Raw genomic sequence first — 70,803 nt, forward strand, 5'->3', positions numbered from 1 at the left:
TGAAGGATTATTTTACCTGTTACCACCACCACCACCTCCTCCGCCTCCACCTCCATGACTCTCCATCCCATAGGATTGGTTAAGGTAAGAGTCCATGGATCGTGGGCCACCATAGCCTCCATGTCCATAATCACGGTCCATGTCTAAAAGAGAGCAGAAAAATGTTTATAAAGAAAGAAAGCAAGAAGTAATCTATCTTAAATTCTTAACTTAAAACTTACTCTTTGCCACAAAACTTACAAACAGGACAATTCTCAGCTGCCAACCAATTTTGTCATTGCACTTAGGGAAGCGGTGCATCTTTGACATCAGCTGAGCACTTCTTAATCGAAATCAAACTCATATTACTTTCCAGGATTTTCCCAATGATTGGAATTCAGAATCAACTTAAATTAAGAGAACTAATAGAAGAGTCCTACACAGAACATGCCAGAAATTAGTAGACAATGACAACCACTTGCCTCCCTTTAATAACTCACACGGCTCACAGACATCCTCTTTGTGCACCCAATGCCACAAGAAATCTTAACACGTTGATAGACACACTGTTTCAACCTTAAAACCTATGTCACATCACAACACACACACTCTATGTAGATTCCAATCAAACATAAGTATTTTTCTACTGTAATACCAACAAATATCAATGCAAATCAATATTGGGTTGTACCTTATTGCACTAGAATCATGGTATTTTAGAGAGGAATTGATAATTTTAGGATATTTTGGTGTCTTATAATGAGGTCTGGAAAAAGAATCAAGCTTTTCCTCAATATTGAAAATTTTAGGTTAAAGTTTTGGTTAAATAAGCTCTCTCAACTTCAAAGCACTGAAACAATACATCAGATTTTCTTAACAAATATGATCCACAGCCTTCCTGCAATACACAGTCCACACTCAACTGCATGCTAGTGACCAAAATTGTTCTCCCAGCATTAACTTTTGGGCAGTACAAAGCCTGGCAGGTCAAACCTCAGAAAAGTAAAATGGAAAAACAAAATGAACATTGCAAGGATAAACAACTAACCAAATATTTGATCACTATTTAATAGAGTTCAGAATTTCCCAATTTGAACCACTGACTTTCTCAAGAGGTAACAGGAAAATAAGCCCCTTTAAAGTCATAAAAGATTTGCCTGCATAAAAACATTGTAATTCTGTGTGTACATTAAACACATGAAAATAACTGTAGTAGGTGAAACTAAGCATATACACCATTTCCTGTTTGTAACTGCTTATTAGAGCAGCCAGAGAACCAGCAATTTACATTCTTGTGTCTGTCAACAATAGCAAAAACTTTCTGTCCAGTAATTCACCCTAGTCTCCTATATCTCCTATTACCTATAGACACAGTGATGGCACAAAAGCAGTTAGGTTGAACAGGTGAGTCATACCACTCAACGGGCAGTAATGCAACACACTGACAAAAATCACCATCACTGCAAATTTATTCTACTAGAGCATAGTAAGTAGCAGCCAGGGTCCTTTAAATAGTGTAAGTTTGTTGTTTAAAAACAAAAAAAAAAAGCCCTTTTACATTTACAAGCCAAATGTTCAGAAGCATATTTTTGAAATAAGCTTTAGACATACATTCTTAGAATGAAACCAAATACTAGATGTTCCCACTCCCAGAATAACTGGTATCCACACCTGTTCAATACACTCCTTACACACCCAAGGTTTGTTAGGTAACATCTGTAGTGTTGCAGTAGGGCTACCTCAGTCCCTAAATCCTCAAGTCACTGCCTTTAAGAAAGGACCTCCTGTTCCATAAAAGCAAACAACTTATTCCTCTCCAAGCCCACTGCACTACCTATATTATAATACCTTTCTATTGGAAAGGGTTCAACAGAGGAGACAAGGGGAGGGGGAGACATAAGTCATAAAAAAAGATGAACAGGGATGATCACTCACATAGTTTTCTAACACAGGAAATAGGAGGTAGCAAATGAAACTAGGAAGTAACAAAATAAAAAAAAAGTGAATCAGATGCTTTTTCACAAAAGACTTTTCACAAAATGCCATAGAACCTTACTGTGACAAGTTATCTCTCAGGAACTGGTGTAGTACACTGATGAGAAATTCAAAGGACACTGAACACAAGCATTATCTTTGGTTGAGAAAGTCCCCAGGCTGCAAATCAATGAAGGCATACAAAAGTACCAAAGGACTCTCAGTTTTCTCTACTTTGTTTTTTCTCCCACATCCCCAAATGAACAGAGCAGCATACAGGATACTGGAGAGGTGAGAAAGAAACTGCTTTTATCTGACCTAATACAGGTGATCTTACACTCTCCTTCTGACTATTTCTTTAACTGCTCTAGATTGCTGAGCAGTAACCTATTATCCTAATTCTCCAACTCCCTTTCAGTCACTTTGTCAGCTCCAATTTTTACCAGACAGATTTGACACTCATGCCCAGAGCTTGACAAAGATATTTCATGCAAATAAATTCTTCAAGTTACTGAACTTTTCTTTACTTCAGAAGTTGATTTGCCAGATAGGCTTTATCCTTAAAAAATGGATAACTGAATAACTGATATAACTAATCACTGAATAACTAATAACCACCTGCATGGATATAATTACTTCAGACTCAAGATAGCCTATTAGCTCACAACCACAGATATGTCTACACTGTGCTCTGAAAAAAATGAAAATTTAACTTTCTTCTACTTATTAGAGGAAGACAGAATGTAAAAGACAGCAGTAGACACCCAGAACAGTTTACTCAGCCTACAACCTGCTCCCTGCCCAGTATTATGTTAGCTCTGGCAATAGCCACTGGTGGAGATGTACAGAGCTTACATCTCAGCATAAACTAGCCACACTGAATACAAAACACCCTTCATGCTAAAAGCATATGTACTTAAAAATGGTAAAACAGCCAGAAATTACACTGAGGTCTCAATCTGAAAGCAATGTAATAGTTTGGACACATCACTTTCTTTTAAATTTACATAAAAACTGAGCTGATTTTTCATCCTAACACTGGCCAAAATTATAAGATCTTATGAGATTTTAGTGCTCAAAGTATCAATAGCATCTAGAAGTAAAATTAAAAGTTTATATAAGTTTTTCAACTTTCCATCCAAAATATTTATCTAATTATACAATTAGAATAGGTCTTTTTTAAAAAACTATTACCTGACTTCTAAAGACTTAAAACTTGAACATTTCACTTACAAGAGGACACCACCGATTCTCCTTCATGTAAACACAATTTATAAATAGCAATAAAAGACCTGTCACCTTTTACATCATAAGAGAAATGAATCATTTGTGTCAACACAGATTCTGCTCATTTTGAACCTCCTCTTTGGATAACAGGCACTTTACAAGACATGAACACAGAGACACATTCTAATCTCACGTTGCTGCCGGATTATTTCTCTTAAACAGACCAAAACACCTATAAATTTCAGACTGAATAAGCAAGACTTGCTCAAACTTCTTTCCTACAATCAAGAACAGTTCTTGCTACATGTGGAAAGGGTTAAGATTAGAAAGGACAGGCAGGAAAAAGAAGGATACAGGTGTACAACAACCAGTGCCCCCACAAGATAATATGCAAAGGTTTGATTATACTATTAGTAAACTCAGAAAGACTTGCTGTTAGAGTAATAGTAGTAAACATAGGTATGATTTAAAATAAATAAATTATTTATCACTCTTCACTAATAAATACTGAAATAAAACAAAACAATTGCTTGCATTTGCTCCTAAAGTCTTTAAAATAAATAAGTCTCTGAATTTCTGGAAGTCTCCCAGAATGGAAGAATAAACCAGTTTTAGGCATCTATAGTATCCTGCATGAATTAGAGTGAATGAATTAGTTGTCCAATTAAAGTACAGAAATGAAATAGCAAAGAAATATAAAGAATTTCCAATTTCCAATCCATAGGGACTGTTGGGGAACAGGGGAAAAAGTTACAAAACAGGGAAAAATATATTATTTCTAAAAGCTAAAAGAATGAGTCACCACCAGACAGATTCATTAACATTTTAATTTGTATTAACTGAATATACATCCTTTCAGTTTAAAGCTGAAAAGGCCATATTTAGCAGAGATATTTACAATGGCTGCAAAATGACACCTCATTATCCAGCAATTAAAAAAAAAATGTTCTTTAGTTAGAGAATTGGAGAGTTAAACATGTAGCAGATAAAAAAAAAAAACACTTTCCCTTTATGCAGAGGAGTCTGAGTGCAACAGATGTGTTTAAAGAAAAAACTCAAGAGTAAAGAACATTGGAAACACATTCACAGCACAAAGAAATAAAATCTCTTCCAATAACATTATCTATGTGGAATACACTGAAAAAGCACGAGTATGAGGAAAGCAAAAAATATCTGGCAGTAATGAGCAACTGAATAAAACTTGAGTAAATTAAAGAAAAGCTTTAAACAAAGAGAAGTACAGGCTTGGAGCCTGCTAAGTTTCTCCACAATATTTTTATTCAGCAATGATTATAGAAAGCTTAAGGATTCATTGTGCAACAGTAAGCATCATTTTTTCCCAGGCAGACTACATTTGCCATAATATCCACACCTACCTCAAGCCCACAGCATTGTTACTAGATGCAGAAGACTTAGCCCATTACTCAGTCCCTGGCAACACAAGGCAGCAATACAAAAATGTAGATGAATTTTAGCAATTTCAGCAAAAGTCACTTCACTTCCAGACTAAAAGTACAATAGTTAGAGTAATCAAAATATTGACATGAGTATATTGTCACAGAATTTAGTGATGACACAGCATGCAGAATGTCTCAATCCAAGTCATCAGCTACCCAATAAAAACTACACTTCAAAATGCTTAAGAGAAAATTCAATAGGGAGAACCTCGGGAGAACTCAAAAGAAAACACTCAACATTCATGCTCCATTGCCATCTACTGGACACTTGCAAAGTAACATTTAGCTTGCCGTATGGAATCAGGCTAAGAGTAAGGAAGCTTCATTCATTCCGACTAACACACATACAATGCACAAACATTAAAGTCAAATGCCTCTAACTATGCACATCTGACAAGCTTGTTTAACAACTATGAAAAGCAGCAAGTATAGTTATCAAACAGGAAAAGAGGCTTAGAGAAGCATAGGAAAATGACAATTTAATTATGTAATATACATTATGCCAGTTACTCTCCATAGAACGAGCTTGGATTCACTGCACTCCTGTTATCAGTGGATTTCAAAAAGCAGATTTTGGTTAATGGCTATAGGGAACATTCCAATAAGATACTTAAAATTTCCACTTAAGAACCTTCTCTAATGCAAGTCTGGGGATGTTTAACTAAGAATCAATACAGAAAACTATAAAAGAGGGACAATTTATTTATTTAGCTAGGAAGTAAAAAGGTATCTAAAGTATTATTACTGGTGAAATAGCTATAGACTCAAGTTAAAAAAAATACCATACTGCAATCAAAGATGTATCTGTAACCCAACACGTTACTTCCGTATAATGGCCAACAAGCACATCAAGAGATCCTACAGTTACGACTTACTAAAAACATCTTTAAATAAAGCTCATGAACAGTTTATATGCTGAAATAGTATTTTATATTACTGTATTAGCCCTCCTTTATATTACTATATTAGCATCCCTTTAGTACTTGCCTGCATGCCAGCAATGCATATAGATGACAAATAATTTCTCGAGTCTCACTAAACTTACAGAAATTAGTTATGCATCTTAAAAACATGTATTCCTTACTAGTTACATCTGTGTGATACTTGTGACAGAATTAAAAACAAGACCTAGCTTTTGCTCTATCACATGTATCTCATACGGTATCTAAATCCTTTCCCAAATCCTTCTTTAAAGTATCTCAAATAGGTCGGGATGGGGGCGGTCCAGGGGAGAGGAAGGGAAGGCAAAAATAAAAACACAGCACAGTCCAGGTTCTGGTTTTCCCATGCCTGTATAAAAAGGGAAAACATCAAACCTTATTTCTACAACGTTCTTTTTCAAGTAACAAGAAAAAAATACAGCAATACATATGAATAGTGATTTATACACACTGTATAGGTATATAAAAAAGGCTATATTACCCCCATCCCCACTCCTCAATCATCATATAATTCCACTTTCTTTGGAACTAACAGGAGTTCATGATGACATGCCCAAGCTGAAAATCAAGTCTCACTCCCATCACTCCCAACCAGTTACAGCTCCTCCAGAAAACATGTGCAGTCAAACCATGTTATGTATTTTTAAAAAACCTTTTTTTCTTTTTTTTTAATTATTTTTTAAATTTGCCAATACTGACTGTCCATCCCCAACGCTTTTTACAGGTTAGATGTATTTATAGCTCATACCTGAGACTGACCCACTGGGCATGTTCACACCACAATGCATGGGGGTATCTGGGAATCTCCAATCTCTGTCTTCAGCTGGAGAGGATGGGTCAGTGAGAATGACTTAGTGCTTAGCAAGAGCCGGAGGGGAGAGCGCGGGAGCCGCGGCCAGAAGCGGCTCTCTCTCCTGCCGGGTCTCCACTCTCCTGACACGATCGCCGCATGGAGCTCGCCCCGAGCTCCCCCCGGCTCCGCCGCGCCGCCCCCGCCGCCGCCTCGGCCCCCGCGCGCCCCTCGCCCGCGCCCCGGGCGCCTCGCCCGTCCCCCGCCGCGCCCGGCCCGGCCCGCCCGCCGCGGCCCCGCTCCCGCGCTGCCCGCCCGCCGCCGCCGCAGCGCCGCGGCCCGGCGCCCGCCAAACGACGAGGAGGAGGAGGGGGCGCTCCGTCCTGCGCGGAACAAAGCGCCCGCTGCCATCTTGAGACGCGGCCGGTCGCCGCGGCGGCAGCGGCGACGGCGGCGGCGACGGGGCCCTGCCCGCGCTCGGAGGGGCGCCCTCACCTTCCCCGTAGTCCATGGCGGCGGCAGCGGGGAGCGGCTCCGGGGGCGGCGATGGCGGCGGCCGCAGCGGCTCCGGCTTCCGTCAATGGCGCCTTGCAGCGAGGCGAGGCGGGGCGTGCGCGAGCGCGGCGGCGCCACCAACGCCGCGCGCTGATTGGCTGGGCGGCCCCCGACGAGCAAGCGCGCGCGCGCCGCGTGACGCCGCTTATAGCCCCGGCGCAGGGTGCCCGGATGGGCTGGTCGCGGGCGGGATGACGGCGCCGCGGCCATGTTGGCGGCTGGCAGCCGCCATTTTATGTTCTGGCATGAGGGCCTTATCTCGCGTTGAAAAGCTTCCGGATTGGCAGTGACAAAATAATAATAATAAAAAAAAAAAAGGGCCACATAATTCTTCTTCCTCTACTCGTCTCCTAGTAGAAACACGTGAGCCAATATAAAACCGCATCCATGGGCGCAGAAATACCAAATCTGCCTGTGTAGGGCTGTGCATGGCAGCCGCCAACCTCTAGCTATGCAGGAGGAATGAAGGAGAAAGCCGGTCGCATGTGCTGCGCTAGATCCCAGCAGGGCTTCCTTCCTTACGGAAACCCTACCAACAGCTGTAGGGATTAAATAGTTAATGTAGAGTATACTAATAGACTAGTCTATACTTAGTCTTATCTGCAAGGACTCCTGATAAATGGCATGTCAGGATGTTCTGCATGGAGGGGTTGCTTATCCAGATGTTCCAGTCAGCAATAAAATATAGATAACGTTGACATGAAAGCAGAACAGGAAAACGGGAGGGGGAACATTCTTGCGGTAGGAAGGGTATAAAAGCACGGAGTGCGAGGTGGTCGGGGTCCGTGGTGTAACCCCTGCGTGGATGAGCCCGGACCCCAGCTAGCTGGTAATACTTATTAACTTTTTCCTATCATTAAAAAGCATAACATATCAATGGTGTTTGCCTCTTTCTCCCTCGATTCGAAAAATGGACCCAACACAGCGTTATCCCTGTTCCAAGTGGCATTTGGGAAAGAGCCTTGTTAGGCTGCAGAATAGGGGCTGGCTGCGTGGCCTGCGCCCTGCCCTCAGCCAGGCTGCACCGGCGCGGCCCTGCCTCTGCAGGGTGCCGAGCCGCCTGCATAAACCATGGGGCATCCCAGCCTGCCTCCTTTCCCCTTTATTTCCCTGAAATAATGGACACGGGTAAGCCTGTGCTGAAACATCACTGTCCTTGGACAATGAAATGCTTATTTAAGCAATATCCTCCCCATTACTTACCTTAATGAACACCATCTGTGAATCCTAGGACATGTAATTTTAGTTTCTATAACAGACCAGATTAAAACACTTTGAAACAGGATAAGGGCAAATAGAAGCTTTCATTTTAAGTTAGCTGCAGAACACCACTGTGCTCCTCTAAGCAGCCAAGACAAAATTCACCCCAGGCATCACCATCATCAAACAGAAACCAAAGTCCTGTGTGAGGACCACGTGCTGAGAAATACTCAATTCTTTGTAGTTTCTTGATGTTTTATATGTCCATAAAAGAGGGGTCAGGAGATAGAAGAGCAGGGGATTTGGGAGAGCCGTAAGCAGAAATGACAAAGGAAGTCCTGGGAATATAGCCCTGGGTCAAGCTGTGGGGGTGCTGGGCAAAGCCACCGCCTTCTGGTTTCCTGATTTCATCGTGTGTGTGTTCAGGGAAACAAGACTTCTTTCATTCTTCAGTAACTGACAGGTTCACATCAAAAGCACTGCCGACTTCTCAGCTGAAAAGTTATAAAAGCCCCATTGCAGTACAGGAAGCTTTGACTCACCCAGGTGCAGAGTCCAAGTTCTGAATTAAACTAAAATCTTAAGTCTTGCAATGGAGTTCAACAGTTTCCTTCCCCAAGCTCTGGATGGCAGCAGTTGAGAATGTACTCGAATCACCGTCTTTTGATGCAGCTGAGTGAAGAGCATTGCAGGCTGCAGGTTTTCCTGTTGAGCTCTTCTCTTAAATCTGAATTCCTTTCTCTCCCCCAGTATCACAGGAGAAATGCAGAGAAAATGGTTATTCCCTGCCAAGTGGAATCTTTTCTTCAGCTTCACCACTGACTCCTCAGCCAAAGATACATTATGCTTGGGCAAAGCAGTGATTTCCAGGGCCAAGCAGTCAGTTTGCAGAATTTTTTTTTTTTTTTTTTTTTGCACACCCATCCCTTAACACATGCAGCCTTGTGCAGACTAGGTGAGTTTCTTGCATCAAACCTGAGACTTACACAGTTGGCATCTTCCTCAATCTCCCATACATTCAGAGCTGTATCTCTCATGTTTGCAACACAGCAGGCTCTTCAGCCTTTTTTCTGTTGCTAGATGCAGTGCTGTTCAGCCTGCTCTGTATTTTTGTGTTTGTGAACAGGGAGGAAGAAGGCACAGTGCTGCCCTGCAGATGGGAGTAGACCATGTGGTCATTATACAGCCAGAGAAATTCCTCCTAGAAGGCACCTTGCAGAGCTGCAGCTAGTACTGTGCCTGTCTGCCCCAAAACGCCTGCCGTAGTCCTGCCCACCACTTCCCACGACATAACACAGCATTGCCTCTTCTTAGATTAGAAAATGTGTAGCACAGTGCATCTTGCTGTATGCCAAACAATACTTAAATATAAGGAATTTTTTAAATGGCATATATGTGCACAGAATCCAAAAGCTATGTTTAACTGACAGTCAGTACAAATGTAGTGGGAATAAAATGGATTTCTAAGGTTGTCCTAAACATGCAGACTTCAAAATCACTAAAATATCTTCTCTGGCTGAGAAATAAGTGCATTCTTCAGGAAGAGCTGCTAAGGATTGCACTAACTGGATTATCACCCCTTTCCCAATGCATCTGGGCTAGAAATAGTGTGTTAGCTAATGAAAAAAGTTATTGAATAGGTTATTGAATAACAATAACACAATCAGTTCTAGGGCTTGGATTTAATTCTGGGAGTCACTTTCAGATGCGCAAGGCTGCCCAAACTGGGTCCTGACAGACTGAGAATGGGCAGGAGCAGCACCACAGCACCTAAGGGTCTTGATGCCAAGAGAGAAATCTTTTTGTGATTTCTCTGCACTATTCCTTTAAAACACATCTGTTCTGTGACTGCTCCATCAGCATAGTCACTCAATAGCGTATCCTGAAAAATAAATGCAACAAGAGAGGCAAAAAACTGTCAAGGGAAATTCAACAGGACATTTAGAGTAATAACTGGAAATGTCTTCTTTGGGAAGTATACATTCTGTACACATCTTCTGCTTACTACCAAGAGTAACATACTTAAACCTCTATATAATGTGTCATATTAAAAATCTCACTACAAAAGATGAGAAGCAGTCCTTGAGGAAACCAATGATCTTTGAAATCAGCAGAGAGATTCATACAGATTTCAGGAAGCTCTGAATTGGTCCCAAGCACATTATGGCAAAGTTGCAGTGTCTCTTAATTCGTACACAATTCTCCTCTCCCCCACAATATTATGAAGGTTACTGCTGTCTCATGGGTCATTTCACCATTTGAAAAAGTTAGAGACAGCTGAAGTGGTTGTCATGGGGACAGCAATCTGTCAAATAAGAGAGGAATGTATGACAAGAGAATATCCAATTATGAAAAATGTGTTCTCATACCTAGAAGCATTTTAAACACCAATCAGAAGAGATAAGCTTTCATACACAGCCCTGCAGGCACACAGATCTGCCAGGCCTTCTAAAATTATTGTCCCAGAACCAAAAGCTCAAGGACAAGAAAGTGGATCTGGGGGCAGAGCAAGGATACAGCAGGTATAACATACAATTCTTTGGATTCAATACAAACAGGTCAGCAAAAGCGTATTATTTTAGACTTAATTATGATCAATGGGCCACTGTTGGTTTGAGTCTTTTAAAACAAAGACTCCTTCTTTTCTCCCTGCAGGACTGCAAAAAAGAAAAATCTAAGCTAAGCAAAACAAAACAAAACAGAGACATAAAAAGAGAAAGGGAACAGAACGGTATTGTACTTCATTAGTTGTTGATGATCCAAAACACAAGGGTTTCAGTTCAATGTAGAACGTCCCTGTGCAATCCCATCCTGTTCTAGAATTTGTGTTTTGCTGCTTCCTTGGTTTTGTTTTGTTTGTGTGGGGTTTTTGTAAAGTCTTCTGAGCAGTACAGAGGTAGGAGAACAACCAGGGATTTATCCAAGCACACACAGCAGCAGGATTATTGTGATATGCGGCTTCCTTGCAGCTTGGTACCCCCACTCCCTCCCCTTTCCAAGAGCTGCAGTAGGGCTTTCTACTTACTGATCTTTACATTTAAGGCATTGTCTAAAAGCTAAGAAATTCTTTAAAATGAACGTCAGTTGCCGCTAACAGTGGTCGGCAACCAGGCACTGGCAGCTGTGCAGCTCTAACGTTGACAAAGCCCCTGGATACAGCGCGGTTGATCTAAATCTCATCAGCAGTAATGCGGGGAGGGGGAGGGCTCGTCTGTCCTTCATTCAAAGCTCTCTGTCTTTTAACTCTGTTTATAGCAGGTGGCACTGACATGATGTTTAAATTTCCAGAAGCACATCTCTGCAATGTACTCAGTGCTGTTCAAACTGCATTCGCAAGAGTGGAATATATATTCTTTAATTTTTAACATACATCTCCACGGACACCTGAAATTTTCAGGAGCTTAACAGATGGGGAGTGGGGTGGAAACAGGAAAACCACATTGATTCTTTCTAGAACATGTAATCTAATTGCCTTTATTTCTTCTTAGATAACAACGTAGAACCAGATCCTTCCATCTGAGCCTAGCAGAAGAACCATGGAAACCATCGAGAGCCAAACTGATTTCAGTGGGCCCTTACGTCCATCATCACAGGGTAAATCAGAGCCTTATATCAGAGGTATAGTATTTTCAAAGCTCAAATATTGTGGCTTTCCTATGTATATAGGATGCATCAAAAACACAAAAGCAAACCCAAATTCAGCAGGAGAGTACTGCAAACATCCAAAGCAGAAAGATCCTAACTGTTACCAATTTCTACACACAGAAAGCCTCAGAATATTGGCAAAAAGTCAAATTGTTTTCCCAAGCTGCTTCACACAGCCCCTTTCCAGGAAAGCCAAGGAGCTTTCCAAGGCGCAGGCCCGGCAGCGCCGCGCAGAGCAGCCGCAGCTCGCGCTGCTTCCGCCCTGCGCCCGCCGACGTCCCGCTTGCAGCAGCGGCCCCTCCGCAGTCCTGCGTCCGGCCCGGTGACCGCTGCGACGTTCGGGTCGCAGTGTGACACGGAAGTGAGGGGAGCAGAGCCAGGCTCAAGCTCGTGCCTGGTTTTGGCAAGATTTCCGGGTGCTGGCTGGTTGGGAATAGAGGGAGGATATCAGCTTCATTATCTCACATCCCTAGAGGAAAAAGGATCTTTGCAGAGCATCCTGTTAATAACTGGTCAATTACCAGGGAAGTGCTGTACTTTTCTCGCATGCAAATACTTGTGAGCAATTATTGCTTTATAGATCTACAGCTTCCTTTTACTTTCCACTCCTCGGAGGCCAGCGCCAGGCCTAACCCTGGGAGCTGCCTGAGGCCTCTGCCCGGCCTGCCCGCCCTGTTGCCTCCACGTGGGGCCAGCCCCAGGTGTGGAGCTGCCCTCGTCAGAGGCAGAGCTGGGCTAGCAGTGCCCGCTGCCTGCTTGCCCCCAGCAGCCCACCAGTTCCCTGGAGCCCTTCTGGCCGTTCATTATTGCATGTCTCCTTACTGCTGTGTTAGTCAGTACCATCCCTGCAACACACCCTTCCCCTGTCCTTCATAAACGCCAAGCAAGCCATGTAACTAACACAAACAGGCATTTTCAGTGCATTTTTTTTCAAGCATTCTCTGTATGTATTTATGTATCATAAATGGCATAAACCCAGACTTTTCTCTCCCCAAAAGCTTTGCATTTAAGCAGATCTTAAATCTTAGGCATAGTCTGTCACACACACGCAGCATATGCAGTGTTCACAGCATGAGTTTATTCACAATGCTTTCCTAGAAATGCACAGCTCGTATGTATTCAAAACCCTTTTCAGATGGATGGAGCATGCGCAAGAAAGTGTGAGGTTCCAAGAAGATAAATAACACTTGCAGCACACAGCAGCAGACAGCTTATCTCAGAGAATAAAGGCCTGTTTATATTCATTCTCCTTTAAAATAAAAGTCACCACCATTAACTAGGATATTGTTATTGTGACTAAAGATGAGAAAGCTGAATGTGAGAGATGGGCAGGAGCATGGCTTCTTCCAGAAGAAAAATGAGTAACTGGGTGACTTTTTTCATACAGCTAAAGTGGCTGAGGCTTTTAATGCCAAAGCTCTTGGTTTCTAGTCCTGCTTGTGAACATGGTTTGCACAGACAAAGCCATGAGTTTGTTACAGCAAAAGAGAAGAAATCTGAGTATACAGCCACAAGATGAGAAGAGACTTACTCCAGGTAATTATCCCAAAGGAATTTCTTAGGAAGTAGGAAAGTTACTGTTATGGGGGCCGAAGAAACCTGTAACAGCCTCCCTTTTTCACCACATTCGGTGGCACATGTAACATACTTGTTGCTATTTATTTGTAAGGGAGAAGATGAAAGGGATCCTGTCTCCTTTTCTTCCACACTGTGGTAAACTTAAGAGGTTAAGATGTAGGCTTCCTGGCAATAACTGTTCAAAAAGTTGGAGGCTGCCCATACTCCTGTACCTCCACCCCCAAAACTGCTTTGAATTCATGTCACATTTAAAATAATTTTTTAAAAAACGTCAGAGAGTATATTAATTTGCACTTGTATGCCACTTTCTGAGCCTTGGCCCTTGGGTTTTATTCTTGAACTTTGTGACTCTGAGGGACACTTTTTCTAATTTTTAATTTATTGCTATTATTGCTGTTTAAAGCTCAGGTTTTTGTGATCTCCTGGGTCTGACTCCAAAGGTGCACAGCAAACACTGAGTGTTATAAGACTTGTGATAAAATCACCAAAATGTCAACATATTGGTTGACATAACATTTCAGACTTATTTTCCTGTATTTCCAAATTAATCCAGTCCAGGATTAATTTCCCCATGGCCCAGTAGATCCTGCCATGACAGTGCTCACCTTTTTTTCATTAAATTGTGTTATGCTGCTAAGTACTGCTGAAGGAGCTGGTCTGCTGGAGGTATTATGCCATAGCATAGGAGGGGGAAATTGCCATCTGATTTTGCAGATTTATGATACAGTAGAGTGCATAGTAGCATACAGACAAGCTTTTATACAACAATTTATTTGTAGGTTATCGACAGGTTATAGAGGAATCACCACATAGTTTTGCCAAAATGGGAACATCTGCAGGATCTTTTGAATGTGTAAGAGAAGCAAACAGCCACAGCGTCTCTCATTGCACGGATGCTGTCGCCCCTTCGCCTCAGGGATGACCAAGATTTCCTCTGCACTTAACCCTTCTAGATCCTTAAACCCTGCATATACTGCACCTATACCCAGATTACCTTTTTCAGAGAATGCAATGCTCAAAATAAAGGCTTCTCTGGGCTTTGCGTTTGCTATCCTTTGAACTGTTGTGCACTGAGGAGCTTCACTTCCAAACACAACATCTGATATTAAACCCTCTTTAAACCTCTTTATTCTTGAGGCACAGAGGGTAGGTTTACTCACTGTAAGAGGCCACAGTACCGTGGTGTCCCCCATAGCCTGCAGGGGAGATTGGACACAAGAGCTTTGGTCGCCTAGTTTGCACCCACCTGCCCAGACCACTTCCAACCCTTGTGTGTTTTGGAGACCTTGTGTGAGATGGCCCAGAAACTGCCGCGTGCTGAGCCAGCTCCCGCTGTGCTGTGCTCCTACACCAGCATTCAGAGACTGAGCCAAAGATTGCTCCGCAACCACCTCAGAAAAGTGTAATTCATCAGGTGGCATTTGTAAGGGGCTACACTCATCCTACCTCTGGAATACCCCTGGCCATGGTTTTCCTTTGGGGCTGTGTGTGACCCTTGGTGGTGGCAATGCCTGTCAAGCTTATAGCTTGGGTAGGGGGTAGCTTGTGTAGGACTGTATTGTCTTTTCAGTGTATAACTACAAACAGCTTGAATTTTATTTTCTAGAATGGGCTTTCAGCACTACAGAAAAAAAAAAGTTTCCATGTTATTTCTGGAAGTTTCCATCATTTTCTCCTTTCTTCTGGGCAGTGCCTCCCCTTTGCATAATTTCATTCAGTTGTATAAACTCTCTCTATATATATGCTATGGGACAAGAGAAAAGCATCTCTCACAGAAAAACAAAATACCAATTTGCATCCGAACTACACACACACACACAAAAAAGCAGAATTCCTTTGAATGAAGAACTGTGGAGAATCAGGACCATCTATCAGCAAGTGACAGCAAGTTCCTGTGTGTAGCAGCACTAGTGAGGGAGCTTGAAGAAGTGCGGAGAGTCTCAGCACCCCTCTCTCGTGCCCATGTCCGTCCATGCCACCTCTAGTCAGACCAGCCAAATTAAAAGCAGCGTTGGAACATCTCCCTGCACTGTGATCAGTCTCCCTTGGCACGTACATAACATAAACAGACTGCTATTAAATGTGCAACAGGATTGCGTAGAACAGGTAGGAGTGCGAGCTTTGAATCAAACCTTCAGGTCTTCTCAGACTATGTTCACCTGAGAACTCAAGAAAGGATGGGGAAAAATAAAAATTGCCTGTAAGGTCCCTGCCAGGCCTGATTCTTTAAGTAAATTAAAGAAACTTCCTAATCTGGCTGTGACAATCAAGGTAATGTCCCACCTGTCCTGGATCAGCCTGCCCAGCGAGGGCTGACACAGAGCAACCACCTCAACACCACTTCTCCCCTCAAAGGAGACACACACACAGCATGGCCATTTAAAGCAGTTTCCTGGGTGCTGTAAGTCACAAGGAGGCCATGGCTACATGTCAGCAACGGTGGATACGGTGCCCTCATTTCTAGCTCCCAGCTAAGTCAATGCTCCCGCCATCTACCTGCGCATGACAAATGAGAATGAATTGCTGGTCTTGGCTCATTTCCTAGCAGGCCGGTGTCTGCATCTCAAAGCCACCACAACTAATAGCACTATCTATCTCTTTCCTTGAGCTTCAGCAAAAAACACTGAATGGAAATAAAGCATGAACTGCATTTGTGGCCTTGCATGTGGTTTCTTTCTGGTTCTGGATCAAAGCTCAAGGGCAGGGCTGAATGGCTGGCTACTGGCTGCTATTTCCCTGGCTGAACAGATTGCTGGAGATAGGGACAGCATAAGGCTTTGAAATCTTCCTGCCACAAGCCCATCTCTCTGCCTGTTATTCATGTCCTTGTAGGCATTTATACCCAAATGAGCCACATTCTGCACTACATTTGTATTTGCTCTTGGCATTCCGTGGACAGTGGAAATCAATAGAAGCAGTTTCACTTGCAGGAATTCAAAGCTCTGGTGTTTGCCTAGTAAACACGGCCCTGCGTTTCTGAGGAGAACTGCAGCAAAGGGAAAAGACTGCGGCTACTCCTGCTGCTTTTAGAGCTTGTAAAGGGATATGCTTACAGGCTCTGAAGGGCTGGATTGTGCAACCCTGACAACACTGAGCATTTACCTGCACAAACAGCCCATTGAAAAAAATCTGGCATAGAAATGTTCCCCACGGGCCTGTGGTTTCAGTAAACCAGCAAATCAGTTAATGAAGGATGGCAGTGCCTACCAACAGCTGGGATCTGAGCTCTGAATTTTAGAGGGGAGCTTCTATAAAAGGAGAATAAAATTCTTTCAGAAAGAAAATTTTCCGCACACCGCTGGAGTGCTGTAGTAGAATGGTTCCTTGCAGTCGGTGGAAGTTTTGCATCAGATCTTAGTAGGGAAGAAGGATCCAACCAGACTCTTCACTATTCCAAACAGAGAGGAAAAAGTGTTTAATGGAGTGATTTATTTCAGTAGCTCCAGAACAGCCTGTAGTTTCTCACCATGAAATAACTAGAATTCAGAAATATACAAAAGACCACTTCAGATGCTACTTTAATCCAACAGACACATTATAGGCCACCGTCAACCTGACTGTGACAAAGAAATTTCTGCCAGAAAACAAAACAAATCAAAAAAATAAATAAAAAAGAAAGAAAGAAAAACAAGCCACTGAGCTGGGAAACAGAAATAAAGGCCATCGTCAAACTTGCAGCACATGGAAATCGGAGCTGCTGTGTACAGTGCCTCAAGCCTGCACATTTCTAAGAAGGCATCTGAAAAAAACAATCTTGGAAATATTTTGTCTGTAAAGCCAAGGGAACTGAGAATAAACCTCTTGGGCACAAAGAAGGGAAAACATTAAAAGGGGGCTGGGGCAGACATGGCTCACCTCTACACCCCAGCTTTTGCCCAAGCTCTAAGCACCATCCCAAGTTTTTGGACGCCAGAGACAACAGGGCTCATTTAGCTCCACGCTTCACATGCTGGAACTGGAAACAGGCTGCAGAGGAGCAGCCTCGCGGACAGCCCGGCCCGCACACTGAACCGCAGCATTCCTTTGCTTTTCATGGTGCGTTAGGACTCCTTCCAAACGCCCTGTAATTCCCGCAGGAATCTCCCAAGCTGTGCCGCATCTCAGCCCTACAACGGCAGAAAGAGCAAATCCCCAGCCCATGAGCTCTTTGTGCCTTCTGCACGAGACCGCGGCAAAGGAGCGGACATGCCTGCGAAGGCCGCGAGCGCCGGGGGCCGCAGCAGGCCCTGTTGGAGCAGCCTGCAGGCCCTGCTGCCCACCAGGGCCAGCCCCAAGCAGCCTCTCTCTTTTGGGCTGCCTCGGAAGGCACCTGCGAGCGTGCAGGCAAGACAAGCGAGGCGCTCCCCAGAGTCCTGCTTTTACAAGCAGGATCCACCAGCCAACCTTTCATCCCTTCCTCTGCTCCAGGGGTCCCGGCCTAGGCGGACGGAGGGCATGCCCCATCTTCGGCTCATGGGGGCTCAAGTTACTTGCTGGGACATCTGGCTCCTATTAACCAGAACGGGGAGGCAAACTGGGGAGCCACATGTGGAAAAGAGAGCGGGAAAGGCCGCGTTTCCCGAGGCGGTCAGCCGGCGAGCAGCAAGGCACTGGCTGGGGAGGCCGGGAGAACGTGAGGCAGAGAAGGACAGGGAAATTAGCTTTTTGATCACAGAAAGTTGTCACAAGCAGCCTGTAGTAAAGCTGTCAGGATCGGGAGCCTAAATCACGTCCACGGCTGGCAACTGCATGCTGTGAGCGCTGCGGGGCACGGCCGCTGCCGAGTTGGCAGAGCTTGCCAAGGAGAGCGAGGGCGCCTACGCAGCGCCCAGCAGCCGCGAACTCTCCACAAGGGCAGTTTGTCCACACGCCTCGAGGTCCTGGCAGCAGCCAAAGGAGATGCTTCAGAAAATACGAAACCCAGCAGAAGAGAGGGCTGTGCTGCACCAGAGGTGGTTTCGATGCATCCATCCCATGTTTCTCTGACATGAATCTCCCCAGCACCTCCTTGAAGCTAGAAAGCAACGGCAATCCCCACTATCCTGCAGCAAGGAGTTTTACACCTGCAGACCTCCAAAACGACCACACCCAAACCCATTCCTCTTGTGCTAAACCAAGTGTTAGAGGGTCTGTGTTTGTTTTCCAAGACACATAGTTCACGTCTACCAGCAGCAGAGCCAGTCCTGTAGGTAGTGGGCATGAGGGTAAATGGCCATGGGGCTTGAGGCTTTCATACCCCGCTCCTCACAAACCTGCTCCAGGGAGCTCCCACCACCCGCTGGTGTCCCCAGCCTTGGTGCACAACAACTGCAGAAACCACCCCACCTCACAGTCCTGACTCCCCCCACAGTGCATTAGCAGAGGACGTGCTATGGCCAGGAGAAGGGCATCTGCAGATCCAGTGCCCGAGCACCATTTCTCCCAGCACGAAGGGCTGCTGCAGTTCTCTAATATGCAGTGCCCAAATCTATTCTGCATCTCCCAGCTCATCCTTTAGGCTTCTTTGAACTTAAGCCTTGCACAGTGCTAATCACATTGCCAACATGTCTCTAATAACAGCAGCAGCTGTTGAGGCTTTCAGCAGTGCTGCTCTACAAACTAACAAAACTGCAGGGCTTCCTGGACCTCCGAACCCTCTTCCAGGCCAGCCCTGTTTGAGGCTGGCTAGGGGAGAGGGCGGCAGGTCGCGTGGTTGAAACCCTCTGTTGAGGCACCCCTGGCTGCTCTGCGGCGGAAGGCCGGGCAGCTCAGAGCTCCCCACACTCGCCTCGCCCGCTGCAGAGCTCCTCAGGGCGAGTCAGCAATTAGCAGCCCAGTAATGGATGCTAAAAACATTTAATTAAACAAATGTATTTGGAGTTAAACATGTTGCTGAGGTTGATCAACACAAGCAGAAAGATAAACAAAGCCCCAGAGGCACAAGGACTTTTCTACAAGCACATGTTGTCTGAATACCATTGAATACACACATTCTTTGACTTCAAGTGTGTGTCTTCTGTAGGGCAGCTCCTGCGGAAATACCCTGGCTGGGAACATGCTCCTCTACCAGGGTAAGAGGTGGCCAACCCCAGCCTGCCCCACGCTGCCCAGCTCTGCTCCCAGCTACTCTTCCAATTTCTCCTTACCTCAGGTCCCAACCAGACTGGTTTAGTTTTCAATTTAGCCTCCAGCTAGGAGAGACTGAGCAACCTTCCCAGCCTCCCTAAGAAATGTGTCCGCCAGGGGATTTCAGAGGGAAGAGACACCACCCATAAAGCCACAACCTGTTTTGTTTCAGACTAGCTTGTCTGCACTGAGTAGAAAGGGAGGTTTCGAACAGTGGTGAGCAGGGTTGTCTGCATGATAATTCTGCAACCTTTTAATTACTTTAGAAAATGATTTAATTAATTCCCCTTCTGCACAGTTCTAGTTCAAAACTGCATCATGTTAGCTGAACTGAATGAGAGGCAGTCACTGAGAGAGTGCGTGCACTAGGGCTACTCGCACGATGCCTGCGTGGGCTGCGGTACGTGCACCTCTGCCTGGCAGCACAGCCAACACACGCTGCGGTTCGAGACCGCCAGCACATGGGCAAAACAGTCCTGCTCTGTGTGACAGGTCAAACTCGCAGTGACACACACAGACTCAGCCATTACATGAGCAAAAATAGCTTTGAAAGCTTGAGGAACTTGTGCAGGTAGGAAACATGTGAACTCTCCATTCGCACTAGTGCTGTCTATCAGAGGACAGCAGGAACTTGCACCGATTTAACAAACTCATTTTTAAATCCTAGTTACTTAACCAGATTTTAGTAGAAGAAAGCTTAGGAAAGCACTCCATTCTCCTGGGGCCAATCATTCTGGTATTTTCTCAGGTCTCAATTACATTAATATCTATAATGCTAGGGATCAATTCACAGCACACATTGCTTTTTTGCACTCAGTAAAGCACATTCCCCAATTTTTGTAGGTTAAAACCTGAAGTCCTTAAAGGTATTCTGTTTTCCAGTTGTCTTGTGCTCCACGAATCTAGGTATATACCCAGGGCCTCTGCTTGCCCAGCATTCCATATCCATAGCACATTTTTGCAGCTACAGAACTCCATAAAACTGTTATGACAGACAAGAGCTAGGACAGCTTGGAGATCACCAGGTTCAGGTATCTCCCTTGCACTCCAGAGGAGCGGATAGGGAAACGAGCAGCATCGTCCTGGAGGGAACATGCTGAGGCTGCGTGAGAGCCTGGCTCTCCTCCCTGGTCGGCCTCCCGCCGAGGTTGGCTGCCCTGTGCCTGCGGGTGCCCTTGGTGCAGAGCAAGGGGCAGGGGCGAGCGGGGCTTGGGCAGGCTGCGCTGCAGGGCGCAGGCAGGTTGAGCCCCCCCAGGGCACAGCGGGGTGCCCCACGGGGCGCCCCGGAGCTGCCACCGGCTCCGCGGTGCCCGGGAGGGGCTGCCAGTGCCCCTGGGCCAGCGGGGCCCTGCTCACAGATCGCAATTCGATGCAGGCCCTGTAGAGCGCTCCGCGGTGCAGCCGCTGCTAGTGCCCAGGCGGGAGCAGCTGTAACCTCCGATACCGATTTTCATACCCTCACTCCAAAACAACTGAAATTTCAGGGAGGGGGACCTCCACCTCCCCCCTTATCCTGCACTTCCTCCCATTCTAGCCTCACCCCTCACAGGTATCACTTGACAACACGTGTATTCAACAGCATTCTCGACCATTCTGGTGGTAAGGACAGACACTGGCTCTGGTGGCATCTCCCACAGATGCTGCCTTAGGAGAAGCCAGACAGATCTAGTAGCCACCAGCAGCGGGGAGCCTTGGCAGAGGACATGGCCCCCGGCCCCTCTGCCACCCCAGCTCTGCCCCAGCAGCACCACTGGGGACCAGCCACCCACCCCACGCCAGCAGCGCTCGCTCAAGAGACACTGCAGGGTAGCGTTAGGGAAAAGGCCTTAAAAAAGGATTTTAAAAAGCCACCTGAAACAGCCAAGCTCCCCAGAACTGGTTATGAGAACAGCATGTTCATGCATTTACTTCTAATGTCTATGCAACCCAAACCCCATTCCAGTTTTTGTTTATGGGCACAACGTGTCTTCGGTTTATGAGAACAGACCTGCTCTATGCTGCAGGACTTGCCTCAAGAGCCTGTGGTGCTAATTTAGAGGATGGCATTCTTCCCGAGCAGTCATTATTAAGCCAATAACCCTACGTTACCTCCAGCACCAAAGGGCAACGTGATGTTGGAGGCAAGACAGAACAAAGGTCCTGGCTCTGGTAACTGTAAAAGGGCTTAGGGGCTGCTCTCTTGAGGCAGGGAGATGCAGCTGGCCCCGCTCCCGCTCGTGTGGTTTTCGGGATCCTCACTTTGGCCACATTGTGTTGACGTGCGCCACGAGGGAGCTGCCACTGCTGCACCCGGGCCCCACTGAATTACAGCAATTATTCTCACTGCCTCTCTGCCAAAAAGACAACTTCCATGACTTTTATCATGGAACGGGTGCATGCTTGCAAGTCGGTCTGGAAAATCTACTCCTGAGCTTGATTTTAAAGCTCCATCTTTGCCACGGCAACAACTGTACACGGTAATGCAGCCTTCCCTCCCTTGGACAGTCCAGAGACTGATCCGCTGTCCTGGGAAAGGGGCCACAGCACAAGCCCTCAGGGGGTTACAACATCAGTGTTTGGATGACTTGAGCTTAAGAGCTGAACACACTGTACGAGCTCAAGCAGGCAGGCCGGACTGGGAACTCTCTGGCAGTGCTGGAATAACTGATCGCTCAGGGATCCGTGTGCAACCTCATCCCCAGCTCCTGCAGACATTTTAACCACCACAGTGATAGGAAAGGGATTACAACCAAGGTTAAAAACAGAAAAGAATCTCTCTAGATTCTCCCAGAACGAGTAATCTTAAGGATCATCTTTTAACGTGATTCTACAACAAACTTGCCTGAGAACCATTTTATTTAAATGCCATCACAAATTTCTTCATGAGCAAACAGACCACCCAGGCTCTGCTCGGCCATGCAAGGGCAAGAACATCAACCCTTAGCCTAAGACAAGGCACAGCAGCCACAGAAACATCACACCGTGGCCACGACGGGCTGCTCAGCTGTCATCAGATGATGCAACTTCTTGCACTACATCTATAACAAAAACTCTGACACCAACAGTCCTTGACAGCTCCTTCAAAAGGCTCCCAAACTTCAGTCTCAAACAGCTGCTTGGGAGGCAATTCTCATTTTGTGTTTCTGCAAATGGTTGTAAATATGATCAGTTCAGTCTGAGCAGAGCATCAGCAGCTGCTGGCCGGCTGCATCCTGTACCTATAGGATTTATTAGGAACATCTCCTCATACTTCCTCCTCCTTAAATTCATAGGCACCAGGGACTAAGTCCACATACGATATTTGAAATCAGAGATTTTACTTATGCAAACGCTTTTTCCCCATAAAATATAGATATAGACAGAGGAAGAAAAAAAGAGAGAAAGGTATAGACATCTAATTTATTAAATCCACTATATATGCAAAAATATGTTTCACATGCCTTCCATGGCAGAGGTGAGTTTTCCAAGACTTCAAAGCTGGACTTTGTCAGATGCCAGACAGGGAACAGGAGCACTAAGACAGCCACGAGGAGGAGGAAGGGCTGCGAAGGGAGGCGGCATGGGGAGGATGAGCAGTTCCCACCACCACTCTCAAAAACTTCTCCTAAAATCAGGAATGGAGTTTATGCCGAGTAAACATCACAAGCCTGAGATAACTTTCAAATGCCCTTGTCTCAGAGGAAGGTGACTAACGCAGTATAGCTGGCTAAGAACTAGTCAAAGCAGTGGTCCAAAAGTTGCATTTCATAATCATACTAACTGAACATGATTTGCTTTTGAACTGTAAACTGGAATAGTAGGAGCATCAGAAACGCAAGGAAAAAGCTTTTAAAAACAGGATCAATCTATGCCTGCAATTCTGTGCAACTCACTATTAAAAGAAGGGGAAAAAAAAAAAGTAAAGAACACTGTTTTTCTAAATACTTTAATTACTTTGTCTTTCTCCAAGTCTTCCTCCCGCCTACACACAGTTTCTTGGAAGCTGAAATGACGTTCAACAGCAAATACAGAGAACACACGAAGAGTGTGTTCTACAGTTTTTCTAAGAGTCAATAGTCTAGGCATTTTAAAGTGAACTATGTGCAAAAGTTTAAATGCATGAAAGAGTTTCTCTAAAAAAAAAAATACAGTCTTAATAGTCTTTACTTATTAAAAGAAAAGAAAAAAAAAAAAAAGATTTTGACAAAGTTTCCCAGGAGATAACAGGTCAGGAGCTGCAACTACTCTACCGAGCTTCTTTGGTGTTGCCAAAGGGCACTCACGTCGCTGTTACTACCTGCTGGCAAGTGCAGCAAATACAGAGCTGCGTCCCCAAACGAACGGGAAAACCACTAGTTGTAAACTGCTCTTCTGATACACACAGACATATGGAGCAGGTACGTGTTTGCAGGTTGCTACCTACAGCTGAGAATACTCCTCCCAGCACGATTAACAGTAAATGATTAACAACAAAATGTGCAACATTCATAAGAGCAGCATTTGAAACGCGCCCGAGCGCTCAGTGCCCGTCGGCCTAACCTGCCCCCGTTACCGGTGCGCGGGCCAGGGCAGCTCCGGGGGCTGCAGTAGCAACCCCTGCGCACGAGGATCGCACAGGCCCGCCAACGACAGACGAGTTCGGTCCTGACCGCACCACAATAGGGAATTGTCTTTAAACCATGAGTAATCACGTAATCATCTCTCCACATCACACTTCTTTTCCACACGCATGAAATGTAAATGGCCAAGATTTACAACTGATGATTTTGCAGATTTAATGGATTATACTTCTCTAATAGTCCTGGCTGTACAAGCTCAGTTTAAAAAAAAATCCCATGCTCACTGCTGTCTGCTTTTTTCTTTATTTGATGATTTATCTGGCACACATTTAGGGTTTTGTAACAGCGCATAAATGATCAAAGACATTGTATTATTGGAGCTTGGGGGAAGAGGAGGATCTTACTATTAAGAGTCCAGGTGTGGATGACACACTGCAATAGGTGATAAAGCCAAATCACTTTTGGGTAAATCATAACTTTTATGTCTCTGCCACTAGTCTAGGAAATAGAGCAGATATCCCCGTTCCTAAGCAAAAGCTGCAAAACAAAACACACACTGACTCTCATAAAACAGCTCAAGTCTCCCAGATGGAAACTCTGAAGAGAAGCAAACCATCAGCAGTAGCGCACTTCGTGTTTGCCTGATGGCCTTTCAAAATCACCTTGCAAAACAGTTCAAATGCCAAGACTGTCACCGTCTGAAAGCCCATGGCAGCACTCTCCCTTCTACCACCCATCGCTGCTTGAGACAGAGGAGCGTTGTGGAAGCCGGGGGAGAGAGCTGTGGAAAAGGGATGAGTCTTCACGTGGCCGGAGGAGCAGCACACTGGATCGCAGAGCGAATCTCATCCAAAACCAGGAGGCTTTGGGGACGAGGGATGAGAGCAAACACACTTATGCACTTATGCCTTATGCAAACTACATACCTTTGTGCAGGAAAGAGGGGTTTACTGCAGTTCAAAGCACAGCCGAACTGGTTGCATTTGCTGAGAATGGCTAAACACTAACAACGCACATCAACATGTGTTTCAAAGGCTGTTAGAACACACCGTATACAACATTTATCCTTGGTTCTCCCCCATAATGCACTAAAGTAAATCCAGACCTTAAAGAACAACTTGCATAGTAAGAAAAGGTCATCAATTTAATCATTTACTTTAAGCGGGCAAGCAAATTTGTAAACATTCAAAAGCGGCAGCATCCAAGTTACAAACAATTCAGGGAAAAAAAGAATTGAGATTATTAAGGTTCTTTATCCTTTCAAAAAAATCATGAAATAATCTTTTAAAACACTGCAAACACTGAACACTCAGTTACATCTTTTATAATCCTGCTAATAAGTCCTGCCTTCCAAGGAATTCCTGTTTCTAAAATGCATGATCTTACAGTACCCCTACTTTTTAGCATTTGCTGTTCCCAAGTCAGTAACTCGAGCATTTCACTTCCGCTCAAATCCCGTTAGCAAAGGGAATGCTCGTGTCTTGATTCAGCACCTCTTTAACTTCCGAGGGCAGCGTGTCAAAGAGGTGATCCTCCACCACCAGCCCGCTTTTCCTGAGAAGCCGACACTGCCCCAGCGTGGCTGGCAGACGGTCCAAGCAGTTTCCCTTCAGTTCCAGGTGAGTTAGCTGCAGCAGCTGACCGACCTTCTCTGGGATTGAGGTAATGCAGTTTTGTCCCAGACTCAAAGTCCTCAATTTAACACACTTAAACAACTGTTTTGGCAAAATATCGACTTTGTTTCCTGTGATGTGAAAATGCTGCAGATTTTGAAGCAAACCTATCTCTATTGGAATCACTGCAATTGAGTTGTAGCTTACATCTAAGCATCTAAGTTTCTGTAAACTGAACACTGCGGCTGGTAAGGATTCGAGTTTATTGTTGGAGAGATAAAGTGACTCCAAGTTCTTTACGTGGGTAATGGAGGAAGGAATGTTGACTATTTTATTGTGCCACAGCTTTAAACAAGTCAACCTCTTCAAGTGCTGGAAACTGATGATTTCTTCAATTGTGCGTATGCTATTTGACTTTAAATCCAGTTCCTGTAAGTTGGAGAGACTGAAGATGGCATGGGGAATTCGCTCCAGTTCACAGTTCTGTAGTTCCAGCTCAGCAACATTCATCATCTTCTTAAGGCTATTCAGTACCACAAGCTTAGTGCCATCATTATGAATAACTAGCTTTGTTAGATGTGGTGCCACATCCGTGATATTGGAGGGAATTTTGGTCAAGTTGCTCTTCACATTGAGAATTTTAAGATGCCTCAGCTCTCTAAGAGATTCAAGCCCTATCATTTTATTGTTCTCAGAGTTCAAGTTGCCTATCAAGTACAATTCACGGAGGTTTTTGAGCAAATACACCCACGCAGGAATTTCTCCAACATCTGTGAATTTCACATGAAGGCATCTCAAGTGGTCCCGGAGGAAGCTGAAGGCAGTCTGCTCCACCTTTGCAGGGCAGTGGCACAGATGAAGCTCCTGAAGATTTGTCATCTGGGAGATTTTTGCTGGGATTTTTGCTTCAGGAATCAGCTCCAGTTTCAAGACATCCAGATCAGTGAGATCAAACACTGCATCAGGGACCCCTGAGAGCATGAAGAGGTGCAGCTCTTGCTTGTCCTGGGCGTTACGGGAAACATGCTGCCGCAGCTTCTCAAAAGTCCACTCATGGTTTAAGCTGATTTCCCGTAGCTTGTTCTCACTTACCTCTGACAAAAAGACACCGAACCGCTTAGAATACAGCTGGTCATACTGATCTACCATGTGCAGAAGAAATGCAAAATCGTTTTTGACATCGGGAATGTCACTGAAGCTACTCTCTTCCCTGACCTTTTCAAAGGAATATTCTTTTAAAGGTATTCGAAAGAGCCAGAAGAGGGTGTAGAGACAGATAAAACCATAGACACAAATGAGAGAAATGTAGCTGATAAGCAGCTTCTTTAGCATGTAAGCCATATTGTGCGTACACTCAAACTGTGTGTAGCCAATCAGGTGTTCCACTTTTGGGTTGCAGATGTGCTCAAAACTGATGGCATTGACAAAGTTTGCAGTATAGCAGAGAATAAAGATGAACTTGACGGTCTTGATGACAGTCTGGACAACATAGAGCTTGTAAATCAAGTCGCTGTCCTCCACGTGGGCACGGAACTTGCGGACCTTCTCAAAGAGCGCTTTGGCTTGCTCTCCATCTTTCTTGTCCAAAATAGTCACGCTGGGAACCTCGATCACCGGCTTTTCAGCCGAAAACTTGAAGCCAGTTTTTGTTATCATGGGAGTGCTGGCACTTGGGCTGCCTTCATCACTGCTAGTGGAAACGTGCTTGGGCAGGGACTGGGCACCAGTTAACCTCTGCTTGTTCTCCTCAGAGTCCTCACACGCTGTTTCAGACAACGCCTTGGTAGTCCACGGGGACTCGAAGCACTTACCCAGTATGGACACAAAATGCTCTATTTTGGAGCAGGTCTTGGGATACTTGAACCAAAAATTGCTACTGACTATTAAAATAATAGTGTGGATGAGGGCAAGATAGGGAAAATATTTTGAATACCAAGGAAGAGCCAAATGATAGCACATTTGGTTAATAAATACATATTGCTGGAAATCCAAATTGGTTTTACGGCCTGAAGAATCTTTCTGCTCCTTCTTCAGTGCCTGACCCGATTCAGTGGGTTGGTACTGAGAAGAGGTAGCTCTGCTCAGAGGTACATCAGGTGTGACAGTAGGGGCACTTCCAGAGGAAACCGTTCTCATTGATGCAGCTTCTGCTTGACCAGTGGTTGTCTCAACAGTGGTAACGTCAGCCTTCCCTGATGTGCCGGCTTGTGCTTTTGAATTTACAGTAGACTGCAAAACTGGCAAGCAGACCACCTGATCTTTGGTCAGCTGCATGGTTCCAGCAAAAATGGCAACCATTAACATAACAACAGCTAGATAATCCATAAATACATCCCACCATGGTTTCAGGATACGATAGGTTGGCTGAATGTCATTAAGCGATGCAACTTCTGCAAGGGTAAACATTCCTACAAGAAAAGAAAAACAAAATCAGCATTGTTGCCTGGTGAGCAGGTTACTTACTATTTAACAACACTCGCACCATGACATGGAGACCACCAAAGGATTGCCATGTTCGTTATATTTTGTGGCATGCCTCACACTGCCCATCATTCCACTCAGGAGGGTTGTTTCAATGGTTATATACTGAAATGACGCATTTCATTCTCAAAACCAAAAGCTGTTCATTTCAGGTCAGATGATATTCAAAAACCTTTACCACTTCATAGTACCAAGGCCTACTCTGCTCAACTGAAATATCTTAAAGATAAAATGCTGCACCTGATGTGTCTTAAGAACCCAAACAGCAACAACTGACTGCAACGTAAAAAGTCAGAGTCTCTAAAAAATAACTGCCCGAGTCTTTTGACATGTGTAACCCAGCATTAATACCATTTTTAAAAGGTATTTTGCATTTAAACAAAATGAACAACATTTGTTAAATGCTCTGCATATTGCTCATGATCTGCACGGCACATCTTAGGTTGCCTGCTACATTACAAGAAAAACCTCTCATTTCTTTTTATTTAACAACACCTCTACTCCTTGCTATGCTGCGTCCATGTGGACCACCGGGCTCACTGGCTCCCTTCCCTTAAGTGCCACTGCACAAGTGGGCGCCTTGTAGCCACTACACAAAATTTCTGCACAAGATTTTTTTTTTTTTCCATTTATGTGTTCACATGTTTTACAGTGAGATACAAATATAACCTATTTACTGGACCAAATGGTACCAAAGAAATTCTTTTCTAATTCATGGAAAATAATCTTATCTCAGAGAAACACAACCCAACTATCCAAGTAAAAACAAAGGTCTATCTCCATAGCACAGCGGGGAATATTTTTCAGGCCGTTCTCACAGCCTGGTGATTGCAGGAAGCTGATGAGCACAGGAGCAAGTTACAAGGCTCTAACTTGAGTTTCAAACTCTGTGACACCAAACTGTCAAACGAGTTTGGAAATCCAAGCCTCTCTTTGGCTTTAAATAGCTTGCTCTGACAAAGTCTGGAGAATTCAACTTATCGGCTATTTTGGAGAAAGAAAGAAAAAACAAAAACAAAACACATAAGCTTCCTGTGTAAGCAGGATGTGGTAAAATCATCATTTTAACTGCTGAACTCATGACCCAGATCTGGTGCTTCCGAAGCGAGCCTGCATGCGCACGTGGCCAGAGGACGGGGCAAGAAGGCGCTGGGGAGCACGCGGGGCCCCGAGCCGAGCAGCCCCACACTGCGCGTCGCGGGCCGCCCCGCTCACAGGCAGCGGCACCACGACACACAGAGCCCGAACGGCCTCCAGCGAACGCGCGGCACCGTCAGTCCCATCTCCCCAGCCGGACCGTTAGCAGAGGTGTCCGCACGCAGCGCTCCCTGCCCCGCTGCTCCACATGCCTCATGCGACGCGACGCCTGCGGCGCAGCGCCCATCTTGCTGCCACAGCACTGAGCCGCGAACCAGCTCCCCAGAAGATGGGCGCGTGCCACTGGCAGATCTCCCTCCGCATCCCCGCCGAGAGACGTCCTATGGCCCCGCGCATGGCGAGGTCGCCGCGGCCTTCTGCTCGCCCGGCTGAGTCACGGCACTGCTGCCACGCTCAGGGCTCTGCTGCTGACGTTTGAGCACCCAGGGCGTGCAGAGGAGGAGTGTTCGTCAGCAACACTCACGTAAACAGATGGGGGAAATGACCCCCGTGATTCCCTGGCGCCGTCACTACCTGCCAGGGAGCCGCTGCTGCATGGCAACAGGAAGCAGGGCTGCTGCGGGCAGCGGCTTTCCTGGAAGCCACTTCTACGCCACCACGGTCTCATGTGGCTCGGCAGTCAGCAGCAATGCCCCTCGCAGAGGCGCCGTCCCCTCATCCCCTGGGCTCATGAGCAACAGCAAGCAAGAAGAGGGTCCAGAGGTCTGCTGCAAAGAGCAGGGACAGCTGCTGCCGCCCGTTTCCCTGCCCGGGTCGTCTCCTTCGCATGGAGCCTTGTGGTGCCACGCAGGAAGCCATCTCGTGACGGTGGGGGTACTGCCTGCAAAGACGCCCTTCATGGAATAGCCACGCGCTCTTGCTCTTGCCATGAGGACCTGGGGGTGAAGGGCTGAGAGCCAAGCCCTGCTAGCTGGGCTGCGCTACGCGGCTAACGCAGCGGGAACGATACGGGAGGGCACACGGCAGCCCTACTGACAGCCTTAGGACAATAAACTGCTTTAAAAAGAAGAGAAAACAAAGAAAGCACACATCTCCACCAGACTTCTGCCCTGCACACACAAAAAGGATTTCAAAAGAGGGTAGGAAACCCGATAGAGCCACTGTAATCCTCTTAGCCAGCGCGATGCAACAGGAGCTTTGCACCTCGGCGCACCACGGCCAACGCCACGAACGTGCCCTGTCCCTCCAGCCACTGCTACTCACAGGAGAGCCGCTGTTCTGGTGGGGATTAGCAGTTATGAAACAAAGAAGTCCCAGCGTGGGATTACCGTCAAAAACGGTGCGTGTCACAGGAGTGAGGCAGACCTGCTTCAAGTCAGCAAAACCACTTCCAGGAACTGCAGACCAGCTTCCCTCCCCACACACATAAAATAGTTACATGCTTTGAGATGGAAAAAAAAAAATCAAAAATCAAAATGAAGACCTAAAGCCTATATAGAGTGCAAGACACACTCTGACTGACAAGCTATAAATGTATTTATGCGTTCTCCATTAACTCCATTATTCAGTTTAATAAGCATTGACTTTGCTTACTTATTAACTATGAAAGTTAACTTTTATTTTGGTAGTTAGGCTGTAACTTACCTAGAGAATGCCTAGGAAAACTCAAAAAATTAAGAATTACTAAGAGTTAGTCAGAACTATACATCTAATACAGTGATTTCCTTCTTCCTTTCTTCCTTTTTCTTCCAAGGTCAAATTTAACTATCAACAACACTTAAAACCTGCTTTTAAATTCAACTTCCTGGAAGACTCTTTGGATTAAATTTAAGGTATTTTCACCACTAATTTTTGTCTTCCTTTAAAAGTGCCAGATTGAGGTTGCGGTTTCATGGTAAACACTAATGATGATTTGATAATAAGAGAAAAAATGTTTTTACATTTTAGAACACCAGAATCACTAATATCCAACTTTTCCCATCAACATAAATGGGGTTTTTATTTGGTAAAATGATGCACGTAGCTTTTAGACAGACACCTGAAGAACATAAAATGCTATGCAGCTGAAAAGCCAAAACAGCAGATTTTTCAAGGTAAAAACAGGCACTTTTTTAGCCCTCACGGTTCAAAAGGCGCCGCGAGGAAGCTGCAGCTCAGTAGAACATAGCGTCTAGGTCTCAGTGTACCAATGTCCAGAGCAGGGAGTGGTGGCCCTGGAAGAGAAGTAATTTGCAGTACCCAGTACAGAATTCAGGGGACAGATTCTCCTTTTAAAGATCGCATACTTTAGTGCAGGTTTAATAAGCACAGACCTTAATTTGAGCCTATTGGAGTATGCGTGAGGCTGCATAACTGCACAGAATAAGGAATTTCTTTGCTTTCACCAAATAGCCCTTACATTCCCAGCACTTTTGGCTCCAGTTGTGCCCCTTGGACGACTCCCCAGGATAACACTGGCCTCTCCTCGCTCCAGACACATTACCCACAGCTATTGCCTGGGTGGATTCTCTCTCCTGGAAATAAATTCTTGGGCCAAACAAAGCAACTGTTTTGAAGTGCCATTTTGTTCTTGCTACCTCCCAAGATCTTCAGAAGAAAAGCAGTTAAATCCTGAAAGCACAGAAGTACTACTTCCCTTTTCATTGCTGATGTGATAGAAAAGTCTAGAACCAAAATGCTTTATTTTTTTCAGGTATATAAAGTAGGTCTTAATGTTTCCTAGCAAGGGTCCTTTTAACACAAATATGTGCACATCTGCTGAAAAAGGTACGGTATTTTAAGGCACGCTTCCCTTAGATTTGAGTTCAAAAACTGAAATGTACTACAGTGAAAACAATAGAGAAACTACTGCAGCTGCAATGAGCACTGACAAAGACAACATCACATTTGCTCTAAGTTACAGTGGAGGCAAACACCATTACTATCATAAATCATGCTGTTTACCAATTATAATCCTTTCGTTAGTCTTAAAAAGCTGTAATACAAAGACCTCAGAATGTCATTAACCTAGTTATTTTTTTCTGACATACTTCAGATTACAAATGCTGAAATAAAAAGTGGACATATCCAGGTATTTCCTAAAAATTAGCTTAAATACAGAAATTAGAGGAAGAGGAATCAGCAGATTGGTATGTCACTCTGATGTTTATTTACATCCTACTTCTTCCTGCACTCACTGATAAAAACTTCATCTGTCTTCCCCTGTAAATCACTGGCCCTCCTATTTTAAGAACATATTTAAAGCAAATTCAAAGTTAAAACAAACAAACAAAAACAGGATCGCAGCACACGAATCTCTCATTTTATTTTCAGGTTCCCAGGACTCCAAACAAGCCCACTTTGTCTCAGAAAACAAAAAGATTCTTGAGTTAGCCTTGCCACTGCAACCGCTCAAGAATTTTCCCCAAAAACAACAAAAAACATTTGTAGTCAAAAGAAAAAGTGCTGTTATGCACAAAATTAGTTTTCCCCTTCCCACAGGAAATTAAGAAGAAAGAAGTTTTCCCATAACCAAAAGGCTTTGCTTGCATGCATTTGATCGAGTCATCATAGGTTTAAATCTATTTCCTCTGTATATTTTCTCTTTCCACTAACAATTTTAATTCCTTTGTTTTTCTACTTCTGCAATATCCCATTAAGATAGACAATTAGACCTCAATCTGATAAGATTATGAGATTCGTCCTGTACAGGATGCACTTAATGTCAATAGCTTCACTGACAACCTGCAAAGATCAAAAACATGGCACTATTTTTTGTTTTTTTTTTAATTCTCACAGAATCTAACACAAGAAGAGACCTAGAGCCTTTGTAAAATAATGTACATAGTCATTCAGAAAAGAGATTAAATCAATGTATGCATCCTGAAACAGACAGATGAATTCATCACCTGCAATGGTTATTAAGTATCTGAGATTAATAAAGGTTTAAAACAAACTGGAAGAGGTTTAACCAAGGCACCAATAGGTTTGGGAACCTAATAGAGGCAAAGTGCCCCTGCAACCATAACTGGGAACGGAGCAACATTTCCCAGGCTGTGGCCAGCGAGGGAGAAGCAGCACACTGCTTGAAAAGAAGTCAACTCTCTGCTGCATGAATCCACAGGGACTACAGGTCTCTGCTCCACCTGGCAGGACTCCGGTGAGCGGAGCAGCTTTAGGCACAACTGAGGCTACAGCAGACTGCAAAGCAAAACCCCAAACTGCACTAACCATGGTTCCCTCAAAAGCCCAGGTAACATTTCACAAAAAAAAAAAAAAAAAAAACACGCAAACACTACCTTAGAGAGGAACTAACACCAGAGAGGGAGAACAGCACAGAGATTTAGGGAATCAGATCCTTCCTGATCACTGCTTTTGTCTCGGGAAGACCCCACACAAAGCACCAGAAGGAAGACGACTTCCTTCTCTCTTTTTCCCCCCTATCCAAACAAGAACAATTAGAATTTCTACTCACTGTTTCTTCTTTAAGGCCACTGTCCGAAACACTTGATCGCAGCCAGTTCCATTAGTCTTAGATCAATCTGCCAGACGTGGGTAGTTTTACTTCTCTTCAGCTACCCCCAAATGAGCACAGTGTTATTGCTTTGGCTTATTAGATATTGTAGGCTAAATACATTTCTGAAGGGCGGGATATTTATTCCTATGATTTCATTTTCTCAAAATTAATTGCATGGCAACACGCAGGTACTATTTCAGGGATGTTTTTATCACAAGATGCACTGTTGACATAACGGTGCTAACTGAATGAGGAGAAAACTGGTACAACAAAGCTGAAGGGAGATTTTGCATAGAGGAAAAACACTCCAACTTGGGAACTGGAGATCTGCAATAGTTTGCATGTGCGTATAGAAAGATGATGCTGTTATTTGATAACATACAGGATTAAGGAGGAAGATTAATTGCCACCATTCACAAATTCATTATTTAAAACAGTAAGAATAAAAAACACCAGCCAACCTCTTATAAACAACCCCCCTCCTACTCCCAGTCCCAAATTGCACAACTACAACTTTGGACTTTCCCCGAAAGGTAATATATAATCTCTCCAAGACAGACTGTAAATAAGTTCTCCAAACTGGGGGATGTACCCCTCCCCCCCCTTTTTTTTAATGAACAAAATGACCAAAACTTAAAGCAATTCAGTAATTGGCAAATGATCAAAACCTAGTATCTCAAGCTGCAGAGAAATGTTAGGCTTTAGTAAATTTGGAGTCAAAAATATTCTTGTTTCACATAAGGAAAGTCAGGTCAGTATCCTTTTACACAAATTAGTTGCATTAAAAAAAAACCCATTTTTTACCTTTGAAAATTCTGTCCTTCAAAGTTGGGACTTTTTCAGGTTGTATAATCCTCTAACCCACTTTTGGATCCTGCTATTTTAGTGTTTATCCTGAATCTTCCTTGTTTACCAGCGCTTTGAAGGTCTAGTGCTATACATCACTCCTACACAGGTGGTTTTGTAATCAGGGAGACGATATTTAAAAAACGGTATTAGTGGCCACAATTCCCCTAACAATAAACTCTCCAGTCGGACCTCATTCTTCTCTTGCTCTAAATCGCCCTTGCAGAGGTCTGCTTAAGGATGGTTTTTACACTAACAGCCCAGAGCTGTGCTTCTCACTATCACGAGCCCCTGAAAACTAGTCATGGCTGTAGGTCACTGCTCCCCATGCTCCGGTTCAGCATCATTTTATAATTACAAAACAAACCACCTAATGCAGCAACACGCAGGAAACCAGCAGTGACGACTAATGAGGCTGGAGCCCGCAGGAATAAATTCTGAAGCGACTTTTCCTAGCAGCAAGGATGGTTCCCTGCGGGCACAGAAACTCCACGGCAGTTTCTCCTCTCGGGAAAACGCTGCGGAGCGCAGCCGCCCGAACCAAGGGCCTTGGCAGCGTAACGAGCGGGTCTTGCACGGTCAGGGTGAGCACGCGTGGACGCGCACACGCACGTGCTCCGGACCACAGGCTGCCCTTGGAGCCACTCCTACCTGCACGATCGCGAATGGGGTCCTTCCCGGCAAGAGGTGCCACCAGAGAGGGCAACAGCAGCGCTAGGGCTGAGAGATCACATCCCAAACAAGAGACTTGCTGTTTCATCTAACCAGAGTGAAGCGAAAACAGAGAGCAGACACTTTGTATCTTCTTCCACAGAATTCCTAAAACACACTCGAAGCAGTAACACTGAAAAGACAGAGTTTAATTAGTACTGCTCAACACCAAGCACAGACACAACTGGATGCTTCTGAGTTGTTCTAACCTGTGCCGACACGGACGCACGCTGGAACAGGAAGGCACAACGAGCCAAGAAACTACAATAGCTGCTCGCTGTCAAGCACGAAACAGTTAATCCCTCTGCCATTTCCAAACTTGCTGCTGTTCCGCTGTCTTTCTGACAGGGATATTTCGGCAGTGTTTTCATCACTACTATCACAAGTGCATGGACACACAGTGAACATCTGGTGCTTCTCCAGACCACAGCGCTTGGGGAATTTATGAAGATGCAAAGTAAGCAGCACCAGAATAAAAGCACATGGGCTAAGTCTGTTCCCCAGAGGTTGCTTTTTTATCACTGAGAAACAGAGACACAATTAAAAACAACCATTATAAAGATTAGTAGAAGAAAAAAAAGCTGTAACAAAATTATATATTTTTAATTTAGAAATCTGAGAAACAGAACAATTCAAAAATGGTTTAGACCCTAAACCGTTATCAACATTTGCTTTGACTGAAGCCCACATGGCTCTGAAGCTTGTGGCACGAAGCCGGCTCCGCTCGCGTGCACAGGGCGCTGGTGACTCGCGTGGCTCCTCGGCAAACGCCTCGGGCTGACCCACAGCCCCGCGTGCTGCCTCGCCGCGTCCGGGATTCGTGTGGAAGCGGGGCACCTTCGGAGGCTGCGTGAAGGGGAACTTGGCACTGAGCGGCTGGCTTGGGGATTTTAAGCCATGGCCTGTAAGTTTACAAATGTTAGCACCAGACACCAGCACCTTTAACTGCGCCTGAAGCTCCACCATGAACGGCAGTGCCTGCGACCTTGCACTGGGACACTTGGCACATCCTCCTACAACTTCCCACATCTGAACCTCTGCTGGGTTCACGCCAGGGAAACGCCAGCAGCTGAAGCCTTTATCCTCAAAAGGATTTAGCGAAGTTCACTCTATTTCTTTTCCCTCCTCTCAACCTAAGCAGCATTCTTAGGAGGCAAGCTATTTGCTTAAGTCCTCCTAGTCCCATAATTGCTCGGGGCAGGGTGTGTACCTCAATCCGGTGCTTACGCAGAAAAAGGAATTACATTACCACGCATTTTCAAATTCTGAGATTTTGCTGATGGGCTCAGATCACCTCCCTCCTTTTTATGATGTATTTTTTTTTCAAAATCTCATTCAGAACATTGCATTAAAACCTGTTCTGAGACTTGTCTTTCCTCACCCAGCAGCCTTCCTGCTCTGACAAGCAGACTTGCAACTTGGCAAAAAAGGGTCAGGTGAGGCTCAGCTGTGTTGCTTGCTGCCATTGCACCAACATTTCCAGACAGCCTCCAATCTGAATTTAGCAATAGTAAATATTTAAGTTATGATTTGACCCCAGTGTTCCAGACGGAATTGCAACCTCTGCTCCGAGTGCTGTGTGGTGGAGCGGGCAGCCAACCCTTATCCCATCCAGCTACTGGTGGAAGACAGCTCTTGGTTAGGCAATGGCAAGTGTCCATGGCCGTAAAATGCAGAGCAAGAAAACAAAAATCATCAGGCCTCCAGAAAGAAGATAGAAGTGGAGTAATAGCAAGATTAAGAGTATAATCAAACTTAACCTTTTTATGCACTGTTATCTTTGAAACGGCTTAACAGTACGTCCAGATAAATCCATCTGTATTTACAACATTCCTGTATATTTAGCCATGCTCCTTCCCACGGCTTTGAGATTGACGCTATCTCAAAAATAAGACACTAAATAAGCAGCTCTTGAAACCTACCTTTTCCAGTCAAATCTGTTTTAACAGAGGCAAGGCAGCTTTCTTAGTAGGCGCTTCAGTTCAGCTCAAAGCAGCAAAACAAACCCGTGGAAAGGCAGAACTGTATTTAATCTTATCTATAGAGAGATCTCATTCCCGCACCGGCTTTATGCTCTGCCCGGCAGCAATGAAGCACCACGTAGGTGTCTCCTGGAGGAAGATGCCCCAGCGGAACTGCTGATTTTTTTCCCAGCCTTCTCGCCTCGCCGCGACTGCCGCAGTGCCAGCGGGTGCCCGCGGTAGCCTCTGCGGCAGCCGCCTGCACAGGCCCCGGTACCGCCGCCCGCTGCCGCCTGTGACACCGGGACGCTCAGGAGCCGTGAGCAGCCTGCCCAGCCCGCGGAGGCAGCTCCTCGTGTCCCTGCAGGCACCGCATCTACCCCCTCACCCCACCCGCTTGCCGTGCGAGCCTGTTCTGGCAACTTACTCATCATTTAAAGCAGCTGCCCAGCAGCAAAGGTGTCCAGAGAGACTCTGGAGGAAGACAAAGCAGCCCGGTGTTCCTTGCTACCATTGCCTCACTATGCAACCTAATACTATGAATTTCATATACTGAGCAAAGCTGAGTCAGATCCACAAAAAGGTTCTGGACAAGCTCAGATAACGAGCAGGACGAGACCAGAAGGCACCTTTAGCATCATGTTGACCAGGGTGATGAAGGGTCCTTTCAAATGACCTTCTCTACCTCTTCTACCAGCGTGCCAAAAGATTTTCCATACATGAACAACATAGGGTAAATGGAAAGCCTGAGCTCAGTGTGAGCCCCTCACCACTGATGGCAGAGCCCTGGTTCTGATCGTGCTGTCAGCTGCAGGTAACACAAGGGCCACAGAGAGAGGTGCAGTCTGGCTCCTTGTTGTCCCGGGCAGAACAGGGCAAAGACTCAGGATTTTTCTGAAGGCAAACTGTTCTTTCATGTCACTTCCAGCAGTATTTCTATATCATGGGGTAGGGCATTGCCTACTCACATACACAAAGTGGGGAGAGGGGAGCAAGTGATGTTCCCTTTACCCTGGAACAGCCACCGTGCTCCTCTCCCACGAGCACGAAGAGCCACCCATGCTCCCAGACGGCCCGGGCCCCTCGCCAGGGAGCTGGGAAGCCCGGGGTTGCTTGAACACCCAGCTCTCCCTTCAAACTCTTGACCCAAGGCAAAACAAAGCCATCAAATGGCCAGAAAGCGCCCAGAGAGTGACCCATGTCACATCACAGCTTAATGCGAGTCATCTTTGATTAGTCGTAAGTCTGGCACTATTTTATCAAGGATCTAGTCAAGAAATTGCATTAAAGACAACTGGCTAACTGCTTTATTTATGTTTCTGCTATCTCATCTGCACACTTGGATTCCTGCCTCCGAATGTGGGTGTACAGCAATAATATACATATGACTACATTCCCATAAACCTTCCGTTAAAAGTTTAGGATTTGTCATGGCCAGACCAAAACATGAACGAAACCATCAATTTCATTTATTATAAAATTTTGCAACAGCCTGTCTTTGACCAATAATTTTGTATGTCAGATTATGCCTCAAGTATGTTTTTTTTTTCAGTAAGAAAAATGTTATCCAAAGGCAGAAAAACAGTTTTGTGGGTTTTTTTTTTCCTCTCCATGCTAAATAGCAATTCTGATATTTGTCTCATGTTCCTTAAAGGCTAACAGTATAAAATCTCTCTCTTAGTTATTTATATTAAAAAACATAAAAAAAAAAAAAATTACCAAAACCTAATTAGATTATTCTTTCTATCCCCTGTCCCAAGAAAGACTTGGCTCAGGAAGTCAGAAGGGCTGTTCTTGACACCTGTCACCAAGCCTGGCACATCCACACACAGCAACGGGTGACTTCCCAGGACAGATCCAAACAGCAACGTGAAGGAGGCAGGAGATGTCCCACTGCTGTGGGCTGACAGTTTTGCACATGGACACAGCCATGTCCACGTTCGCAGCAAAACGCTTCTGCATCACAAGGTCTTTGCAGGAACATCTCAGTTGGAATCTACTTTGCCACACCTAGGCAGACACAATTTGGACATTATTTTTGTTTCCAAGTCAAGAAAAGAAAGAGCCAGTGCAGCAGGAGCCGGCGGCGAAGGCCATCCTTTGCCAGGCTCGATGGGCAGCTGCTGTCTTGCTCGTGGCTCACCAGCATCATGCTCCTCCGCCTCCTCGTGCTGCGTCTCAGGGGGCTCCCCCTTCCCACAGCACTTAAGCTGCACGCTCTGTGCTTGCTTGGTCCAGCACCTGCCTTTGGCCTCTTGATCAGAGTTCCCTGGTACTCTTAAAAAGTGACTCTAAGACCAACAGCTAGACTCTGCTAGCACTTAATTTTTGTATTACATAAAGGGTTCAATATCCTATTCTATATCAAGGCCTCATTGCGTTTTGCGTTGTGTAATCCATGTATCCAGTCTCAAAGACTACAACCCCAAAATTGAGTTGAATTGCATCAGATTTCATCTTGTATAACATGGCACAGTGTTTGAAAAAGGCAACAGTTTCAAGCTTGACCAGTTTTAGGAGGAAGAATCTGTGAGCCTATGCTAGTGGCAAGAACAAAACCCCTTGATTTCCTACGTCAGCAACATTTTCAGCACAAGAAAATCACAAATTAAAGACATCCTAAACCAGCTCACAAGTATTAGCAGTACGTTGGAACAGCCTCCGTTATTGCTTAGTACGCAACTCTATTCTGAAAAGCAATTTAGTACGGATATCAGAGCAGAATATAAATTAGTAGGAAACGTTGCTATATTTGTCTCCAGTTATTAGAGCTCCTCCTCAACCCTGTGAGCTCCCAGGGCCTCCAACACAAGCCTGCAACCAGGCAGCTGCCCCACATGAGATGTTGCCCATATTCCCACACAGAGTGTGGGGCTCAGAGGCTACGGCTGCACTTCCCACCCCGGAGAGCGGCCGAGGTTCCCATGTGGAGTTCAGTTCAACCAGGGACGAGGCTCCTTCGCCTCACACAAGCCACCGGCTTCCAACCCTTCCCCTGCCCCAGCCCAGACTTACTTGCTGGAGGTGGCTGTTCCCACCAGCACTCTGTTAGGCTGACAGAAGTGAATTGCAACGAAGTTGTGCTTCCATCTCTAACAGGAAAGGATACAACTGGCTGTACAAATGAAATGAGTAATCATGAAGTGTCTTTAAAACAAAAACGAAATCCTCACCAAAAATCAAAACACCCCTGGAGGTAAAGGCCAACAGGCTTAGACTACAGGATCTCACTCATATAAATAAGATCAACAATAAGAGCAACTGTGACTCACCGATTAAGAAATCTTTACTGTCTTCAGTTAACAACAACAACAAAAAAGTTGTGTGATGATGGCACATCATCAGTATGTATCCAGTTACATAAAATGCTTCTTATAGGCTGTGAGGGATTGCAGTTTGAACAGAGATTGGAACAAAGATCCTTGCAGCACTTCTCAGCGTAACGGAGAATCAAAATTAAAATTTATTAGTGTTATGGGAAGCCCACCGGCAAAAGCATAAACAAACTAATACAAAACATTCTATTTGCCAAGCCTAGACTTGCATTTCTTTCTTTAGTTTTCAATTTTTAATTAGGAGCTCTACACCTCCATATTCTGAGGCAAAGATGAGCAAGTGGTAGACCAATGGAAACTGAGAATCGCCTTTTAAAACTGGGTTATGTTGCTGAAAGTAGCTGCTATATTTTTTTCAGCCTTTCTCTGAGACAGTTGGCACTGTCAAAGCCACAACAGACCACAGGTCTGATCCAGCAGCTCCTAAACAAGGTCCCCCTGCCAACTGCAACACATGCTTACCAATCACCACAAGACAAACTACTTTTTCTTAGTAATTTAAGTGACTGAGACCCAAAGGATATAAAATTATGAATTATCACAACCATATGCCAAAAACCAAAATGGTCAAAACATGGTTGCAAAGTGCAGTTCTTTCTCTATAAATCAAAGCTAAGGGGACTCCTAGTGCTTTCTTTTCTTTTTTTTTTTTAAATGCACAAAACCAGAATGCCAGCAACATGTTCCTTGATAGAAGGCCAAAGACCACTTAAAAATCTAAGACATCTTGAATATTGAGAGTACATAACTTCTTTCGTTATTTCCCCACTCCAGTGAAGTACAAAAGTGGCTTCAGTTTCCTCTATGATCTCCTTTGATTCTTGGAGCTCCTGTGGGCGGACAAGAACACCAAGAGCTATGAATACAGCTTGTATTTGGCATTAACTGAACTTTCCTAATTTTTGATTTGCAATTACATTGTAAAACACATGTGTGCACACAGAATTGTCTCTTACAGATCAAGCCATCTTTCCACAGTTAGCAAATGGCGCCATTTGTGCAGTCATCACAGCCCAGATCAGGCCAGAAGCACAGTAAGACACCACGCAAGTAGTACAATGGCATGTACTGAGGAACTACTGAAAACTCACTCAGCAAATTAAATCCCTCTCATTTAAAAAAAAAAAAAGAACCTCAGAAGAGTCTTTTGCTGCAGTATATCATTCATGTTTCCAACACATTTAGCATCTTCTGCAAAAAGAAAAATGTACTAGGGTGACCGTTTGCAGGAAAAAATGCTGCATTCCCGCAAGAGCCACAGCATCCCACACTTGCACAGTGCACTTCCCGACGCAGCTCTTCCGAGAGAGCAGAGCTCGTCAATGCTTCATTGCAGCCACGACCCTAACACAGCATTTTCCTCTGTTTGAAGCTCCAGTACTCCTGCCTGCTGCTCTGCCAGGCTGGTGCTAGGCTAAACTAGATAGGCAGCCCAGGGCAGCAGGACCAAGCTGTGCTGGAATCCTAAAAACTTCTCTTGCATTGGTCTCACTTGAGGACTGTAATTCAGCAGCCTCCTTTTCACCAGGACTCTCGGGCAGAGCAAAGAGGCGGCTCACAAGAGCCACGCGGGAGCTGCGGGGTGTCCTTGAGCAGGCACGGGCGCTTCCGTGCGGACACCAGCTCGGAGCAGCACAGAAGGGCTCCCTGGCACGCGAGGCAGGCGCTGCCGGCGCGGGCACTGCCCGGCCTTGGAGCCACGCGAGGGAAGCGGCAGCGGAACGGCCGCACGGCACCCACGATGCCGGCACACACACTGCTCGTCAAAGCCCCACGGTCGGACCTTCTTCCCCCAACATGTGAAATTTCCGTGGCCCGCTCTCATCGCTCTCTCCGCATCTAAAGATACCAGTCCTCAAACTTTTTTTATCTGCAATTACTTTGCATACTGTCACTCTACCGTGTTGAACGGGATTCCCGAGAAGCCAAACCCTTGAGGCCAGCTTGCTGCCCGACGTGCACGCGCCGTTTGGGTATCAGCACCTCCGCTCTGTAATCAAGGCAGGGCCACATTTCAGAGCGCAGGGAGCCTTTATCGCCACCTCCCCTCCCAACACACACCCTCAACGTTGCTTCAGCAGGGGCCACGTTAAATATAGAAGCGGTCTCTGAATCACCAGTTCCTGTTGTGGAAAGCAGCTAGAACCAGATGTTTCTGTGAAAGAAGCTCCCTCCCAAACAATTGGATAACAAGCTGCCCACCAGGTTAGCTCCCCTTTGGTACAAAAGGCTTTTAAACCCCAGAACACTACTTTAAATGTTAAACCAAATAATCTCATTCCCTGAGGTTCCTAATCCTTCCTAGAAAGTACCTAATTCTCACCCCGCGGCTGCCACGATGGGGGAGGTCCAGGGCTAACTGCTCCTAACTAACTAACTAACTAACTGGCTAACTAACTCCCTGCCAGCCCTGCCGCAGCGGCGCTCGCTGCCCCGGCTCCCCGGCATGCAGGGCTCCCTGCTGCTCGTCCCGCCGCGTCCTCACACGTGTGGGGTGAGGAAGCCACGAGGAGCCGCGCTGCCTGCTGAGGAACTCCACAGGGAGCCTCAGGCGGACTCCCAATTTCCTCTGCATCTCTCCAAATATGTAACAGAATAACTAGGTGTTCCAATCAGGAGGCACCATCCAGATATAAGTTCCATACAGAGATGGATACACACACATACATATATACATATACACATATGCATGTATATGTACATACACAATCTATACTGTCCATCAGAGAGGCCAGCTAGTGCTCCATTATTCAGCACGGCGCATGTGAGGAACATTTTACTTTGCATGTCAGGACAGTCCATCCATGAACTACAGATGCCACAGGGACACCACAAACCTCTATACTCAGTTTTACCTGTGTTTGGCCCAGTAAAGTTCACACAGCTGAAAGCCAAACCTTTGCTTGCCTAACACAGCACTTCCAGAAAGGCCTCCAGCCTCAGGAACAATCTGGGGGAAATCCACCTCTTTCCTTGGTCATTTATTTGTTACTCCCTGACCCTTACAAACACATGCCTGGTTTCCAGCCTAACATGGCCTCCCTCAGCTCTAGCCAGGCGCCTCATGCCCATGGCGGCTCCCCTCGGAAGCGCTGCTCTCCAGCCCCCACGTCATCCCACTGGCTGATCCTGGTGGAGCTTCTCAGGCTCCCTCAGCAGAACCTGGCACCATGCAGCCCTCCTGCACCTCCTCCAACTCCTTCCCAACTCGATCCTCCTTCTGGCAGGCTCCTCCAGACGAGTCAGGCATGTCAAGCTGTTGACTCCCTGTACCCTGAAGGATGCTACTCCTCAGGCTCTTATCCTGTCACTGTGCTGTGTCACCTGCAGGCCCTGTGATCTTGCTTCTATTAAAATGCATTTTCGTTCAATACAGCTCACCAAAAGCTGCTCAAAGACACCCAAATTACTCTGTATAACCGCCTTGTCCTCACTTACCACCCTGCCTGCGTGGCACGGCCTGCCAATTTTATCAGTAGCGATGCTGCATTCGCTACCAGATGCGTGATGAAAAGGTCTAATGGAAACCCGCCTCCTTAAAACAGATTTCTAGAAGCGTTTCCATTTGACAATGATTCACCACCGATGACTAATTTTTATAAAACAGTTAGTCAGTTCTTAACGCATCACCACCTGGAAGCAACGTGTCAGGACAGGGGGACAGATTCGCCGAAGCCCTGGCTGGCCCTGGCTGGGCCAAGGCAGCGGGAGCCAGGGAAAACGGAGGACCGGAGGACTGGGCTGTCCCCCACATGGAGCCATTCAGAGACGCAGCGCTGCTACATCCACACAGCTCTCCCAAGTCACACCTACGAGTTCCTAGAGCACTGCCATGTTCCTAGGGCATTCCCACAAAGCGATACAGGCTGGCATTCGTTGATCTGGTCTTTTAAATCAATTTAATATTGAATTATTTTTTCCGATACCATGATGAGGATGAATGCCAGGCAAGCTGGAATACGCTCAAATGAGTCACCCACCCTTCCTTCCTCTTGCTAACACCAGTATCTGAGTTCCCCTATAGCAGCAGTTATTAAAAATTGTTGCCTGCAGACCTGCAGCCTTTTCAGAAAATTCTTTAAAACAGCTGTGTTATAGTGCTGCAGATTTACATGTGCCTATCCCTACAAGTTATTAAATTTTCATTTACTAGAAACAGATTTACAAAATGTATCACTCTTTTGGTGTGACTTTATCATTGCACCTTCCCAAACACAGTACTAAGAACTACTACTACTACCACCTCTTTTTTTTTTTTTTTTTTTTTTTTCAAATCAACGATTACCTCCACCCAGTAACTTGAGTTATTTGACTCCTAACACATTTAAGCTATAGGAAATATGGGGAGTTTATTCTCCTAAATTTACTTCCTAACTTTTTAGCATAAAGGTACGCTGATCCCCATGCATCCATTTCCCTCCTCATTTCTGCATTTTGCTCTCAAATTTGTAGATGCATTGTGAAGTCAAAGAGGGCTGTTAGCCTTATTGTTGTCTTAGAAAAATAAAATAAAATTTCAACTTCTTGGCTATTCACTTTTTTCTTATCAAGATTCAACTCTTTCCCTCCCCACCGCCCCGCTTACAATGCCATTAACTAAATTCTCCTCAGTGATGCCAGACGTGCCCTGTTGCTCTCCATTTCCCTGTGTTACACACAGTAGGGTCATGCTCAGCCATCCTGTGGCAACTGCCATCTTCCAGTCGTGTGATAACAAGGTCCCCAACAGCTGCAAGTCCAGCTGGAGCTGAACTTCCGAGGCACCGAGCACCTTTCCATGACGCCAACAGATGTCCAGCACCTTGGCGGACACAAAGCGGAGTGGAGCCTGTGGAGGGAGGCTAACGCTAGGTTTGCTGACTGGCCATTTCACACATTCACCAAGAATTCTGCACATGCAAAACGTGTACTGGCTTCTCCTGCCCCTCGACTGCAGCAGCGAGGCTCTCGCCACGCGCCCGGGCTGGACACACAGCCCCGGCTCCTCGTGGCAGACCGTGCTCCGCGCGGCACCGGGGCTGAGGGCGACGCCGAGCACGCGCGCAACGAGGCGGACGCAGCAGCCCTTACCCGGGAGCGCCCGCGCTCTGCCCGGCCTCGCGCATGCGGCGCAGGAATCTCGGCACACAAGCAACCTTTAGCCTCCAGGACCAAGTCTTCCAAAAGGCAATAAATCTTCAAAGTGCTCAGCAAGAAAAACACAAATTTGGCTGTGCAGTTGCCATAGAAGCAGGAAAAGCATTCAGATCCTACCAATATCGAGTATAATTTGACTTAAACCTGCTAACTATTAATGGACAGTGATCTGTTAATTGCCTGGGAGGCACAGTGGGGAGCACAGGACAGACGCAGCTCAGCGGACCCTTCTGCATCGTCGCAAGTCCCACGCAGCTCCTGAAGCACCTGCTTGCACACACTGAGTGACAGCAGAAATATGGAGAGTCTAAAATCAGCAGCTGAACATGAGATGACTGGGTGCTTGCTGCACATCAGATACTGCAATGCTTTTTTCCTTTCTTCCCCACAACTTAAAATGACTAAAAGAGAACACAGAGAGTATTTTAGTCTTCTCTTCCTTTTCAAATGGCAAAATGGGAGGGAAGGTGGAGGAGGGAAAAAAAAGACTGTAGCAATACATTAAAGAGCAAAATTAGAGCCCTACCCATGCCTTCTGCAACAAATTGCCCCTAAATTAGGCTGCAAGTATTAAAAACCATCGATCTGGACAGACAGTCTGTGACGTGTGCGCTGCCTGTGCTAGGATTGCTGTTCCCAGCTCCAGCCTCGAGGGCAAATATAACCATGTGGGTTGCCAAAAGCTTCAGACACTAAAACCTTCAACCTTTTCCTACTACCTGGATTTTGCAGAAGTGCATGTTCCTCTTTGCATGGAAATATACAAAGGGATGGGAAGAATTTTGGTTGGGCCAGAAGTCCAAGATGTCCTAGAGTGCTCATACTCTTATTAAACTCCTTTCACATTCCTCTCCACCAGCCTGGAAAAAACTTAAACGAAACCAGCTGGCAGGCTCTACACATCTAAAATGTGCATTACATTCACTATCATCAATAAAATATGTTAACTAATAAATTTCTACAAAAAAAATCAGTAATGACATGGTTAACGACAAGTTTAAGATGCCATAACAATGTTTCAGAAGTGCATTGTGAGGAGTAAAGTCAATTCACATTCCTTTCATAATTTCTGTTTAAGGTTAGCTGGGTCTGAAGGAATCTGTGTTTGAAAATCAAATTCAGATGAAAGTACAGAGCAACTTAAACACACAAGTGCTGTTCCTGACTAGCAATACATCTCGTGTCCGCATAAATGTGCCCACTTTCTTAAGAGCAGCCTTTCTATTTAGCATAATCTGCTTTAAAGCTTTGTCCACACAAGGCACTTTGGATTACTTCCAAGAAGACTAAAAGGATAAAAATTTAAAAATGAATTGATTAACTGCTTTACGGCCCTCTTTGTCTCCTGTTCTCGGAATCCGAGTGCCTCTGCACTGCTCTGCCCCAGCGACACAGGGCTATCTAAGCTGGGCACTTGGAATTCACACCTCCAGTTGCTCTGAATCATTTCTGCCCGGCGTGTGAAGACCGGCCCTCAGCTCCAGAACCACATACAGGATGCAGGCAGGAGTAACTGCTCAGCATAGTTTGTCGGGACCACAAATCCAAGCAACCCCACGCAGCAGGAGGCTGGTTCAAGGCCAGACCAGAAGAATGTGAGAAACCACACAATCATGAAAGCTCAAATTCTAGTAAATGACCTCATGACTGTGTATTTACCAGGTCTGCTTTAGGAAAGCGTTTCCATAGGGCACCTTGCCTTCGTTTCAAATGCTTCTTATCCTGCCAAGAGCGTCCCGGACTCCCCTGCATCCCTCGGGGCGCCTCTCGCCTGCCTGCAGCCCAGCCCGCAGCTGCACAGCCACCGCCACCACGCGAGGACACAGCGCGAGGCTCAACTTAAGCCCCTCGTTGGGAGACTTTAAGCCTCGCCTGGAACACAACACCAAACAGAGCAGGAACTCTGGGTTTAGACCCACAAGATGTGGCGCCGCTGAATGCTCCCCGCCCTCGGGCAGAGTCTTCTCTGGGGATGAGTTTTGCAGATCACAGTAACTGTCTCGGCTGCAGGTCCAAACCAGCTCATCCCGTGATTGTTTGTCACTGACAAAAAAGCAGCTCTGGAGGGAAAGGAGGAGGTTTTCGGCTTCTTCACTCCTCTCTGGCTATATTCACCTGGCTGCTTCATCTGTCTTCATCCTCTCCTTCGGCTTTTACGCCTGGTGATCAGAGACAAGCCATTTTCTCATGTTCATAGCTTGCTGTCACTGCAACTGCTTTTCTTAGTTCGTGGAGCCTGTAAATCCCCACATCTGCCTTTAAAACTAGATTTATGACGCTACTGATATTCCAGCAGCACCTCAGCAACACGCTCACCACGTCCTCATGGAGAAGCTGGAAGCAGCAGCCTCCTGCTTGTGTCCCTCACACCGAAAGCCGGAGGAGCCAGCCTGGAGTGCTCTGGTCCACCGGGATGCTCCCACCAGGCCCCCCAATACTCCACAGAGTTTGGGAGAGCAGGAGAGGTACGAGAGCACTGTTCCTGAATTTCCTCCTGAACAGCAACCTCCTCCTCCTCGCAACACGGATGGGCTGTGAAGGGGTGTCCAACATTCGAGGCCTCCCCCACGCCGACCGCGCGAGGGACATTCCCTTCTCCTTGCCGCCAGCGGGATGCAGACACATCCACAACTCGGCTGCGTGCACAGGCAAAGCGGGGAAAGCTGCAGCACCAAGGGCGCTACGGGAGCCCATCCAACCTAATAACCAATTATCCGCAGAGGGCACTGTATTTGTCAATTATAAACACACTGATACCAATGCAAATGTGCAAGTGAAAAATGATCCTATTAGAAATGGCAAAGGAATATTTCAGAGCATTATTTTTCCATGGATGAAGTCGCATTTCACAGGCTTTGTTACCCCCATAACCAAAACATACAAGAGCAGTCACTTCCAATGATCATCAGCAGAGGTTTCTCACCGCTGTGACCGGAGATGTTGTGACTACAATAGCAGAAAGGCGAGTGTTGGAAAATCCAGGCAGGCTCGCTGTCTGCAGGCTTCCAATCTGATGAGACACCACATGACAAGTTGCATTCTTGTACCCAGGCCTGAAAACCTTTGTTGGACCATTTCCAGTTCAATTAAAAAAAATACACATAAAAAAAGAGGTGGGGAGGGAGAAGGAGGAAATCATCTTTATCACTTAGTTACAAGTATTTAGAAGGAGATGCACTATTGCAAAAGTTACCAAGGCTTAATGCAAAAGTACTGCCTTGGCACACATTGGGGTTTTAAGAGCTCTTGCTTTATACACTTGACCAAGTGCAGCAGATGAGCTGTCCTGGTGGTACCCACTTCTCAGGTGGGAGCATCAGCAGCCAGGCCTTGCTAGAGAATCCCCTCACAGCTCCACTGCTCACCCCGCAAACATCTCTCTGCAGGAAAGTCTGTGAGCAGAAAAAAAATAAGGTCTGGGGGAAACTGAGGTAAACTCTGACCCCCTTTTCATCCTCCCCTGACTTGTACAGGAGTCCCAAGCAAAGTGGCTCTGCAGGTGCTCGCTGAATACAGTGAGCAGAGCTGCACCGCGAGGCCCCACAGCAGCGTCCCGAGTGGACAGGGCATCTGTCGACATCTCCTCCCGACCAGTCGCACAATTTCCTGTCCCCTAGGTCACCTCGCTGTCCTTCTATCCACACCTACCCAGCAGACTGCAGTAGGTCGCTTGCAGCCCAGCACCCGCTCACTAGCTCCCTTCGGCTTACTGGTCTGCTCAGGAACTGTCAGGCTGCAAACTCCAGGCCCTACTTCTTCCTTCGACCACACAAACATCACCCCAGCTGCACACTCCCTTCACCTCTCCCACCTCCAAATTTCCCTGCCCACACTGCCACAGAGCAGGTTTTGTCTACTCGGAGCCACGAAACCATTCAGCCCTCACAGGAGCCGCCTTTCCGTCCTCCTCTCCGCTACCTGCCAGGTGAACATCCACTCCACCCTGCCCATGACATTTACTCAGGGAGGCTCTGCCAGAGCAAAGGCAGATTTCACGGAGGTCAGGCCTTGCAAAACACCAAGAATCCTTCCCCACGGCTAAAATTTCTTCATCGGCTCCACATTCCCCACCTTTAATCCATTTAACCCCTATCAAAGGAAAAAAAGAAAACACATAAACCCCACAACCCTTCCTCTTTCACACTCTGAGTCAAGGAAAATGTTTATCTTATTAAAAAGGCTGCACAATTCCTTTTACAAAACCAACTGGAGTTGAACTCCGGCATGGTGCTTGCACAGCAGTCCTGTGTGCTCTTCTGCTCCAAAAACTCCAAGCACAGTAACTCTGCACCATGCAAAAAAAAAAAGAAAAAACCCCAAAGTTACAAAGAACTCATGCTGCACTGCAGCTAAATCTTAACTTCTGACTAAGGTAAATTAAAGTTCATGGTTAAAGCAGGCTAAAGTATATCTGTATCTGCAAGCTGGACAATTTAGATAAGTCTTCACGGGGTCAGGTCTTGGAGAGAGCAAGGTTGAGCCGCCTGCCCCGCTGTGCACCTGACAAGACGCAGTGCCATAAATACCAACACCAGAAGGCTGCAGCTACGTCTGCGTGCCAAATACCTGACAGGCAGCTCCTCCTCAGGGCAGCCTGATGTGGAGACCGGAGCACAGCCATAATGCAAGATTTAATGACCGAGGGGACAGTGAAACTGAAGATGTGAAGCATTTCAGATTTAAACTGTAAGCTATAGTGACATCCTAAGTTAAAAGTTATGCGCATTTGCACCCACCTTTAACAATTTTTAGTAAAAATCAAAGGAAAGTCGGAGAGTGTTATTTTGGACACTGTCAGCAGACAAATGCCTTGACCTATATGCACAGTGCAATGAACACATTCATGCTTCAATACTGAAAATGCCCAGGACTCCACACAGCAGGGTTTGAATTAATAAAAAGACAAATCTAGCTTATTACCTCCTCCAAGATCACAGCCACAAAGTGGACCTCATATCAAAAATCTACCCCAGACAGAAGCACTCAGAGGGTATCGATTTGCATCAAAAGCAGCTGAAGCTTCTGTGCCTTTCATTAATTGGTTTTGATTGACCCGTTGTCTTTGGCCGACTACAGCTGAAAAACTACTCAAATAGACATTAATTATGTTAATTAAACTGGATTCAAAGGTCTAGGTTTGAGTCATCCCTTCAGGGTCACAGTGCAGTCTGCAAGATTCTCCAATTTCACTAGTCCAGCATATTCAAAAACGCATCCTGGTCCTAGGCTTTCCCATTAGATATCCAGCCTAAACACAAACCTGCTCAAATAAGAGGTTTAAGAAACACTTATTGAGCAAAAGCAAATGAGGCTGTATGCAAATGTACACAAGCACCAAAGAAATCCTGCACCTTTATCCCTGAAGCAGCTAGTGCAGAGCACAAGGCAGAACAGTTATGAAGCAAGTACCATTAACCCTCATCCTCACTCCAGACTAATGGGAATATTAGACTTTTCAAAGTGCCAAAACACTCTGACCAAGTCTGACATTTATATCTCTATAAATAACACAAAAAAAAGCAAAGAGAAAGCAACATTTGCAGATTAGAGAAAGAGTGCCTATCCCCGGCACTCAAATGCTAAACTAAATGTGAGAATCTGACAATGTTTTGAGTGGTTGAAAACGAGGACATGAAGGGAAGGGCTTCTTGTTTTAAAATTAATTATTTATCAATCCTTTCAGCTACCTAAACTCCTGTGATGACTCATCTTTTTCCCCCCCTGCTTTTGACCAAAGTCTCAATTGCACGAGATGAATGTCCTTGCACCACAGCGTTACCCTCCCAAGCACGATGCTTGACCCTGCACGCAAGAAAGGATCTCAGTAGCTTCATTCCTCTCTCCCACAACAGATCACCTTTCCGTCGAGCCTGCAAGGAAAATCACAAAGAATCACGAGGCAAAATAAGATATGTAAGTTGTAGATTAAGAGAAACAAGAGAAGATAAAGTCCACCTCAGTCATCCATTGCAAAAATGCCAGTTCTCTTGGTGACGGGATGTACTGTGAGACATGGGAGAAGGCTTCATTCACGTCACCAGGAGCTCTCCATAAACACCCCAGCAAATGACAGCATTTTTATGCTCCTACAGACCATGCCTACCATCTGCAAGGGAATCTGGCTCTATGCAAGCATGCAGAGCAGGCGCCTTTTAAGTTTATAAGATTAAGGCCTCGACCCTGCACCCCACACCCACAGAAACCTCCTTTCAGGACGAGCACCCCTACCAGCCAAGCTGCACGCCTGGGGCGCGAGCGCCGGGCCCGCGTGCAGCGCTCGCCCTTTCCTGTGCTAAAATTACCCGGCACGGTACGGCGCAGTTGCAGAGCTCCCACGCACGCAGCTTTCTGTCAGCAGCAGCAAGACAAGGGCTGCCGGGCTCAGCAAGCACCGCGGGGAAGGGAGGGAAGGGAACGGCACGGAGCACACGGAAACGTCCAGGCTGGAGTGCACCAGTGCCTCGTCTCTCCTGGATCCCCGGGTTTCCTGGGAATGTTTCTGTGGAAGCGTGAGCTGCTGCCTTTAGGTCTGCATGGTCAGAGCTAACAAGAAATTCACAGGATTCATATCTGGAACTTCAATTGAAACAACCAGGCTTCTAACTTTACTCCAGTAAAGCTGTAAAAAAAAAAAAAAAAAAGAAAAAGAAAAAAAAAGACCTTTTCAAATAGTTTGATTTATTTGATTTACACTCTGGTACACATGTGCATAGTTATTTTCAGAAACACTTTTATTTAAAAAAATCAAAATGATGAAAGCTGTGCTAAAGACTTCTGGCACTCATCCTTCTCCCTAGCTTCCATTAAAAAAAGAAAAAGAAAAACTAAACTGATCCAACTAAAAGGAATTAAAGTAATAAGAAGTTACGGTCAGTCACAGGAAGATACCTGAATGCCAAGGCAAAGCGCTACGCCAAGCCAGCGTGGCAACGCGCTGCAGCACGAGGATGCGCCGTGGCGCAGGGCCTGCTGCGCTCCCCACTCCGCAGCCCGGGCTCGCCGGGCCTTCCCGCTGGCTCTTCAGCCGCCCCGTTTCCCAGTCCCTCTCTGTCCTGGCGACCCAGCAGTTCAGACAAAAGACAAACCGGAGCAGTCTGAAACTCCAGTAAGTCTCATTTATTGCAAAGTAATGGGGAATAACTGGAAACAAGCCCATGAAAGTGAGCCAGGATCACAAAACGGGACTAAATCCAACTGCCCTCCCCAGATGCTTGACGATCATTTGCTAATGAGCACCATGTTGCAGAGCTGCAGGGAAGGCGCCCCTTGTAGCACAGCTCAGCACCAGGGCACAACCAGAGGCCAAGCGGCCCCCAGTTGCTCTTGCAGTATCAAAACTGAGTGCCCACCACGCACAGGGACCTGAGAGGCTCCAGCCTGCGGCTCTGCCGGCCGCCCCAGCCCACCCGGCGTACGGAGCGGAGCAGGCAGCTCCATCCCTGCGCAGACTTTTAATATGGTAGGTGACGCTCCACAAAGATATCAAAGAAACATCAGCAAACCCGCTATTAAAACTGTTCAAACCTTGGAAAATATCCTCAGCCTGCGCTGGTTCACATGCTGCCCCCTAACCCGAGGCACATCAATCCGCATCCAGCGCGTTCGATAAGCAAGACACACTCGCATCCCTGGCCTCGGATCAGTCAGATTCACTTATCTTGGGGACACCTCCAACTCAAAAGGGTCATCAAGATATTTTTGAGAATCGCTTTGTAAAATGATCTGACCCTACAGCCCGCCTTGTTCCAGCACCGCCAACAGCCCACAAAGCCAAGAATTAGCCCCAGGGCTTTGGGACAAGCTGTAAAGCTCAGGCATTTGAATATTTTCAGTAACAGCACATTAACAGGACTGTTCAGAGCACTCAGCTGGGGAGCACAACTGCGTTTGTCCTTGTTCCAAACAACCAAAGCTCGCCTCAGGTTCCCATACCGGCCAAGGATGAGGATGGTCAGCGAGTGCCCTGTGGTGCCCACAGCCCCCAACCACACACAGGGCACAGCTCCTGCTCTGCTTGTTGGGAGATCTTCTGGGTGCTTTTTTGGGGGTCTCTTGCTCTTTTTTGGTTGTTCTCAGATGTCATCACTGACTACAGCTTTTTCTGCTACAACGACTCTGTGAAAAACGAATATAACTCACGGAATTTCTGCAGCACAAATATGCAGGAAAAAAAAAGAAACAGGTCAAATAAGAGCACTGCTGTGTTGCTTGGCTGACCAGCACTAGAGGAGGGCGCTGGCCACCGAGGGCTGCAACGTGCACTGGGCAGCAGCACCCTGCCCTGCACCCCCCGGCGGGCAGGGACCTCCCAATGCCCAACTTTGGGGACGGGACTAAAGGCCGCCCTCCAAGGCGCCGTCTCGCGCGCTCCATCTTCCGCCCGCTGCCGAGCGTTGCTGCCATTAAACGTTTAGATGGCAGAAGGAGCTGGAGGCCTCCAGCAGGTCAGGGCCTCGGCACGTAATATACCCACAGCGCATGACAGCCCTGGGCTCGCCATTCTTCACCCCCCTTTTCAAGTGTTTTTCTCTTTCCACTAACATTTCCTTGTGAGCAACCCCCAAAGTCAACTCGGTGACAGTGCAAAAAAACAGCCTGAGTTCACTCAAGTAGGGATGTAAGTGCTATCCAGCCTATTAGGCAATACTCCTCCTAGTTAGGATATTACATATATATATATAAAAAGTACATTTTAAAGCAAAGCAAGTTTGGGATATTTCAGGAGCCTTGAGTTCTAGTAGTTACAAAAAAACAGCTAGAAATTTCAGCTGAAATAAGCGCTGGTAAATGTTTATGGATGAGTGCTCCAGTTCCTACCTCCCATAGTCTACACACATGGTTTTACTGAAGAAAAAAAATCTCCATTGTTTTCTGCAGCCTGAGCCCTAGTTGAGATAGGGCAGGGGCACAACACCAGCCAACCAAATAAAACACTTAGAAGACCTGTTAGGACAGAAGAAAACAAACAAATTAACAAACAAACAACAACAAAAAAAAAAGAGTGCTAAAAGCCACGCTTGTATATCTCAAGTCAGATGAACCTACTAACAGTCACAAATGGTGCTTGACAAGCGAGAGAGTTCTTGGCATCGCGGGTATTTTACAAAGCTGCTTCTTGCGCCTATGCCCTGTCCCCACCACTCCTGTCACCAGTGAGGGTGCAGGCAGCAGCCACTGGTCTGTCAGCTCCGTCTCCTCCGTCCCCAGGCTCCGTGTTCCTCCACGGACAGGATCCAGATGAAGCAGGGCAGCATTTTGCTTTAACTACTGCAAGATTTCACAGCAATACGTCCAGGGGATCTCTGAGATTTTGGTACTTACAAAATTACTTTTCATGGACATTGATTTTATTTAATTTAAACATAATTAGCCTGAACAGTCCTAAATCCCTTGCAAGATTTGAATTCCTCTTAAAAATGGCTTTGCAGCCTGTTTTGGAAAGGATATTTACTTCAAAAAGGTGGCAGATCCTGTTTTTGAGCAGGAGGTAATTCTTTTGTCCACCTCCTGCAGAACATAGGAGTGTAGGGAATAGGAAAAAGTTCGATGCCTTGTTGATCCAATCAATTCCAATTATGCACAGAAAACTTTGCTACAGCACCAAGTAAGCAAGAGCTAATTTGTGAAATGCAAAGTCAAGTAAATGGAAAGTCTGAGAGCTGATTGCTCAGCAATAAGGGCAGGTTTTACACATTCAGGCACCAGAGGCAGTAGTATGGTAGGATTACATGCACTTTTTTAGCACTTGGAATAATGATAATAATAATAATAATAAAATAATGTGTTATTTATTTAAAAAATAAAAATTCTCTAAAAGTAGCCCATAAAAAGCAGTGCACAAAGTAACACGATATTACAGTACAAAAGATACTACAACAGTCAATGCTCTCTGGTGCTCACAACTAACCTCCATGGGACGACAGAGCGATGCCTCAGCCTTACTTGCATAAGCACTGCCTAACGCAAGGGATGAAGCTTCAGGGAGCCACTACAAGCCCAGAACTTCTCCCCATCCATCCAGAATTCACCTCCAGAGGTTCCAGTGGAAAATGGATGGCAGGCAAATATTTCAAAACATCATACTGTATCAAAACACATAGCTAAGATAACACTCCAGTCTGCTGAGCTTGGTATCTATCCTGCAGGAAACAGGTCTGAACACATGAAAATATGCAACATAATATTTTTCTGGTGTAAATTTAAATGGAGAACTGCTACATTCTGACCTTGCTCACATTTCTGCGGGCTACAGCAGGTTTGCTGACAAGCATCTCTATGTCCGTCCGTCTCTTTCCTTACCCAGATGTCACAGCTGATACCCAACCGCTGGGTTAGATCTAGACTCACAGAAGGACTAGCTGGCTGAAAGCAGCTCAGCTCACACAAGTTTTGCTGTGGGGACTGGCTTTTGTTATTCAGTGACAGACAAGTCTTGTCCACCCAAAGACGCAAAACCAGTGAGAAGTAACCAAAATAAGGCTACTTTCCCATTTCTCTATCTAAAGACAACTTTGAAAAAGTGGCATCACAAATATAAATCTTTTACAAAGAAAGCTAAAAAGAAAACATGATCTCATATGAAAATCATAATCTTGAAGTGACTGTGTAGAAGTCCTTTCTATTGCAAAGTAGTAGTCAAAATAAAACCTCTACCTACACTTCAGTAAAAATCTACCTCTGCTTTGAGGCAGCCTTGGCAATAACATCAATATAATTGCCTCGGTATTTGAGCATGCAGATCTGTAGGAAGCCGATCCAGCTCTAAAAATCAACAGGCATTTTCTAAAGCAGCAGCCTGTTTTAATATTAAGCTAAAAAAAATCTATCTACAGATTAACATTCTCAAAAGCTACATCACATGCAATATATTTGCATTTAAGAATAGCTGCCCCCAGAGACTGGAGAACACTAATAAATACACAGCTCTTCAATACATCCATCTCTTCCCTTCCCTTTGGCAGCCATTGTCAAAAATACTGGTTGCAGCAAACTGATTTTATTTTCATAAGCAAGCTATTCTTTTCCCTGCCCTAACTGTCCTTTCTGCCACTGGTTCACATGGCTCATACACACGAAACACCACGGAGCATCAGTACAGATTAAATGTGGCACTCCATAAACAAATTAGAGCAGGCTGACTCAGGATACCCGTTAACTTTAAGCTTGATAACAATATAGTTTTATAATTTACTCAAGGATAGATTTGAGCTATTAACATGTAGATCTGATATATTTACCTACCTCTGGAGATCTAATGTTCTCTCTTACAAGGCAACGGGTTTTTGACTACACTGAAATGGTGCTAAGCAGGATGCAAGAAACAAAATAAGAAAATAAACAAGTAAATTCATACCTTTCAGTAGAGGGTGAGCATTGCTACTTACTATGTGCACATAGCAAGTAAATAACTTATGCAAACAAGTTGTTTTTAAAACATATTCAAGGCACATCAGTGAAATGTGATTTTAAATAAACCAGCTATGCTTGAGGACATCACTATTTTCCCTGGCACGCCATAGCCCTGTAGCTGCAGAAATATGTCTTAAAAAGAAAAAAATCAGACGTGCTTAAAGCTTATGTTCCTGCAAAAGAGCTTTCCAACATGCGTATATTATATACACACACAAACACTCCACCACGGCGATCAGACCAGAACAATTGCACAGCAAAGGCCACAGCCACACTTAAAATTTGCTGATTTAGCTGTATCAGTTCCCTCCTCCCCCTCCTTCCTTCGCTTCCCAACTATGCCAGCCAAACCCATACTGCAGAAGCCCTTCTGCTGGCAGAGGCTCTTCTGCCAGCACAAACTGCTCCTTTCACAGGATCAGGTTCAAGCAGCACTGTCAGAAAAAAAGAAAAAAAAAAATCCTTCCTTAGAGGCACCTCAGGAGGGAGCAGAGCAAGCCCAGGTGGGCGATGGAAAAGGGGGGAGCACTGCATCAGGGCAGCTTGCTTTGGTGGCAGTCCTGCCACGAGCAGCTACAGGAGCACAACTCTGCAGGCAGGGCAGCTCCATGAGCTCCATTTTGAAGGACGGAGCGTTTAATTTTCCACTGGGATTTTGGTATCGTGTTTGTCAATTATATACAATCTCCCCAGAACGACAGCCTGAAAACTTTCCATTTATGTTGAGGGGGCACTAACCCCATTCTCACAGGTGATGGTCAAGTGCCAGCTCGGTTAACTGTTTCCCTGATGATAAGATTTGCACTACCATTTATCTGCTGAAAACTGTGTCAGCTTCAAACGGCCACTAAATCCTTGCTCGTAAAGCCATCCATATGTTCTCCCATCCATGAGTAAACAACCTCTCTGCTCTCCCTAATGAAAATCCCTACAGTGCAGACTCATCCTGCCTCCACAGGAAGTTCTCAATATTAAAAATGGAGAACTATGGGTTAGAACAACAACAACAAAAAAAACAACTTTTAAGAGAAATTCAGTACAATCAAAAAAATTGCACGCTGCCTGCACATTTGCTTTTCAGCATAAACATCTCCTCTGCTCGCCCTTTCCTTCCCTTTCCCCGCAAACCCGATGTGCTGCAGGTTATGCCGCCTGCCACATCACATCGCTGCAGAGCGCAGGCAGGCCCGGCTGCAGAATTTAGGTCAGCTCGTCTGCGGAGCGCGCGAGGCCGCGCGCAGCCCCGCACCGCCGGCACCGCGCCGGTAACCCCTCCTCAGCCCGCGCCGCCACGTCGCTCCGAGCGGGCCGCTCTCCTCGGCCCCCGGCGCCGCTGCCGCAGGGCGACCCGGCCGCACTGCTCCCGACAGGCAGGAAGCGCCTCTGGAATCAACCAGATGCCGATTCACGTTTCCCCAGATAAAACAGCGAGGGCTTCCCCCAACGCGCCAGAAAGGGACTTCCCTTTCTGAAGCCACGCAGGGAAATATTTAATCAGAATAAGCCAGAAACTGCCCTGCAAGCATGAAGAATATTTTTCATAGCGGATCATCTAAATAAAATCTCACTACTTCCACCTCAGTCAATAAAAAATATATATATATATATATATACACACATCGAAAGGGGTCTGTACTAACATCAGACAACCTATGGAAAACATGCTGGTATTTTTGGAGAAAATCTATTTCTTCATGTGGAAAACACTTGGCCTCTTCAAAAAATACTTTCCCCTGGAAGGAAACTGTGGACTACCGTCATTCCATGCACTGCAGAGACATGCCTGAGTAGCCCCATTCTCAAGGAGCCTCTAGGTACGTAAAAATATGCACAAGCCTTTGCACAACTTGGACCTCTGGGTAGGAGTTACACATAAACTAAAAAGTAGTTACATAAGGAAAAAAAATATATATTAATTAAATAAAGGGAAATCTCAAACCTTTCCTAACTGTTTGCATGGAATACAATGAACCTCGCTTAACAAAGTCTTCTGCATGTGCAGCAGTGTGAACGATCTGTTTGCAAGAACAAACACTGGTACCAGAAATAGTTACAGGAACCTCGGAAGAAAACAAACCACCAGGAACCCCCCACAGTTAATAAGGTGACAGTTGGTTTTGCTGTAAAACCCCACCAGCCTGCTCCCTTTCTGCACCTACGGCCACCTCATAATGTCGCGTTCCTGGAAAGCTGACACGTGTAGCTCCCGATTAGGAAAAAGAAAAAAAGGATAAGCCTGAGGAAAAAAAAAAAAAAAAAAAAAAAAAAAAAACACTTCCATCGTTCAAGTCAACAAACTGCTCCTCAGCGTTCACCGAGCGTATTTCTAGCCGCGCGCTCCCCAAGTCGCACGGCACCTGCACACCGGCGCTGGCGAGCGCGCCCAGGGCTGTCCTGAGCACCGGGTGCGTAGCCCGGCACCCAGAACGGCCGCGCTGCCCTTGGGCACGGTCCCCGCAGCGCCCGCGCCTTCTCGTCGCAAGGGAGCCCCGGTTTGGGAGCTCCCCCTTTGCTCGCCTCGCACCGGAGCGCCGGGTACCTGATGAGGCTGCGCTTCTCCTCCCCGCTGCTCCTCCGGCGGCTCCGGCTGTGCCGAGCGGGCGGCGGGGGCTCTGCGGACGCCGCGCCGGGCGCTGCCGGTCACTTGCTCATGCTGGCGAGCGCCGCAGCCGCTTCCTGTGCGAGAGCAGAGCGCCGTGAGCGGCGGCCAAACAGCCCGCGCCCCCCGCGGCCCCAACGCGCCGCGCTCCGCGCCCAGGGCGCGGCGCTCCCGGGGGCGGCCGGAGCCGCGCGCAGCCCGTCCCGCCGCCGCCGCCGCCGGGCGCCTCGCGCCGCCTCACGGGCGCAGCGAGCGCGGGGCCGCCGCGCGCCGAGAACAAAGGCGCCCGCCCGCGCCGCTGCGCCCGCCCGCGCCGCTACCTGGGGCCGCGCTGCGCCCTCCGCTCCCGCGCTGCCCCGCGGCGGCCGGCGGTGCCGCCCCCGCGCAGGCTCCGCGGCCACGCGCGGGGCCGCCTTTGATCCCGCCCCGGGAGAGCGCGGCCACGGCTGCCGCCGCCCGCCGGGCCCCCTCGCCTGTCGCTGAATCCCTCCTTTACTCCGTGTGTTTCCGGCAGCGCTGCCAGCCCCGCGCGCGGGAGCCCCAGGACACTGTCCTGGCTCCCGCTTTCCCACTAGCAGCAGGACGGGCACCTCAGGGTTCCTCCGAGCGGGACGTGCAGGGCAGGGGGCGAGGGAGGCGCTGCCGCCCGCACAGGTATCGCACGGGGCAAAAGAGCAGATGCAGGAATGAGAGGCTTCCCCCTTTCCTCCTTCACGGGGCAAAAGCAAAGAAGCCTTCGAGTCCTGGAAGAGCTAAATCACTGCACAGGGCACCGCACGGGAACTGGAGGCATTTTTGAGTACATGGAAAAAAAGCTCTGGCCAGAAATTTACAAGGGTTGATTGTGAGTGAGTTTCTGAGTAGACCTTCAGATCATGCTCGAGCTCTCACAGAAAACGCACCAACAGCCCCGAGGCCATTCACCTTGGCCATTTCTGTGATTTTTTCTTACCAGGTCAGGGACGCACATGAAAAAGGCCTACGCAGCGCTCATCATGCTCATCCTCCGCTCCCCTGGGGCCATCCCAACAGCAAGCGCTCCTGCACGCAGACGGGAACTGCCTGCGCCACTGCCAAAGCAGGAGAGCTGCCGGGGAGGAAGATAGATCAGCCTTCAAGGAAGGACGTCGGGAGATGGAGCTACGGGTTTATGCTGCGCGCTGCTCCCCTGCTGCGAGAGGCGCTGCCGGCAGCGAAGGACAGCTCAGCTCGTCTCGTCTCCAAGGGCTCCGGCTCAGCCGGAAAGGACCGGGCGCATCACCGCCCTCCTCGCCTTTCCAAGGAGAGCCGGAGCGTGCAAGACGGAGCACACCTGGGGCAGGGGGAGAAATGCCAAAAGTCACTCATGAGGATAATGTCAAAAAAGGGCTAAAGCAGATGTTCTCATATAAACCATATCTGTGCACAAGAGTGCTTATGTATCAGCACCTAGGTGAAGCCAAGAGCAGTGAAAGAATTTTCCTCGCAGATCTCACCACAGAAATCCTCCTGGATTTTGTTCCCAATCCCATATGACAATTTATTCCTGCCATTACATCCCCTTTCCACAGTAGGAGGGACAACTTCCATTTACTAGGGCAAAGCAACGTCTTATTTGCAGCAACATCTGCTCCGATACACGGGACACACACCCACTTTCATAGAGCCAGCACGTGCAATGGTTGCAATGAAGGATGCTAAATAAAGAGCATATGCACCAACGTGCTAATAACCTCTCCTCCTCTGGCCATGTCCTTAATCTCTCCCTTAGCTCTCAGGCCCTGGTGGCACAGGGAAAGCTCTCTCATTTATCCCGGGGTGTGGGCATCAGATGCCAATTTTCTCCAAACCACAGCCAGGCATCTGGCACTTCAGGCATAACACGTGCAACCTCCAAATGGCCATGTCCTACATACCATAGCCTATGTGCTGGCCATCATCTGTGTAGTCAATCAGACGTTGTTTTCCACTGATCAAAACACAACTATTGCTGTTGGACTTAGCAGGGAAACAATCGCTGTTAACGGAGTGCAAAATCAGATGACACGCTTGCGGGCCAAGCTGATGTGAAGTCACTGCAAAGGAATGGCCGGGAGGGAAAACACAGGCCATGGAGCACCCAGTAGAGCACTAGGGCGGGGAGTCAGCTAATAGAATAACTATAAAATCATCAGTTTTGCCCAACAAAGTTTAATTTCAACGCGACGGAATTATTCTCAGTCCTGTTTACCTCCAAGCAGGCAGCTTGATGCTCGCTTTGGTTAAAACGCCCTCGTCCCCAGCCGCCGCGCCGGATGAGCGCCACGCCAGGCACCCGCTTCCTCTTTCGGCAGCCAAGCGAGCCCAAGTTCGCCCCACCGCTCCGCTCCGGAGAGCGCGTGCCGGCGGAAAGCCCCGCGGGACGCTGCCCCGGCGCCGGGATCCCACGCACGGCAGCCGCAGCCCTTCCTTCCGCGCCACCCATCGCCCCCGTCCCCTCGCCACCCGCCTGCGGCCGGCTGCCAACCTGTCCCCGCGCTTCCCAAAGGTCCGGGAAGCAGCCGAGAGGTGGAGATACCAAAGGAGCAACATCCGCACCCCGTGAGCGTGGCGCAGCCCCGCAGCGTCCAGCGAAGCCCCGTGCTCAGGCGCCGGTGGAGATGGCTGCAACGAGCACGCACAGCTGGGGACGGGCCTGCGCTGTTCTGCAGCGTGTTTGCAAACTCGTTGTGAACGGCAGGACGCGGCCAGCGGGACGCCGAGCACACAGGGCTCCTCTCCAGGACGGGATCAGCCCAGAGGGACGGAGCTCGCGCACTGTGCGGGCAGAGCAGCACACACAACTGCTGCTTTAGGGTTTTACATTTACTTGCACCTATCTCAACATCTTTATCTCCTTTCACTTGTCACTACGCTGCTATTTTCTTTTAGATTTTTGCATGCTTCCTTCACACTTATTTTCTGGCTTTACTCTACACTTCAACATTTATCTTCTGCAACTCAGGTCCAGACAGTTCCTTTCTTTAAAACCTGTTTCGGTTAAACTGACTGATACTAATCAGGTTTCTCAAATTCATTTTTCAATACAGGTACATCCTAAATCAAGTTACACTAAAAACAAACACATGCAAAATGTAACCACAAATACTAACCAGTGGAAAGAGTCTTGTCCTCACCACCTCATTTATTTTCCACTTTATCACACCTGCTTCTTTCTCTCATTCGGTGCACTGCTTTTTCCCCTCAAGAATTGCTCTTCTGCCCTTACTCTCTTCTCCGACTCCTGATTATTCTCTTGCCGCAGGGCTCTGGCATTGCCTAAGCTCGCAGGATGCGAGGCACCGGCACGCTCGCTGCCCGCGCTCCTCCGCTCCGAGAGCCAGCGGATTTATTGGGGATGGGGCAGGGGAGACGCGAAGCTACGGAGCCACCCACTCTTTCCCTCTGCTAGCAGCATCAACACGGGAAAATGGTGGAGAAGTTTAATATGGATCATTAAATTGCAAGCTTTCCGTAAAACAAACGGACCTGCAATGCCCCCAAAGTTGCATTTCCCTTTTGTCACTTCCTCCTCCAGGCCAGGGTTTATTTTGCATTTAACTGTGGGCAGAAAGGCCAGCCCTGGCCCTTGCTGGATGGGAGCAGCTCCGCATGCACATTTCTGCGTGTGCGTTTTTAAGCCCCAGTTAGATTAGGCGTGAAGTCTGCTTCCTCCGCGCACCTCCGACGGAGGCAATCGCTAAAGCACGCGGAAAGCGTCTGCAGCCACACTGCTGCGCCAGAGCAAAACAGGGCAGCCCAGCACCCTCACACGCCGGGCCCGAGCCCTGGTGCCAGGGCTGGCAAGGCGACACACGGAGAGGCATGTGCAAATCTGCAAGATGGACAGTTTCTAATCATTTGCTGACATTTGCAATAGATTAGCAGAAAAAAATATAACGAGTAATGCAAATGCTCTGAGCTTGACAATGTTTTCCCCTGCTCAAGACTGCAGGGAAGGCAAAATGTCTATTGCATAATACTTTTTTTTTTTTTAATAAAATATTAATATTCGCAGAGGAAGCTGTTGAACGGAAAGGTTGCTTTCAATGATTAGCAAACCAGCATTGTATAACCAGTATGCTTAAGACAGGCAATGAGATAAAATATTTTGCTAAAGTATGACAAAAACACCCATCAAGGTACACCAGAAAAATCTTCTTGGGGTTTCCGGCTTCTCTTTCAACCTTAGGGCACACAACAGGGTAGGTCTGTCTCTCTCCATGGCGTGCACAGCTCCAGTGAGACGGTGCTTTTTATGCAAGATCTCACACTACCTGAAAACGCACAAATCCCCTTTCCTTCCTATGCTGAGAGGGCTAAGAGCAGATCCCCAGCATGCACATCATATTCATCTGTTTTCTCCTTAGCGCTACTGTCATAAGTTGCAAACTCCCTGCAGCAAGAACCAAGTTCTCCAAGCGAAGCAAACCCAGCAAACGGCGCTGCTTTTATCAGGCACGTTGGTATCTGCGGCATCGGCCAGGCCGAGGTGGGGCAGCCCCGGCTGCAGCACAAACCAAGAGCAACCGGGAACACCTTCTACAGAGCAACCTATCTCTGTGCTGACTCGCCAAGTTCAAGGGGGGAAAAAGCAGCACCTCGGCTGTGGCCCGCTCCTTCCCTGCACATTCATCTTCACATCACAGATGCAGGGAAGGGTGCAGAGCATCGCTGGCCCCGGCAGACGCCCTGGGACACGGTCTGCTGCAGGTCCTGCCACATTTGCTAGCTCCACACGGGTGTCACAGATAAGGCAGCTAAAACAGCACTAGGCACCTGGCAGACCAGATAGAGAAAGGGAACATTTTTAGCACTGATGAGTGAGACGGCTCACAAGCAGCAGCCCCTTTCTTCCTCTAGTGACCAGGCAACACAAAAAACAAGCAGGACACAGCGAGTAAATGTGTCTGCTCTCGCCAACTGCTGCTGTTGCCGCGTGGGGCCAGCCTGCTCATTTCCTTCCCCTCTCCATCAGTTACCTCCTCAGAGGAGCGGGTCTCAAGAGCCCAGACAGCACACAGGGTGCCTCTCCTGCGGGGAGGCAGGATTTAATACCACAGCTGTTTCTGATATCTTAAATTTCAGAATTACTTCAGCCTTAAAACAAACCAATTCTGAGGAAAGAACAAATGAAAGGAAGGTAAATTACAGGAGGCAAGACTGCACAGAGCGGGTTTGCATATCCTGGTTTAGCCACGGAAGACGAGGAAGGCAGCAAGGGAAGGTGCTTCTTTTGGAGCAGGGGCAAGCGGGGGGCCGTGGTGCAGCCGCGCTCTGCCCTGGCCCCGCTTCCTTCCCCACCGCGTCCCGGCGCGGGCAGCGGCGCCTCCCTGGCCCCGTGCCCAGCCAGCAAGCTCCCGCGCACGGATACCCCGTGCCGGAGCTGCCACGCAGAGGGCAACGCTTCCCCAGGATGCCATCCTGGCAAGACAGGAAGAATAGGGATATATTAGGAATATAGAGATAGCTGGAGAAAAAAAAAAAAAAAAACTCCATTCTTTTCATTCGAGAAATCTGTGGTGAGAGAAAGATAGAGGCAGAATCAGTTAAAACTAACGATGTAGACAGGGGCATTACTGATGGCATTAGAAAGTGCCAACTTGTCTCCTGACGCACTCTGCACTTTAACGTGCCAAAAGCCAAGACAATTCTCAACAAGCCAAACACTGGAAACACTGGCTTTGCTCCTTACTAACTTTGTCTGAGATCTCTGTGAGGAAAAGCACTTGCAAGTAGTGCCTGTTCTGTGCTAAATGGTTGAGAGCTGCATTCACTCTGCTTAGACCAAGAGATGCAGAGCCAACCCCATCCCCAGCGCAAGCAAGTCGCACTGGCTCAGAGCAGGGCGAGAGCTGCAGAACTGCTTTGCAGCAGCAAGTGCAATTGGCTTTTCAGAAGCATAATGCAGATTGTGAAATGCACAACTTTCCAGCAACTAACTGCCTTCTCAATATTTCAGCGTTTTTCTGGAAAATGCTTACAAATACAGGCCCATAGCAATTCAACGTCAGAGATGAAAGCAAACACTTGCCGGATCAAACACCGGCACTCGGACCCCGGAGAGCCTCATGCACGAGTGCATGCTCAGGAGGCGGCACGTGGGCGAAAAGCAGCTGTGCACCAGGCTCTGCACAGGGAAGGCCACCGACTCCATTGATAGTTAGGAAAAAAAATATCAGTTATGCAGAAGTACAGATAAAGCTTAAAACAAATGCAAGTTTTCTGGGGAAAGTTATTTCCATTTTTCTAAACATATCAATAGTTTGATTTTTGTTTCGTTTTTTAAGAATGTGATCTGAGAAACAAAAAGGAGAACTCGGTAGTCTAGTTTAAATGTTGGCAAAAAAAAAAGGCGGGGGGGAAAAATAGAAGAGCAGAAACTGTGAAATTTCATGTTTTATTGTTTTATATAGTAACATTTGAGTGTAAGGTAAAGACTGATAACTGTACCAGCCAAATATTTAATAACTCCCAACAATTGTATGAATTACTTACAGGATACAAATTGTTCTTTTGAGAATAATAATATTTTTTTTAAAAAAAATTTCCCAGTTCATTTTATGGTAAAAGAAATAGTACCCGGCTGGTACTGCCTCTGGTTCATCCCCAGCCCAGAAAGGAGCATACTGGCTTCCCCACGACACCAGCTGTGATCCAAGCCACTTTCCATCCCCAGGTCTACGTTTGCATTAAACACTTCACGCCTTAACACCTAGTCCTTGCTGATCAGTGGGGCCCACACATCCGTGTTGGCGTGAACACGCCAAGCCAGACCGGCCCCGGCCCCGGCCCAGCCAGCTCGCCCGCCACGACGCGGCACCGGAGCACGCACAAGCACTGATGCAGTCAGGGAACACGAGGGGGAAAGATCAGGCGGTGACACAGGAGCTGACTCAGGATCCTCTTACGCCCACTGGCTTCAGCAGGCTTTGAACGAGGCCTTGACACATTGCGGAGGAGGGATGAGGAGACCCAGAGAAATGCAAAGAACCAGCTTCAAGGCAGAAAACCTCAGAGGAGTCGCTCCATAGAGACCTGTGCCGAGCCACGGCACAGAGGCTTGCGAGTGCTTTTGAGCAAAGGCATCGACCATTTCCCTGCTGGCACTTACGTTCTCATCCTCCTGCCCCCGAGCACATCCCACCACCAGCCCTAGCTGCTTCCCACGCACCAGACACACTGTCAGAGCCGGCCGCAGGCCCCAGCCTCTGCTCTTGGTGCTGCTGCGTTACCGATCCTCCCGCAGGTCCGGAGGTGCTGGACAGGTTGCTGTCCCCAGAGGACGTCAGGATGGGGACATGTTTTCAGAGTGCATATCCAGATCTTACAAAACAAGTTAGTGCTTACGCAGCTTCCTTCACTACCTCAGGTAGCCTTTATAAACTTTGGATCTTTATCAAAGCAACCTCAACTGCAACCACCACCATCTATTTAACTTTTGCAGGTTTTCTAGGTGCAAGGGACCAGACACCCCAAACATAACACCCAAGTGCCTCACCCTGAGAGACGCAGGCAAAGCAGCCAGTGAGCTTGCTACAGAGGCAACGCTTCCTGAGAAAGGGCAGCAAAAAGGGTGAGCAGCCCAGAAAATATCACTGGAGTAGCATATTCCTGGGTCAGGACCTCATAAATCAGTTCCCAGCACCAATAAAAGGTTTACAGGGGATTTATAAATCACAAAGAGCGAACACAGTCCTGGCCCCAGAGCAAGGCTTGGGGAACACATTCAAGACAGCAATCAAGAGCAAGTAACATATGAGTTTTCTACACTACCCACCTCCTTATGCACAGGTTGGCAGGCATGGGCTTCCCCGGGCCACCAGGAGGAGGGGAAAAAACCAAAGGACAGGAAGGGACAAGGCTACTTTGGCTGCCATTCCAGGCCGGGGGCACCTTCTCAGCAGCTCAGCAGCCTCCAGGTCACTCCTGCTAATTTCTCATCTCTTAAAAGCTCCCCTCCTAAGCCCTTTCCTACCTACACGTTTAGAAAGAAGGAAGATCCCCTTTCTAGGGGAGCTCATAGAGCAGTATTTATCTCAATGCAGCAGCTAAACTTAGGGGGAAGTAAAGATAAACAGCTGAATGGAGAGCAGCTGTAACGCGGCATTACGGCCACGTGTAACGCGGCCCCGTAGGCAGCGCTCGGCCGTCACCCCTGCAAAAACCGCCCGGCCCAGGGCCCCGCGCTGGCCGCGGGAGGCGCCGCGGGACCCGCTCCCGCGCGAGCAGGATTAAGGGGGATAAAACGGGGATAAAACGGGGAGAAGTGAAGCGCCCTCCCGGCGGCACCGACCTGCTCCGCGCGCTCCCGCGGCGCCACCGCGGCCCGGGGCGAGGCGCGGCCGCCACGCGGAGAGGCCCGCGCGCCCTGCGCTGCCCCGCGCCGCCCCGCGCCGCTCCGCCGGCAGCGGCGCCGCCCGCCGCGGCCAATGGCGCCCGCGCCGCCGCGCACGTGAGCGCGGCCCCGCCGAGCCGAGGCGCCGCCCGCGGATAAAAATAAATAAATAAAATAAAAAATATATATTTTTAACAGGAGCCAGATGTGACCCATTCCTTTGAAATTATACTGAACTTGATCAATAATTTATTTTGAAAAACCTTGGCTAATCTTGTTATTCTGGAGTTTACCTCATCCCCCATAATTTCCAGGACCCGCAGGGGATGGGAACTAATCCTCATCTACCTTCTTAGCAGAGCCTTTAAAGAAATGGGATTACCTCTCTACAATGCTGATGTATTTTAGTCAGACCTTCTCCTCTCAATGTGTATAAAACATATGAAAAGCTGCAGATGAAAGTCCTCCTTAGCGGCATTAGTTTCCGAGACCAAAAGAAAATGAGGCCAACTTGTCCTGCTCTCTGCTGTTTAGCACTATTTTCATACCAGTCAAGAATTTTAGCAGAGTTCAGATTTAGTCTAATGAGTTGTCATTTATTTTAAGCTTTGGATTTTAATACCTTCATTTTGGCTTTTAGCTATTTTCCTCTCTGAGATCATCAACACTTGTGTTATTTTTGGCCACAATTTTAGACCTCACTAAGTGCTTCCTCAGTGAGACGAATATATTATCCTTTTATTTATTTATTTTCGCTCTGACCCAGCGCCCAGGCCACATGGGGTCTGCGATACTGGGGCTCCCCGCTGATGAAAGATTAATGGAGTTAAAAGCAGGGCAATCTGGTAAACATCAAAGGAAGTGGAAACAGATAATAACAGGAGTTGCTGGCTGGGAAATCCTGACTCGCAGGCGGCTGGCAGCGAGATTCAGGCAGCGGAAAAAAAAAATTAAAAATAAATAAATAAAAGTGCTTCTCAAATGCCAGAGTCGGTCAGAACTAGCTGAATCCGCATTTGCTCAGCAGGGAGAGCCACCTCACCAGCCTGAGGCTCCAGTAACACGGATGAGTAACGCCGGGGCCGGGCGTCCGCGGGCACCGGCGCCGGGCACACGCGGATCCCATTACAGCCCGTTCCTGACCGGCTAACACAAGTGCAAAACACTTTCCTCCCACAGAGAGTACGCCGCATTTCCACACATCCCCCTCCCTTGCTGCGATACGTATTTAAAGGTAACTCAAAGTTTTCTAATTCAAAATGCTACATTCCTCCTTTAGTGTCTCCAGCACACGCTTCTCACCCTGTCTCTGCCTGGTCTTCCGTGGGCTCAAGGCTCCGTGCGTTTGGGCTGCCCTTTCCGGGGCCGGCACTGGCTCTCTGGGACGTGCTGAGGTGGGGTGGAAGAGAGAGGAGGGGAGCTGTAAACCTGGAGGAGCTCAGGTCCGGGCAAATCCATGTCCCGGCCATTCTGCCTTTCTGCTTTGCTCCATAGGGTTGTTTCAGCAGAAGTACAAATCCGCCAGCTTCAAGTTATTCCGCATAATAAAAGAGATATCAGGAAAGAACAAACATCAGGGGAGAAAATGGCGTTTTTCTGCTTGCACAGGTTTGGCAATTTTCTGCTCCGCGGCTCAGAGGCTGCACGAGCGCTCGCACCCGCACGCTGTGACAACGCAGGCAGAGCGCCGCGACGAATATATTCTGCCTGTTTATTTTTACAGCTGCAGTTTAGATTAATTTTGCACATTCCCTAACCCTGATTACCCAGGAGACATCAGGTTTTTCCACCTTAGCGTTATCCCCACTTCCGTGTCACTAAAACATTTTAGAAAATACGCATCCTCCAACAGAGTTTTGGTTTCGACCTAGTTGAAAAAACAACAGCTTATTCAGAGATATTTTCCAGGCCTTCCTTCCTTTCACCTAAAGACTTATCTCAGCTCCTTTTGACACATCTGCTGGGGAGGACACAGGAGGTATTTTTGCATCTCTACCCCCTGCATCTCAGATACGGCTGCTGGACATGGTCTAGTGGATACAGTCCAGCCCAGATCCAGGCAGGCGCCGGAGATCCGCAATGGGGGAGCGTGGGCAACGCTGCCGAGGATGCCAGCGGCTCCACGGGGGGCCAGGGAGAAACTCTGCCCGGGGAAATACTTCAGCCCCAGCTTCAAGTGGGCTGACAATTTTTTCTCTCAAGCCAATTTTAAGATGAAAGGGAATATTAAGACTTTAAAGAGGGTAGAGGGGTAGTTGCTCGGTTGGAGATGCTGCTGGCAGCACACAAGCAGCCAGAGGATTGGCTTCCCCCCCCTCAGAAACACAGTAATTTGGCTTCATGGGAGGTGCAAAGCTTGAAGGGGAACGCTCTGGTTTAAACAAGGGGGAGGACGTGCATGAGTCACTTTGGCTGGCTCCTGGCCACAGCTCCCAGAGAAAAGGCAGTGTTTCCAAGTGCTGAGCAGCTCAGCTCGTGGTGCCCATCCTGGATGCACAGCGGGAGGACGGGCTGCTTGGCCAAGAGGAGCGGGACACGGGTCCACCCTGGGCTCACTCCGGCACTGCCCGCTGCTGCTGCGGCACCACAACTAGGGCATCCCTACAGCAAGCAGGGCTCCTTCAGCTGCAGGCCTCAAGCAGGTCTAAGCAACACCGAGAAGTGTAATTTTTCCATTCCAACCACCATCACAAAACTTTATCTTTATCACACTAGGTGCATCTACAGTTTCACCCTTTTTTCTTTTCTTTACTTCCTGCCAAGCAATTTTCGTTGCTGCTCCGTAACTCCCCCTCACATGAGGATGCCGGCCCCAGCGCTGCTTCAGGATGTCCTCG

The 70,803-nt window shown here is 47.1% G+C and overlaps 2 protein-coding genes across 3 annotated transcripts in view; both read right to left on the bottom strand.

Moving 5' to 3' along the window:
* The window catches only part of ZNF326 (zinc finger protein 326), a 24,075-nt gene extending 17,148 nt beyond the window's left edge, over nt 1-6,927 (bottom strand). Inside the window, exons 1-3 of one of the 2 annotated variants that reach the window (XM_088526050.1) lie at nt 6,864-6,927; nt 6,327-6,401; nt 17-143 (exon numbers count right to left, since the gene is read on the bottom strand). In XM_088526050.1, coding sequence (XP_088382176.1) covers nt 17-143; nt 6,327-6,401; nt 6,864-6,879 — 218 coding nt within the window. In that variant the 5' untranslated portion in view covers nt 6,880-6,927. The remainder of the gene's footprint in view (nt 1-16; nt 144-6,326; nt 6,402-6,863) is intronic. The other variant, XM_088526051.1, reaches the window with a different exon arrangement.
* Nucleotides 6,928-25,065: 18,138 nt separating this feature from the next.
* LRRC8D (leucine rich repeat containing 8 VRAC subunit D) lies at nt 25,066-59,707 on the bottom strand. Its single transcript, XM_088526007.1, has 2 exons — nt 59,572-59,707; nt 25,066-27,968 (listed from the first exon to the last, which is right to left on the bottom strand). Exon 2 carries the CDS (start codon nt 27,964-27,966, stop codon nt 25,396-25,398), a length of 2,571 nt encoding a protein of 856 aa, XP_088382133.1. The 5' UTR covers nt 27,967-27,968; nt 59,572-59,707; the 3' UTR covers nt 25,066-25,395.
* Between the last annotated feature and the right edge of the window lie 11,096 nt (nt 59,708-70,803).

The sequence above is a fragment of the Tinamus guttatus genome, unplaced genomic scaffold (genome assembly GCF_059628265.1).
Source record: "Tinamus guttatus ecotype Peru unplaced genomic scaffold, ASM5962826v1 Tinamus_guttatus_pri_ptg000242l, whole genome shotgun sequence".
NCBI lineage: Eukaryota > Metazoa > Chordata > Aves > Tinamiformes > Tinamidae > Tinamus > Tinamus guttatus.

What these genes read in the sequence shown, in the direction of transcription:
- LRRC8D (XM_088526007.1), bottom strand. Translation starts at nt 27,966, where the DNA reads ATGTTTACCCTTGCAGAAGTTGCATCGCTTAATGACATTCAGCCAACC.